Below are 72089 nucleotides of genomic sequence, written 5' to 3' on the forward strand. Positions count from 1 at the left end.
ATTCAGCAGCAAGACTTGTCTCCAGATCCAAGAAACACGACCACATCACCCCAATCCTCGAAGAACTTCACTGGCTACCTAACAAATTACGAATTCGCTTCAAAGTCCTTCTAACATTTAATGCTGTCCATGGTCTTGCCCCTCAATATATTTCTAAACTTGTTTTTCGATACACCCCCTTTAGGACACTTAGATCATCAACTCAACTACTCCTTCAAGTACCCAGACTAAGAACTAAGACGCATGGCGAAAGGTCCTTCTCCTACAGTGCCCCAACCCTTTGGAATTCCCTCCCCAGTACTCTCCGATCAAAAATAATCCTGGACTTTTCAAATCACAACTTAACACATGTAAAACACTTCTTCTTTTTAATGAAGCATTGAAATACGCCTTTCCCAATACTTATGCCATACATGTATGTAACTGATTAATGTTGATGTTGTAAATTGTTATTCTAAGTAATTCCTTATGTTGTATAATTTTTATTTTTGTAAAGTGCATTGAGAGTGCTTTCAGGTTTTAAATGCGCTATACATGTATAAGAACTACATTATTATAGTAACAAAATATTCATATGTTCTAAATGATATTGGTCTATTTGGTCTATCTTAATGACAATGGAGCTACTATCGAAATTATAGCTGGTCGAATTAAGCCGTCTTGCCAAATACATGTCTGATCTCGATTACTCGAGGTTCTGCGTAGCTAAAGGGCACTCCTAAATTGGGAGTCAGAAGAACAATGGGAGATAGTCAACAGATAATAAATGCTTTTTTTTGGGGGGGGGGAGTGCTGAAGCACCTGATGGAAAAATCCGGTATGTTAAAATGATTTGATCAAAATCTCCATCAATATTTTTTAGAAAACGCTTAATTTTAATGTGTGTTTCTTCTTGTCAAACATTTTATTATTGAAATCGCCTTCGATTCTTCAATCTTGAGAGAAGGATTTTATCTATCTATTTCATATTATTTCATTATTTTTCCTTGCCAATAAACCAATGCCCGTCTTTAAAAATTGTTGCCAGGCCCCTGAATTTAATAAGACGCAATGCTCATGTTCATTCTTAGTTCACTTTTCATTCATTCATTTATTGTTTGGTTGTTGTTGTAAGCAATTGATTCTCAGTTCAAACGGTTTAACTCCGCTCATTTCATTTCACGCACAGATATATAATTACTAACTTTTTTGCCAATTCATGACATTGAAAACATAGAAGCATGACAATGCATGATAATGAATCCACTATGTGAGATATAGAGATTTAACATTCTAATTATTACATTTCTAATTACTATACCCTTTGTTTTCCTATAATTTCAATAGGTGAACACATTAAGAACTGAACAATCGTGTGGCAGTAACGTTATCCCAAGAGTCAGGTAGGAGGGCTTAAATTTGTTTTAGTTCTAGACCTTCTTTTAGATGTTGAGGGATGTTTCATTTTATTTTAAAATTAAAGTGACAAGAAGATCAACAGGTCTGATTCTCCAACATGAAATATATCCTCTAATACATTGTAAATAACATAAAAACGATATATAACCGGACTATATTTCACCTCTTCCTCCGTCTATTTTTATGAGACCACCTATCACATCATGGTGTGCTTAAAACCTCTTCAACGATCTCACAATTATTTTGCATCTCTTAAACTGTTGGATGCACTACCTTTTCTAATAAATCCCATGATTTGTTATATTGATTCGGGCAAATAATGAAAGAAATGGAAACCATGAAAGCAACAATCTAATTAACTCACAGTCATTTTAGTAGAACCACAACATGACCGTCAAGTTGGATATCTATGCAACTTTTTGCTGAAAGTTGTAGTGTACAGTGTCTACTTCAAGAATCCGACGGGGTCAAGGTCAAGATAGGTCACTAATGTAAGTAATGCAAGATATAATGCGTTCTCAATTGAGCATTAAATGTTTTTTCGGCTGATAATCATATTGAGGATGTGCATATTTAGAATCTGACAGAGGCCACCTTGGTACCCTTGGGGCAACATCATTTTCTGACGTCATAGACAAACCATCCTTTTCATATAGGTCAACCTCTTAATTATGATTTACAGTTAATATCTCTTTTCTAGTGTACGGAATAAATCATGTTTGGTATCAAATCAAAGCTGGTGGAAAATGGAGTGTACATTTATGCAAAAATAAGTCACCTACCAAAGTCACCTTTAGGTGATTTTAGCCCATGAAAGATCTAATGTAGGCGGGAGATTATAGGTACTTAAAAAAAGTGTAAAATCCTCATCAAACTTGACTGCATGTTTCTGCCTTAGCTGTATACTCCGTCATATTCGTTTCACATTTGCAGTATGAATTATGAAATACATTTGACGGGTGGGCAGCAACTGCATTAAGCCTCAAAGAACTGGGTGATACTGACTTGTACTGCAAGGGGAGGAACCACTGTGGCATGAACAAGTACGGGTAGGCCTAATGTCCTTTTCCACATACTCGGGTAGGCCTAATGTCCTTTTCCACGTACTCGGGTAGGCCTAACATGCCTAATGTCTTGTTCCACGTATTATCAAAAATCTTCTGAAGATGTCATAGGAGTAGAGCATGTATAATTTTTCTCTGACAACACTGACATTTGTGTTCTACCAGACTGTTCTCATTTTAGGGTTTACAAGTCTCCTGCATACTGATGAAAAAGTGATAGATATTAAAGTTATGGTATAGAAACTAGAAGGGGAAAAGGCTGGCTGTGCACAGACAATGTATTAGGTTGGGATATCATATTGTGCCAATCTGGCAAGGGAAAGACTTCCACTCTGAACTTTCTTAATCCTCTTCCAGACTGATTTGACCCTCTTCAATCTCGAGTGCATGTTAAGCTATACTTGTGTTTAGAATGACACAATACGATACACCAAAGTGACAAACGCTAGCTCTAGAACATGCATGGTAGCCCCGATATTAATCCACAAAAAAAGTTCTGACAATTCCATGATGGGAGTATCCACTGTGCTATGAACAGGTACAGGAATGCCCTCCTAACTTATACTTCAAATCCATACATGAACATGATGAAAGGTTAGTTGAAGGGCCAGCAGGGGAGTCTTTCGGATAAGATTTTCTCCGGATAAAGATCCTGGAGAAGACCACATTTTTCTGACTTTTCAGTTGGGGTAGGCTCTTAATCTTTACATTTATTATTAGCTAACAAAGATATAAAGTTTGAATACTACTGTACAGCTTCAATTGAATGAATGAATGCACTTTATTGATCCTCCTCGAAAAAAGTAACATATAACAATATACTTGTACAATTATATGCTAACGCATATGTGTAAAACGTTAAAAATTAATTCTCATTCCCGACCACTTCTTCTACATAAGGCTCTGTAGAGTAAGCAGTAAGTTCAGAATGAAAGTATTTCCCTTGCCAAATTAACACAACATGGTATCCCAACCTAATGAAAGGAATTTTCTGTGCACAGCAAGCTTTTTTTCTCCTAGTTTCAATACCATACGTATTGATTACCTTTTCATAATTATGCAGAAGACTTGTAAACCCAAAAAGGAGCACAGTCTGGTAGAACAGAAACATCAGTGTCGTCAGAGAAAAATTATATATGCTTCTACTCCCATGACATCTTCAGAAGATAACTGATAGACCGTGGAACAGGAAATTAGGCATAGCCGTTCTTGTTTATGAAACAGTGTGTTTTATTTTTTGTATAAGTGCACAATCCATTTTTCATAAACTTTAATTTTATACCAAACATGATATGTTTATTCTATACACTAGATCAGAGATAAGTCATAATAAAAAAAGGTTGTCCTATGTCAAAGGGATGATGTGGTTTATGAAATCAGAAAACGAAGTTGCCTCAAGGGAACCAAAGTAGCCCCTGTGAGATTCTTAAACTACACATTCTCAACATAACCTAAAGGCCAAGATACATATGATTATACCCAGTTTGGTTTATTACATTCATGACATTCATGAGTCGCATCATATGTTGCAGTGCTTACATTTATGACCTAAATTGACCTTTCATGACCTTAAACGTCCATTTGTTGCCTTGAACGCGTCCTAAATGATATGTGAATTTTATTTTGCATCTGCACTTATTTCATATCACACATATGTTAATTCCGCTCAATAGAAAAGTAGTAATTCAAAGGAATGCAAGAAAGTTTGTGTTGTTTATGACGTCACATAAATAAAACTCCTCAAGATGCCAAGGTCACACCCATCGGATTCTTAATATGCGCACCCTCAACTTAACTTTGAGCACAAAATGCTCATAATTCCTAACCTATTTGTATTTAAAACATGATATATAAGTACGATTAACCCAAATATTTATATCATTATTACGATTATTGTTGTTTTATTATTAATTTCGTTATTATTATTAGCAGTGTTATTATTGTGATTGTTCCTTTTTTGTACACTCAAGTGAGTTTAGGTTACTCCTATTGCTTATTATTATTAAAATTAGTATTACTAATATTTTTATTATCATGTACTTATATTTTTATTATCATGTACTTATATTAAAACATCATCATATCTGCATTTTTTACTTTATGCTACGAAATCCTGATTTTTCTCACAGTTTCATTCGAATTTGCATAGCTGAGTTGAATATTCATCCTACTTATTATTACTCAATTTTTTGCACGAGCGCCCTGCTGTTTGATCAGCACACAATGCATCAGAGAAAATACATATGAGATAATAAGCTGCTTATATATATATATATATATATATATATATATATATATATATATATATATACATATATATATATATATATATATATATATATATAATACTCATCGACCTTTATTCACCAAAATTGAACTAAATAATATATAGGTTTGCATTGGCGTTTTTCCATTACATTCTACACTCTAAATTACAGGGATTCAAAATAAGTCCACATGGACTGTAGTTAGGGACCAATCGAATTCCGGAATTATTTTGAATCCTTAAGATTCAGTTTTAAATCTCGAAAGATTTAAATTTAAATCATTTGAGATTAAGATTTAAGTCTTAAGGATTAAAACTAAATCCGGAATTCGATTGGTCCCTAACTACAGTCCATGTGGACTTATTTTAAATCCCTGTAATTTAGAGTGTAAAGACTTGATTTTCGTTATGTTAAGTATTACTCCAAATAATATTTATCCTATTTTGATATTGAATCTATGTACATCACAAATTCTTTCACGTACACTCTAATAAATCTTGGGGAAAAAAATCTTCGTGGGGGTAATTATGTGTACAACCAATGTTGGGCATTTCTTTTTGGAATTTGTATTCACCCAGTGTCATGAAAATTGTGCCCATTCTAAAGTGATTGCTGCTCGTTTTTGTAACATTACAGGACAATATGCTTCCCGCATTGGGTAAAATACTGCCCCATGTTGGTTGGACACAGTCATACTTACCCTCATGCTGGTCAAAACTTTGCCCATTTTTGTTACAGTATACCTGTTTGATGTTTTACCCATGTATGACTTGTGAGCATTTTATTGTAAGCATGCCAATTACAGCCTTTTCGCTGTGTAATGATCGTATTGAATTGGTTTCTAATCCCACGATGGAGATATACATTACCCAGAAATAACACAGTCTCGCCAAGGTTTTTGAAGACGATGCACATTATTGAAATAAATTACACTTAAGTTAAATTTAATTTAAAAATGTACAATAAAAATGTATTTTTTTTTATTTCAATTTTCCGAGTAGAATATAATTCTTCTTTGTTATGGCTATTATTCTGCAGCGATGGCTGCACGAGGAGATGTTCCAGATGAGCTTCTATGTAAGCTAGCTGAAGACATCGAGACCGGTGAACAGATGGAGGCCTTGGGACGAACACTAGGATTCAACACTGCAGCCATCAATAGATACGCAGAGACTAACAGACTGGAAGGACGGGTCACGTGTAAAGGAACACGTGACATGCTGTTTGACTGGAGACAAAGAGTGGATCCATCCAATCAGCATCCTAGGCTGAAACAAGCTCTCATTGATGCTGATCTAGTCATGCTTGCTGAAACTTATCTCAAAGAGACATTGAATACTCCAGGTGGGTTTTATCCAGACCTTCTAAATTTTTTACATTGAAATGAGAATATTGCATGTATCATGAACTTCCCGACCGGCTCCCCCATTAAAAACAGATTTTCCGTTTGCTATATTCAAGGGAATCATGTTGAATCATGTTCTAACTTGTATAAAAAAATCATTGATCTCTCTTCAGTGGGTTTGAATACACATTCTATTACGTGACAGTCGTATTTTCAGCCCATTCCAAGTTTGCATGCATGCAGCACTGCGGTGTGTTCTGCTTTTTCTAGCATATCAACCCCTTTTGAACACCTCCATGAGCTAACCAGGCTCGTCAAATCATAACTTTGAGCACGTTCAGAAGGGCAAAAACAATATATGACAGTTAATTTCATGTTTGATAAAGACAGCGGATCAATTTCTGTTTCCTGCTTTATTTATGCATTTTTATTTTATTTTTGACAATAAGCTGCTGTGGTCAAGTTAATTAAAGGTCAAGTCCACCTCAGAAAAATGTTGATTTGAATAAATAGAGACAAATCAGACAAGCACAATGCTGAAAATTTCATCAAAATCGGATGTAAAATATAAAAGAAAGTTATGACATTACAAAGTTTCGCTTATTTTCAACAAAATAGTTGTATGAACGAGCCAGCTACATCCAAATGTGAGAGTTGATGATGTCACGCACTCACTATTTCTTTTTTTTTATTGTTTGAATTATACAATATTTCATTTTTTATGGATTTGACGATTAGGACCTTGCATGAAGCACGAAATGTTAAAATAATGGAATTCCACGTGTTCAGGGAGGAATGAAACTTCATTACACATGACAATGACGAGAAAATAAAAATATTTCATATTTCATATGATAAAATAAAAAAGAAATAGTGAGTGAGTGATGTCATGAACTCTCTCATTTGGATGTAACTGGCTCGTTCATATAACTATTTTGTTAAAAATAAGCAAAACTTTAAAATTTCCTAACTTTCTTATTTTACATCCGATTTTCATGAATTTTTCAGTGTTATGCATGTTTATTTTTTCTTTTTTTATTCAAATCAAGTTTTTGTTGAGGTGGACTTGTCCTTTAAATATAACTATTTAAAATAAAAAAAGTCATTTTTTCTTGTAAAGTTTCCTTCAGCAAAGGGTGATTAACTTTATTTTTTCAGCTTATTTTACTCACCCATTATTCACATTTTTATCGCACCTGCATAGCATAGTAATACTATTAGGCGCCGCTTTTCCGACGGCGACGGCGGCGTCAACATCAAATCTTAATCGAAGGTTAAGTTTTGAAATGGCAGCATAACATAAAAAGTATATGAACCTAGTTCATGAAACTTGGCCCTAATATTAATCAAGTATGTCTGGACATCTTGCTGAGTTTTAGGTCAAATGACTAAGGTAAAAGGTCATTTAGGGTCAATAACCAAGACCGTGTTGGGGAAAATCAATAGCAAAATCTTAACCTAAGCTTAAGTTTTAGAAATGTTATCAAAACTTAGAAAATATATGGACCTATACGTAGTTCATGAAACCTGGAATCAGTTTATTCAAGTATTATTGAACATCCTCCTTGAGTTTCACGTCACATGACCACGGTCAAATGTCATTAACATTTAGGGTAATTTAACTTTGGCCAAATTTGGGGCATCTGTTGAATGACCATCATATCTTGAAAAGTTTATGGACCTGATTCATGAAACTTAAAGTATCGCTAAACATCCTGTACAATTTTCAGGTCACATGATTAAGGTCGAAGGTCATTAAGGGTCAATGAACTTTGGCCAAATTGGGGGTATTTGTTGAATTAACATCATAAATGTAAGTTAATTGGTATAGTTAATTGGTATAGTGTGGAGCGTTGCGGCCCAGTGGATTAGTCTTCGGTCTTTGAAACAGAGGGTCGTGGATTCGAATCCCAGCCATGGCGTAATTTCCTTCAGCAAGAAACTGATCCACAATATGCTGCACTCAACCCAGGTGAGGTAAATGGGTACCGGTGGGAAATAATTCCTTAAAAAACTGTGTGAGCTATGAACGCCTAGCTTAGCCGGGTAATATAGGAGCGCCTTGAGGCAGGGTGACCAGACGTCCCGTATTCCCCGGGATTGTCCCTTATTTTGCTCCTGTGTCCCGGCGTCCCGACAAACCCTTCCGGGACGCCTTTTTGTCCCGTATTTCAGAATATTGAACAAAATGTAGTTAATACATTTAAAAGTGACGAATTTTCATTAAATAACCAACAGCTGACGAAGCAGGGACAACAATTAAATCGATAACTGTAAACTTTTGCAAGTTCTGCTGTGATTTCTTGCTAACCTACCTTTGCCTCTAATGTTTTTCAAAAATAGTTCGATTCATAGTCACTACACTCGCCAAGCAAACTCTTTTCATTTACCATTGAACAAAAGATCATTTGCTCAAAAAACGTTTATTTTTTAGGTCCTAAACTATGGAATTCCTTTACAATTGATATAAAACAATGCAACTCTATACAAATGTTCAAAAAACGACTTAAATTATTTCTCCTGAATTAAGTATTACTAAATATTTAATTCATCAATTTCAAATTGAGCCTTCAGTGTTAAGTGGGAAACCTATAGTAATTTGTATACACTGTGAATGATTCATATATATATATATATATATATTAAATATGATGCATATGATTTGTATAATAATTTATATATTACATAATGTAAATATTGTTGTTTTTTGTTTGTTTGTTTTGTTTCGTTTTTTTACAAAAAAAGCAATTCAGTTGCTATAAACAAGTAATTAAAACAATAAGGGGGCCTACATTTTACAAGCTCTACTTTTCAGTTGGCCCTCCCCCCTTTCAAATATTTATATATCTCGATTTGATGATTGTCTATTGTAATTTTAGAATGTTATTTATTTTTTGTATGTACTTAAAATGTGATTATAATATGTCAATTGAATCATAATTGTAAATATGAAATTGAAAGTTTAAAATAAAATAATTAAATTGAATTGAATTTACCTAATACATTGCTAACGAACTGGCCTCCTGCCTGTGTGTGGCAGGCTACTAGCCGCAGCTAGGCATGGAGGATCGAAGCAAATTCTCAATGGTGCAAACATCTCACATGACAGTTTTTCCACCAAAATAATCACAAAATCGGCGGAAAATTTTTATAATTATACTATGGATTCTCAGATTAATGATTTGGAGATAAAATCGGAGGAACATGTTTCTGACTTTTCATAGATCTAGTTGTTTCAGCTTTCGTTTTGGGTCTTGGTGTGCACGATGCCGCGATGTTTCATCTAATTTGTTTCACTTTGAAATTTTATTCATTTCTAAAACATTTTATGATTAAAATTTTGAAAATACATATAAAACACCAAATAAAAGTATCATTTTTATTAGATGATTGGATTTTTTTGTTTACTTGAAGTTTGAACTTTTTCCTTTTTCTTTATTTTATATATACCCTATCCTTTGTGCTTGCCCTTTTTTGTTCCATCTATCTTTATTTCCTATCTTTCTTTCCTAGACATTTTATTTTCTCTCTCTCTGTTTATTTTTCTTTCTTTCATTCTTTATCAAATATACTTTTTTACTTCCTTCATTATTTCTTTCCTTATAACTACCTTGGCTTCCTCCTCTCTTCGTCTCCTGTTTCTTTTCGTTCTTTCTCTCCTTCCATTATTTTATCTTTATTCGTTCTCTCCTCCCTTCATTCTTCCCTTCCACTCTTTATTCCTTTCTTTCTTTTTCCCTTCTTATTCTATTCCCTTATTTTTACTTTCTTTCTTTTGTTTCTTTCAAAGAATGAAGGAAACATGTTTATTTCCTTCATTCTTTCTTTCCTCCTTCTTTTTCTCACCTTTCCCCCTTTAATTCTCTCCTTTATTTTGTATTTCATTATTAATCTTTCCTTTCTTTCTTTCTTTCTTTCTATATTCATTTCAAAGAATGACGGAAACCTTTTTTATCTCTTTTATTGTTTCTTTCACCCTTCTTTTGTTCTAACTTTCTGTTATTTTGTTCTGTTTTCCTTTATTTTCTTTCCTTTCCAATCATATCTTTTCTTTCTCTCCTTCATTCTTTCGTTCACCTTCCCTTCTAATTCTTTATATTTTTAATATTTTTTTATAGTCTTATAATAATACTATGGATTCTCAGAAGCCCACACTTTGTGTGGGCTTCTTTGTTCATCTTCGTTAGTCAATTGTCCCGTATTTCATTTTGTGAAATCTGGTCACCCTGCCTTGATGACATAAGAGTAATCAAGAATCACTGAACATCCCCTGCGAATTTCAGGTCACATGACCAACGTCGAAGGTCAATGAACTTTGGTCATCTGGGGGAATCTGTTGAATTACCATCATAACTTTGAAAGTTTATGGATCTGATTCATATAACCTGGACATTAGAGTAACCGAGTATCACTGAACATCTTGCGCGAGTTTCAGGACACATGACCTTTCAAAGTTATGATGGTAATTCAACAGATTATAGTGTATAAAATGTGAATATAGGGATAATCACGTGTCACTGACAAGTTTTAGGTCACATGATCCCGGTTAAATGTCGATCAACGTAGTATTGTATCATAATATATCATTCCAGAGCATGCATACAACGTGAAACTAAACTTAAAAAAAACCCCAGTTTTCACGGTTACACTTCGTAATTCCGAAGGTTCTTTATTCCGAAGGTTCGTAATTCCGAAACACGTAAATTGCCTATACCTCGATGTTCGTTAATCCGAAAACGAAAAAGGGTTCGTTAATCCGAACATTTGTGGCGTTATTCCGACGGTTCGTTATTCCGAAGGTTCGATAATCCGAAAACGAAATAAGGTTCGTTTTTCCGAAGGTTCGTTAATCCGAAAACGAAATAAGGTTCGTTGTTCCGAAGGTTCGTTAATCCGAAAACGAAATGAGGTTCGTTTTTCCGAAGGTTCGTTAATCCGAAAACGAAATAAGGTTCGTTAATCCGAAAACAAAATAAGGTTCGTTAATCCGAAAAATGAAAAGCGGGAAAGCAGAGGCAGAGGCAAGGGGGAGGGGGGGGGACACTGTTGCCGTTCAATTGTTATGAGGATGGGAAGGCAAGGGCGGCCGAACGAATTTTCGTTTGGGGGTTAAAGCCAAAAATGAAACTCATACGTCAAAATGGACACTTTGGTGATATTTTCCCCTTAAGATTATCATCTGCTTGAAGTCATTGTGTGTTTGATAGTGATTAAGTAGAGAAAAAACTTTTTTGAAGTGATTTCTTATTATGGCAAAACGTATATTTAGGCTTTATTTTTCGGGAGAGAGTGTAATGAGCGAGCGGCTTGGTAAAACAAATTCAAAGGTGAAGTTGTAAAACGTTTTGGGGGTCAATTATTATTAAAGTGGCATAATTGCGAGGTGTTGCGAGCGTGAATCACAAGCTAAAAGTATTTCAATAAAAAATGAAAATAAGTTTTTTTAAAAATCCGAGCAGATTTCTGCTGTCATTAAAAAGATGAGCATCTAACTAAAAAATTAACACGAGCGCAAAACGCTGCTCAAACATACTGACCAGAAAAGGAACCTGTTAAAGAAAGCATTTAGTGACCTCTTTAGGATGCATATTTCACCAATCGAATGAGAGTGCGAAGCGCAAGCTGAAAATTTGCAATATTCCAGCCTGAAAACTTAACTTGTATACTTTAAAAAGAGTATTTTATTTCAAAAAAACACGAAAAACGGCATATTTATTTTTCAAAAAGGAACTTTCCCATTTTGTCGAAAATATTCATTTCCCTGTTTTTTATTTCATTTTTGGGGTGCAAGTGCCCCCTGCCTCCCTCCCGGCGGATCCAACTTTCGTCAAACAGGGGGGGGGGGCAATATTTTTTTTCAGCCACATTTTCCTCGATCGGCAGCTTAAAGTTAATGTTTGATTGTTTCCTTGAAAGGGTAGTCCTAACAGTCAATAATTAGCTTTATACTTATAAAATAAAGTAAATATGTAATAACATGATAAACCCTTTTTAAATAATGCGAGCGCGAGCTATATATATATATTTTAATATGATGGGCAATATGTTTGTGATCTTCAAAACGAGATGCCTATGTAACTAAATTTAGATAATAACTGCGAGCAAGATCGCAAACAGAAATTTTAAATATATAAGCTCTGACCTGATCTAAAGGGGACATTTAAAGAACTTTTTGCAGTTAGCCATGAAGACGATGCGTGTTTCAACCAGTGGCGGAATATATTTTCCTGGGGGGGGGGGGGGGGCAAAGCCAAAAAAGGGGCCAATAGGGGCAATTTGGTGCAAACATATATTTTCACCATGAGATTATCATCTGTGTAAAGAGGTTGTGTGTTTTGTAGTAATTGAATTGAGCAAAAAAATTTAAGTGATCACTGATTGATAAATTATATATTTACGTTTCATTTCTGCGAGCGTATATAGCGAGCAAGCGGTTTGGGGGGAAAGAAATCAAATCTGAAGATGTAAAATTCGCCTTTTTGGTCAATTACTGTTAAAAGGGCATCCTTTTGAGATGTTGCGAGCGAATCACGTGCTCAAACTTTTGGAAATTTCATGTAGGACTAGAATGATAATAATGATATAGATATTATTTACCCAGGGAAGCCACTTCAGTTCTGAAAACTGTTCTCCCAGCTATTATTTTTTTTACAAGAATGCTTAGAATGTCCAGTTTTCAGGTTGGAAAATCGGAAAATTTTGGCTCACGTTTCTCGCTCGCATCAAGTATTGTTTATTGAGGAACTCATTCTATTTCTGGTTACAAAAAAATATAAAATGTCCAGTTTTCAGGTGGAATATCACAAATTTTAAGCTTGCGGTTCGCGTTCTCATTATTTAGTTCGTGAGATATATATTCTATTCATGAGTCACTAAATGCAGTCCTTAAAAGATTACTTAGAAGCCTGTTCCATAAAACTTTTTACCTGAGAAAATTCTGGTAAAAACTGAAAACTAAGGTAAGTCTGATTTCCGCCATTGACTTTAGCACAGGGCAAAAACTCCGGTAAAAACAACCTGAGTTTTCTCAGGTAAAAAGTTTTATGCAACGGGCCCCAGGTCAGTATATAAACAAATTACAGCTCGCCATCGAGTTAATTCTTTAGAAAGATACACATCTTTCTCACGATTAAAAAAACTGCTCAGAATGTTTAAGTTCACGTCTTGTTACATGAAATGTCTACTAGTTTGAGCTTGCGATTCGCGCTTTCAACATCTCACAAGGATCATTATTATAGTATTATTTTTATTACCAGCAGAAGCTGTTATTAAAAATGACATCCCCTCCAATACAAATCCTTTTATCTAGAGGTTACTCGCACGCGACCAACACACTTGATCCCCTGCATCTTTAAACCATTTGCTTAGGCAGCAATTGCTCAGATAAAATCGAAATTAGCCTATGCTTGATCAGGGCGCTATTCTTAATGAAATACATGCTTTTGGCCACAACACATGCATGTATCATCGATCGTCATTGCATAATATCGTGTAATCTTGTAATGACAATACCGTTTTGTTACCAAAATGAATATTTTTTCATTTTCGGAAATATGAACCTTATCTAATTTTCGGATTAACGAACCTTATTTCGTTTTCGGATTAACGAACCTTCGGAATTACGAACCTTATTTAATTTTCGGATTAACGAACCTTAGGAATTACGAACCTTATTTCGTTTTCGGATTAACGAACCTTATTTCGTTCTCGGATTAACGAACCTTATTTCGTTTTCGGATTAACGAACCTTATTTCGTTTTCGGATTGACGAACCTTCGGAATTACGAACCTCATTTTGTTTTCGGATTAACGAACCTTCGGAATTACGAACCTTATTTCGTTTTCGGATTAACGAACCTTCGGAATTACGAACCTTATTTCGTTTTCGGATTGACGAACCTTCGGAATTACGAACCTTCGGAAATACGAACCTTCGGAATAACCGAACCTTCGGAATTACGAAGCTTCGGAATTACGAATGTATGCGGTTTTGGTTATAGTCATGTGCATAGATGCTAGATGCAGATTTTGTTTTTGTTCTTTTGTCGTTCTTGTTTTTTCCTACTTGCTGAACTACCTGGATGTTACTAGAAAGAATAATCACATATCTCATTGAAGTAAACCACGGCCATACCGCAGCGGGGGTGGGGGGGGCAGCTGCCCCTAGACATTGTGAAGACTTGCCTCTTTTACTGAAAAATAAAAAGAAATTGGCCAAAAGTATGCACGAAATCCTTAAATTTCATTTTACAAAATGCAAAAGGGCCCCAATGGTAAGCTCAGAACAGCACATGCCGTTATACATTACAATAATTTCTGTTAATTAGAATATTCTGTACAAAGCCAATGAAGGAAGTACTTCTTTACATATCAGAGACTAGTAAATTGATAATGAACTGAACTTGAATTGAATTTCTAAACTCCCTGGATGCACTTAATCATCACATCATGAAGATGACAAGATTTAAGTGCATAAGGGTTTGTCAAGACGTTTCAAGGTATTCATGCAATAACATGATACCATACTGAAAGAATTCGACGTCTATCTCTGTTTATCTATTTTGTTCCTAAATAAGCACATTGAATTCCTTTATACATATAATGTCTTCTTTATATATGTATAGACTTTTTGAAATTAAGAACCCACGAATAATAAGACTTCTATCCATTTTTAGACATGTATTTTGGCTTCAATTGAAAGTCTGTTGACCTTTTGACCTTTCTCTGACCTTGTCTTGACCCTTTATATCTTCTGGATAAGGACTTCTGACGATGGACCAATAAACAAATCGAAAATAAAGAAGTACACAAATGCATAAAAACACGGGAAAACGAACTTCCTTATCACCTTTGGTGTAATTTGCCATTTAAAGAAAGTTTGTTGACCTTCTGACATTTCCGGTCATAACTTTTTAACAAAAGGTCAAGAGTATATTGTGTACCTTTTTTGTTCAGCATAACAAGACAAACAATTTAATGTGTCACTCATGAGAATTGGGGCAATTAAAAAATTGACCCGTATTGGCCTTAATTTGACCCATAACATGGTCAAGATGACCATTAGAAATTTGTCACCAAGTTGAAAGTTGTTCCTTGTGATGTCACCAATCAAATGAAAGTGAAAAATCAGACTTAGCCAATTTGTCGAAGTCGCCGGTAAATCATGACATATGCTGCCTGACTATTATGTTTCTTGTCCTTGAGAACATGCCCAAGTTTATGACTTGATGATCCTGGATATGATTAGGGAAATGTCCCTATTTAGATCCTGGATTTAAAAATGGACAATGCAGAAATGTATCAATGCTGCAAACTTAAAATGGACTAAAATGTAGCTTTTTACGTAACAGAGTGTGTTTTCAAAACTTCTGAAGCGCGACAAATAACATTTTCATAGAAGTCAGATCATGTGCTTTCTACTTATGAACATTTATTTGAGAATGCTACCATATCTTAGAATAAATTAAGCCCTATGTCAGAGGGAAACTTTTGGAAGGACACGCTGTATCTATTAGTGATTGGTGATTGGAGATTTTTTTACCTGATTGCTAAGAAAGCATGAATGCTTGTAAGTAAGCAACCAAAGGACCGACGGCTTAAGGTCCCCTCCGAAGGACCTGGTACTGAGGATGAAATGCCTTACCAAAGGGCACTAACGCATCAAGTGGGAATCGAACCCGGGTCACCAGAATACGAATCCCCCGCTCTACCGACTGAGCTATCGCGCCTACATCAGTATATGAAAAGAGCATGTAATAATCAAATATCATTTTCTTATTCAGTCAGACTGCAGGTCCCAAGAAAGTGGCTTTTTTCATCCAAGTGATATTCATGACTTGAGATGTCTTGCATATTTAATGAGTTTGATGCGGACCAAAACACCTCTTTTCATTCGGTTTTTGCTGCTCTAATTGGGCATCGAATTTCGATGAATTTGCTACCATTGTAAGGAAGAAGAATCATTCTTTCAGGGCATGTAGTAGGATTTATTCAAAGATTTTGTATTATAGGCTAGAATTTTGACCAAAAATATGCTACAAAATAAATATTTTCACCTGACAAAAGTTGTTATTTTCACACTTTATTTTTGTTTGAGCCCGAATGATTTTTATATCATGATAAAGCTGAATATGTATGCTTTGAAATGAAATAGGTTTCAAAATAAGAATTGGTTTAATCAGGTCAAGATCACACTTTCCATTTGCCAAGTACATAAACAGCTTGAAAACAAGAATACTGCACTCTGATTGGTCAAAGAGACCACACAATAGCTAATTCCAACGGTTCCAGTCACTGGGTTCGTGGAAAGGTCACACTTCCTATGTGGTAATCTCAAATACCCCGTGCCTGTTGTTCTGTGAACTTATCCAGCCAATCAGAACTCTGGATTTCATGCAAGTACAAAATATCAGAAATCTTGTCTTGTACCTTGGTGGGAAAAGTGTGATCTTGACCCGATTAAAAGGTGCCGCATATCAAGAGTGGCATTGTGAGAAAGTACATAAGTTCAGCTTTATGGTGATATAGATCGCATACATTCGTAATTCCGAAGTTTCGGTTATTCCGAAGTTTCGTATTTCCGAAGGTTCGTAATTCCGAAGGTTCGTTAATCCAAAAACGAAATAAGGCTCGTAATTCTGAATGTTCGTCAATCCGAAAACGAAATAAGGTTCGTTAATCCGAAAAAAAGAATTAAGGTTCGTAATTCCGAAGGTTCGTCAATCTTAAAACGAAATAAGGTTCGTTAATCCGAAAACGACATAAGATTCGTAATTCCGAAGGTTCGTTAATCCGAAAACGAAATGAGGTTCGGAATTCTGAAGGTTCGTCAATCCGAAAACGAAATAAGGTTCGTTTATTCGAAAATAAAATAAGGTTCGTATTTCCAAAAAATGAATATTATTCATTTTGGTAACAAAAAACGGTGTTGTCATTACAAGATTACACTATATTATGCAATGATAGTAAAAACGATCGATTATACATGCGTGTGTTGTGGCCAAAAGCATGTATTTCACTAATAGGCGCCCTGATTAAGCATAGCCTAATTTCAACTTTATCTGAGCAATTGCAGCTGCTTAAGCAAATGGTTTAAAGATGTAGGGGATTAGTGTGTTGGTCGTGTGCGAGTATAACCTCTAGATAATAGGATTTGTATTGGAGGGGGTGTCATTTTTAATAACAGCTTCTGCTGGTAATAAAAATAATACTAATAATGATCCTTGTGAGATGTCGAAAGCGAGAATCGCAAGCTCAAACTAGTAAACAATTCATGTAACAAGACGTGAACTTGAATATTCTGAGCATTTTTTGTAATCGTGAGAAAGATGTGTATCTTTTTAAAGAATTTACTCGAGGGAGAGCTGTAATTTGTTTATATACTGACCTGGGGTCCGTTGCTTAAAACTTTTTACCAGAGAAAACTCAGATTGTTTTTACCGGATTTTTTGCCCTGTGCTAAAGTCAATGGCGGAAATCAGACTAACCTTAGTTCTCAGTTTTTACCAGAGTTTTCTCAGGTAAAAAGTTTTATGCAACAGGCTTCTAAGTAATCTTTTAAGGACTGCATTTAGTGACTCATGAATAGAATATATATCTCACGAACTAAATAATGAGAGCGCGAACCGCAAGCTTAAAATTTTATGCTTCTTTGTAACCAGGAATAGAATGAGTTCCTCAATAAACAATACTTGATGCGAGCGAGAAACGTGAGCCAAAATTTTCCGATTTTCCAACCTGAAAACTGGACATTCTAAGCATTCTTGTAAAAAAATATCTGTATCATTATTATCATTCTAGGCCTACATGAAATTTCCAAAAGTTTGAGCACGTGATTCGCTCGCAACATCTCACAAGGATGCCCTTTTAACAGTAATTGACCAAAAAGGCGAATTTTACATCTTCAGATTTGATTTCTTTCCCCCCAAACCGCTTGCTCGCTACGCTCGCAGAAATGAAACGTAAATATATAATTTATCAATCAGTGATTACTTAATTTTTTTTGCTCAATTCAATTACTACAAAACACACAACCTCTTTACACAGATGATAATCTCATGGTGAAAATATATGTTTGCACCAAATTGCCCCTATTGGCCCCTTTTTTGGCTTTGCCCCCCCCCCCCCAAGGAAAATTAAATCCGCCGCCATTGGTCGAAACATACATCGTCTTCATGGCTAACTGCAAAAAGTTCTTAAAATGTCCCCTTTAGATCAGGTCAGAGCCTATATATTTAGAATTTTTGTTTGCGCTTTTGCTCGCAGTTATTATCTAAATTTATTTACATAGGCATCTCGTTTTGAAGATCACAAACATATTGCCCATCATATTAAAAAAAATATATAGCTCGCGCTCGCATTATTTAAAAAGGGTTTATCATGTTATTATATATTTACTTTATTTTATAAGTATAAAGCTAATTATTGACTGTTAGGACTACCCTTTCAAAGAAACAAACAAAAATCAACTTTAAGCTGCCGATCGAGGAAAATATGGCTAGAAAAACAAATTTGCCCCCCCCCCCATTTGACAAAAGTTGGATACGCCAGGAGGGAGGCAGGGGGCACTTGCACCTCCAAAATGAAAAAAAAAAAAAGAAAATGACTATTTTCCAAAATGGGAAAGTTCATTTTTCAAAAATAAATATGCCGCTTTTCGTGTTTTTTCGAAATAAAATACTCTTTCTAAAGTATACAAGTTAAGTTTTCATGAAGGCTGGAATATCGGAATATTGCGAATAAGAGTGCGAAGCTTGCGCTTCGCTCTCTCATTCGATTGGTGAAATATGCATCCTACATAAGCCGCTAAATGCTTTCTTTAACAGGTTCCTTAAATTTCTGGACAGTATGTTAAGCTTGCGTTTTGCGCTCCTGTTAATTTTTTTAGTTGGATGCACATCTTTTTAATGACAGCAGAAATCTGCTCGGAATTTCAAAAACTTATTTTCATTTTTTATTGAAATACCCTAAAGTTTTAGCTTGTGATTCACGCTCGCAACACCTCGCAATAATGCCATTTAAAGAATAATTGACCCCCAAAAACGTTTTACAACTTCACCTTTAAATTTGTTTTACCAAGCCGCTCGTTCATTATACACTCTCCCGAAAAATAAAGCCTAAACATACGTTTTGCCATAATAAGAAATCACTTCAAAAAAAGGTTTTTTTTCTACTTAATCACTATCAAACACCCAATGACTTCAAGCAGAGGATAATCTTAGGGTGAACATATAACAAAAGTGTCCATTTTGACGTATGAGTTTCATTTTTTGGCTTTACCCCCCAAACGAAAATTCGTTCGGCCGCCCTTGCCTTCCAATCCTCATAAAAATTGAACGGCAACAGTGTCCCCCGCCCCCTCCCCTTTGCCTCTGCCTCTGCTTTCCCGGTTTTCATTTTCCGGATCAACGAACTTTATTCCGTTTTCGGATTAACAAACCTTCGGAACAACGTACCTTATTTCATTTTCGAATTAACGAACCTTCGGAACAACGAACCTTATTTCGTTTTCGGATTAACGATCCTTCGGAACAACGAACCTTATTTCGTTTTCGGATTTTCGAACCTTCGGAACAACGAACCTTATTTCGTTTTCGTATTATCGAACCTTCGGAATAACGCCACAAATGTTCGGATTAATGAACCCTTTTTCGTTTTCGGATTAACGAACATCGCGGTATAGGCAATTTAAGTGTTTCGGAATTACGAACCTTCGGAATAAAGAAACTTCGGAATTACTAAGCTTCGGAATTGCGAAGAGTAACCGATATAGATATCATTGAGGCTCAAAATAAAAAGTTTTGCACAATTTGCAAAAGAAAACAGAGGAAGAAAATTCAGTTTTTAGGCATATTTTCAGGCCAGAAATGTACCTATTTGACAAAATATCTTATACAAAAGAAATAACCAATATGAAAGAGTAACATTTACTCTATCTCATGGTGCAATAATATTTCTTCTAACTTGAGGTTAAAAGAGGTAAATTCTTAGAGAAAGAAAATGTCAAGAATCACAATATTTTTCAAGGAGGAGGATTCAGCCACGAGTTGATTTAGATGAATCTCGCCTTTTTGCTCATTAGCATAGGGACCTGCGGTCTGACTGAATTAACGCAAATTTGACGTATTTTGTGTCATCTGATAGCGGAGACCTTAGGATATATGAACCAATAATATAAATTTATTCTGATTAAGACAGATTTTCTAAAGCTGTAATGGCCTTATCATGTGTATTATTAATTCTCATTACATAATGGGACTTAAAAAATCACTGACGTAGTGAAAATATATCCAGTCAGACCGCAGGCCACTATGCTAATGAGCAAAAAGGCCACATTCATCCAAATCATCTCGTGGCTGAATCCTCCTCCTTGCAAAATCTCGTGTTTCATGAGATTCTCTTTCTCTAAAAATTTACCTCTTTTAACCTTGTCAGAGATAGAGACTTTAAATAAACACTTCGAAACAGGATATTGAATTGATAACAAAATCAAGAATATATTATACCGATTTCGCAAAATCAACAAACTGGATTATCAGAATGAATATCGATTCCACTGTTTGCAAGACATTCATAAAGTAATACACAAAACAGAGTTTTATTTCTCGGATTTCCGAGATTATAGTCAATACACGATTATAAAAATGAAACGAGGTGGTACCTTTTATCCGGACCTACAATTTTCTCAAAGCATCATCCCTTTGGCAAAAAAAAATACGAGACATTTTATGACATTCTAAATATTAAAAACAAAACAAAAAAAAAAACAATCGAAAGGTTTATAAAAATATATATATATATATATATATATATGAAAGAAAGATCACTTCTGCTTACAAAATCATGTAGGATTTGAATGAATTATTCTATCAACAACATATCTTACTTTCGGTCCTCTGGACAACACTAAGAAGTAAGCTTTAAAGACCTATGATCACTTAAATCAGCGTACCCTGTCATACAGCTATCATCTTATTTCAAATAACTTTCAATGATTCTATAAATAAATTTATTACAAAAAAAACAACAGTTAACCGAATCTTGTCATTAAGACATCTACGGTGTTGAACTCTAGAGGCTTTTATTAACCAATGGTTTTGTCACCAAGACAACTATTTAAAAGATTAACAATGCAATTATTGAACTTTCGTCTCACTATATGGAAATGGAGGTATTGATCACCAAGATCAGAAATAGTCACACAGACTCCCCCTTGCCATTTCTCATATCGACCAATTACAGATGATCACCCAGATCAAATAAAGTTCAAAGAATTGTACTTCCTTTCTGTTAATGCCGAAAGTCTTTCTTTTAGTATTCTGTGACTCTCGTCCTCAACATGTTTCATCACTTCAGTCGGCAGATCCTTCTTGATGCGAGCACATGCGACGACTCACGCTAACATGGTATTCATCCCATCCAGTAGGGTAGCTCTTTCAGATATTGACCCGATGAGTTACCTGAAAAAACATCAACCATTGTAAAACCAACTAGGCCTACCCCTTCGAATATATCTATATTTCATATAAAGCTTTAAATTAATGATAACAAATATAATCGTGACCAAAAGCAAATTATGACACTGATTCGTTTCATTTGAAAATTCTTTGCGTATAATTCTGATAAATTTTCATCCTAAATGAATAAAATAACCTGGCAATGTACCTTTAACGTCCTTTACCAGTTAAACCTTATTATTATTACTATTAAGTATACAAACACAGTTTCGTGTATCAAGTAAATTTGCATAGCATAACGATACCAATAACTGGAAATGATACACAATAATCAAATCCTTTCTTAGAAGAATACATGGAAAATCCTACTTACTATTCCTCACAGGATGAGAATGCCCAGACAATACAAGGATTCGCCAGTCCAAACGATTCATCCATTCGTTGAATCTTAGTGTGAGTAGAAACTTATAAATGCTAACAGTGAACATGGAAAGAAAACTGCCATGTTCTCCAACAGGCACATGGTGAGAAGCAAAAGAAAATGGAACCTGGGTGTGGCAATATCACTCCTGGCTTTCCTGCTCATGTCACACACCTTTCTCCTCATACACACTATACATCACTCCTTTTCCCTATCCAAATTTGCACTCAGTCTTAGAGATTCGCTCAAGCATACTATACCAGTTCAACCTACCAACTTATACAAAGGGCAGTGAAAGGCTTTGGGGTGTTAACAAGCTAGGAATTTTGGAATGCACCTGGTATCCATACCTTAGCCCTAGTTTACCCCTGACATTTTACCCCCTTCTAAAAAAAAATGTTTGCAAAAACATTTTTATTTAATTTCATATGGATACTCCATCCATTGAATTCCACGATTCAACATTAAATTTACTTATCTACACTATTCCTACTGAGGAAATCTGCACCTACATTTTGCGACCCTTTGATAGCTTGAATTCTGAAGCAGAAAGGCTGCAATAGTAAGGCCCAGCGCATAACTCTTGCATTTGCCAGCTTTGCTCTTTGAAGATAGAAGAGTGACTCATGGTCAGTTTGCAGGGTGAATCGTCTACCATAAAGGTAAACGGCAAACTTCTGTACACCATAAACAATGGCAAGGCATTCTTTCTCCACTGTAGCGTAGGCCTGCTCTCTTGCTAGGAGTTTGCGACTTGCGTAGGCAACTGGGAACTCTTCGTTAGATTCTTCCCCATCAGGCCCTTCCTCACGTTGAAGCAACACTGCTCCCAGACCAGTGTCCGATGCATCTGTTCGCAGAATGAAGGGATGGTTACAGTTGGGTAGACGGAGTATAGGACTAGAAGTGAGCTTCAGCTTGAGTGATTCGAAGGCATGTTCTTGACTATCTCCCCATCTGATACGATTCGGTTCTCTAGCCTTCGTTAGGTCTGTTAGTGGTCCAGCAACCGCCGCAAAGTTCGGTATAAACCGTCGGTAATATCCAGCTAGGCCGAGGAAAGATCTCAATTCTTTCTTAGTCTCAGGTCTTCTAGCCTCTTGGATACGGCTTATCTTGTCAGGTTGGGGTTGAAGAGAGCCTTCACCAACCACATGGCCTAGGAAATCCAGGGATTGAGCACCTATGACACACTTGCTGGGTTTAGCAGTAAGCCCAACGGACTGTAACCTTTCCAGCAGTGCCCGGATGGTGACTATATGCCCAGACCATGAACTACTGTGAACAAGGATATCGTCGATGAAATTACTGACTCCTTTGAGTCCTTGAAGTACCTTGCGCATCATGCGACTGAACGTAGCAGGGGCGTTGACCAGCCCAAACGGCATCATACGGAATTGGTATAAGCCTTCTGGTGTTAGGAACGCGGTCGTGTGACGGTTTTCTGGTTTAACAGGTACTTGCCAGTAACCCTTAGAGAGATCAAACTTGCTAAAGAGATAAGGAGGCAAATATTTCTTCTGGGTCTGGCAGCGGTTCCGCATCAAAAATCGTTACTCGATTGAGAGCCCTAAAATCAATACAGAAACGTTTAGTTCCGTCCTTTTTATCCACAAGAACGATTGGTGAGGCATAGGGGGAATCTGATGGTTCAATCACCCCAAGTTCCTTCATCACTTGGACGTCTTCATTCACGACCTTCCTGGTTGCGAATGGTAATCGATATGGCTTGGAACGGACTGGTTCGCCATTCGTCAACTTGATTTCGTGTTTAATTACGGTAGTCCTTCCAGGGAGATCCGTCAGAACATCGCAGAACTCCGTCAGCAGTTGACGTACCTCTCTCTTCTGTTCATCTGTGAGCTTATCATCAACAGACACATCATTGATGGTCTCCTTAGAGCTAAGTGATAAAGAGGGTGGTAATTCATCTGAACCTTCTGGTGCCAGGTAGTCATGCTCTTCTTCATGGATAACAGCTGCACCTCCTACGATTTTGGCTCCATCATCGGACCTGTGGGCGTAGGCTTTCAACAAGTTAGCATGAAACATCTTCGTTTTCCCATTCACGTCAAGTTGATAATCACAGATACCCTTCTTACCAATAACGGGAAATGGTCCCTTCCATTGAAGCAACAACTTGTTATTATCAGTAGGTAACAAAAGCAAAACAATGTCTCCTACTTTGAATTTTCGATCAGATGATTTACGGTTATAGTATTTTCTCTGCTGGAACTGCGCTTTGCTAAGATTCTCATGTGCCAATTGGATTGTGCTTTGAAGGCGATCTTGGAGATAGAGCACATATTGGTAAGTGCTTCTTACCTCTGATTCAGTGGTCCTTCCAGTCCACAATTCCTCCAAGATGGCCATTGGCCCCCTAACTGATCTACCATACAACAAGAATCCCAAACTAGCCTGTGGCGCCTCTCGATATGCAAAAAGTAATGCTCCCAAGTATCGATCCCAATCCTTTGGTTTTTCAGCGCACATGCGGCGTAACATTTGTTTCATGGTTCCGTTAAATCGTTCCACTAACCCATTGCATGCAGGGTGATATGGGGTAGTGGTTAATTGCCGTATGGACAGTAACCGGCTTACCTCCTGCATGAGCCCTGAAGTGAATTGTGTGCCTTGGTCAGTTAGAATTTCATTTGGAACACCCATCCGGGAGAATACATTAACCAAGGCTTCAGCAACGGTGGTTGTTTCTATGTCACGAAGTGGGACCGCTTCAGGGTACCTAGTAGCATAATCGATGATGGTGAGAATGTATCTATTACCCTTTTCAGTAACAGGATGGATAGGACCAACAATGTCTACTGCGACTCTTTGAAAGGGAGTGTCAATAATGGGCATACTACCAAGTGGGATCTTGGAAACCCTACCTTTTGGGAAAGTACGCTGGCAGATATCACAAAAGCGAACATACCTCTTTATATCAGCTTGGATTCCAGGCCAGAAAAACGAAGATGTGATGCGATCAGATGTTTTCGGGAAACCCTGGTGGCCACCCAGGATGGATTCGTGGGCTAATTGCATCACCTGTTCTCGATATTTTAGAGGGACTACTACCTGGAGAATGGTTTCATTATTGTTTACTCTAGGTGAACTGAACTCACGGTAGAGAATACCCTTCTTGATAATAAATTTGGCTGCATGACCATTCTTTCCCACTCTTACCTCTGCTGTCTTTGCCAAGTCTTGATAACGCTTTAGAGTAGGATCTAGTTCCTGTTCAGCCTGCAATGCTTCTGCATTTATACTACCACCAATACTAGAGGGTACCTTCAGTTTCTTTGCAGGTTTACCTTCTTCCCTTTTCTGTGAACGAGTTTGGACCGCACAACAATCTTCTGGATATGTGCCAATATTTTGGGTTTCAGCACCTTTAGGTTGTCCCTTAGTTGTTGCCGAGTTATCCCTAGGATGTCCCTGGATTATAATGGGGTTATCCCTGGGTTGTCCCTGGGATGTCCCTGGGTAAACTTGGGGCTCTTTCTCTTTATTGACTGATGGGTTCCAATTCATGTTGGGATCATTTGCTTTACGAACTCCTTTTATATTTCCCAGGACTAGGTCGTACACAGGGTTCTTAACACATAGTGCTTCAGCTGTTCCCACAAAGTAAGGACTATCAATCTCAATTCTGGCAACCGGAAATTTCCGAACGGTTCTATCTATAAGGACACAAACTCTTACCTCGCCAGTGAGTTGACCATCAGACACTAGACTTCTCCGAACTACAACTCCGCTGCAGCCACAATCTCTTAAGACAGAAACTGTTTGGTTACCTACAAGACCCTGTTTTACAGGCATGCGTTTATGGAGTTCACGTTGCCCATTGCATGCTGCGCTCATGATTGGAAGTTTGTTTCCACATCGCAACACAACATGATCATCATTCTTGCAACAACTATCAAATCTATGAGAACTTAATAAGAAAGCACCAGTTTCATTAGCATTTTCATTTAGATTTGGGCTATCTTCATCTTCTGTACAGTTGTCATGATTACTAGAGTTACCACCCACAAAATCATCGTTAGAAGCATCGCCTTCAGCTGGAAATTTATCCTCTAGCATACTAGCTGTCATCTGGGATTGACGCGGTCTAACTACAGTACAGTCTTTAGCAAAATGCCCCCTTCTATTACAAATGTAGCACGTTCGGGGGGTAGATGTTAGGCCCTGGGATCTGTTTGGGATATTTGAAGTAGAAGTGTCGGTTTTCTTGAAACTAGGCTTACTATTCGAACTTGCATGGTATGGGGATTTCTGTCGGTCTGGCTTGGTGAAATTGTGAAAAGAGGACCCTCTGGCTTCAACGAATTGTTCTGTGAGTTTAGCCATGGATACTACATCTGAAGTTGACCTTTCCTTTAGAAACACTGATAATTCAGGAGAGCAACTATTAAAAAAACTGTTCTCTTATCATCAAATTCTTTACATCTGCATACGTTTGTTTGACTTCTGCCAATTCGACCCAGCGATCAAAAAAATTCTCAAGTCTAACTACAAATTCAGAGGGATTTTCCATTTTTTCTGGTTTAGCAGTACGAAACCTAACACGATATCCATCCTCTGTAAAATTGTACCTTTTGAGGAGGGCTGTTTTTACAGAATGATAATCATGTGCATTACTAGCCGGCATCCTAGAGTAGACCTGGAGAGCTTTTCCAGTTAAAATGGCGCTAAGATTGATTGCCCAGTCCCCCTCTGACCAGCGCTGACTGTGTGCATTTCTTTCAAATCTCTGTAAATATGAATCGATATCATCTCTATCATCCTCAAAAGGAGGTAACTTGGGAGTTCTTGCCTTGCTCCTATTATCACTTTGTTCCCTAGGACCTTCGACACCACCCCTCTCCTGAACTTCTAATTGTTTCTCTAGTATCTCTTTCTCTATCCTTCTCATTTCTAACATCTGAACTCTCTCCTCTCTAGCAACATTCTCTCGTTCACGAACAAAATCCATCCATTCTTTTCCTTCCAACCCAAGTTCCTTTCCTACCTCACGCCATTTATCAATACCTGCCATCTTGTCGCTGCACTGCCTAGAAGAGTAATGACGACTGGAACTGGATAGAATCGTATGGAGTGTGGCAAACTTCCCTAATGTCTGGTCAGTCACATCAAGCTAACATAGGCATTGAAAAATAAAACATTAAAACTAAATTAGCATATAAATATAACCTATATCCTATATCCTGTATCCTATACACGTAATATATCTAACTCTGAGCCTTTTCTATTTGATTACAAATTGAGCTGCCCGGGTTCTCCACCAAAAATGTCAGAGATAGAGACTTTAAATAAACACTTCGAAACAGGATATTGAATTGATAACAAAATCAAGAATATATTATACCGATTTCGCAAAATCAACAAACTGGATTATCAGAATGAATATCGATTCCACTGTTTGCAAGACATTCATAAAGTAATACACAAAACAGAGTTTTATTTCTCGGATTTCCGAGATTATAGTCAATACACGATTATAAAAATGAAACGAGGTGGTACCTTTTATCCGGACCTACAATTTTCTCAAAGCATCATTCCTTTGGCAAAAAAATACGAGACATTTTATGACATTCTAAATATTAAAAAAAAAACAAAAAAAAACAATCGAAAGGTTTATAAAAATATATATATATATATATATATATATATGAAAGAAAGATCACTTCTGCTTACAAAATCATGTAGGATTTGAATGAATTATTCTATCAACAACATATCTTACTTTCGGTCCTCTGGACAACACTAAGAAGTAAGCTTTAAAGACCTATGATCACTTAAATCAGCGTACCCTGTCATACAGCTATCATCTTATTTCAAATAACTTTCAATGATTCTATAAATAAATTTATTACAAAAAAAACAACAACAGTTAACCGAATCTTGTCATTAAGACATCTACGGTGTTGAACTCTAGAGGCTTTTATTAACCAATGGTTTTGTCACCAAGACAACTATTTAAAAGATTAACAATGCAATTATTGAACTTTCGTCTCACTATATGGAAATGGAGGTATTGATCACCAAGATCAGAAATAGTCACACAGACTCCCCCTTGCCATTTCTCATATCGACCAATTACAGATGATCACCCAGATCAAATAAAGTTCAAAGAATTGTACTTCCTTTCTGTTAATGCCGAAAGTCTTTCTTTTAGTATTCTGTGACTCTCGTCCTCAACATGTTTCATCACTTCAGTCGGCAGATCCTTCTTGATGCGAGCACATGCGACGACTCACGCTAACATGGTATTCATCCCATCCAGTAGGGTAGCTCTTTCAGATATTGACCCGATGAGTTACCTGAAAAAACATCAACCATTGTAAAACCAACTAGGCCTACCCCTTCGAATATATCTATATTTCATATAAAGCTTTAAATTAATGATAACAAATATAATCGTGACCAAAAGCAAATTATGACACTGATTCGTTTCATTTGAAAATTCTTTGCGTATAATTCTGATAAATTTTCATCCTAAATGAATAAAATAACCTGGCAATGTACCTTTAACGTCCTTTACCAGTTAAACCTTATTATTATTACTATTAAGTATACAAACACAGTTTCGTGTATCAAGTAAATTTGCATAGCATAACGATACCAATAACTGGAAATGATACACAATAATCAAATCCTTTCTTAGAAGAATACATGGAAAATCCTACTTACTATTCCTCACAGGATGAGAATGCCCAGACAATACAAGGATTCGCCAGTCCAAACGATTCATCCATTCGTTGAATCTTAGTGTGAGTAGAAACTTATAAATGCTAACAGTGAACATGGAAAGAAAACTGCCATGTTCTCCAACAGGCACATGGTGAGAAGCAAAAGAAAATGGAACCTGGGTGTGGCAATATCACTCCTGGCTTTCCTGCTCATGTCACACACCTTTCTCCTCATACACACTATACATCACTCCTTTTCCCTATCCAAATTTGCACTCAGTCTTAGAGATTCGCTCAAGCATACTATACCAGTTCAACCTACCAACTTATACAAAGGGCAGTGAAAGGCTTTGGTATTAACAAGCTAGGAATTTTTGAATGCACCTGGTATCCATACCTTAGCCCTAGTTTACCCCTGACAAACCTCAAGTTAAATGAAATATTATTGCACCATCAGATAGAGTAAAAGTTACTCTTTCATACTGGTCATTTATTTTGTATACAATATATTGTAGAATAAGTAAATTCCTGGCCTGAAAATGTGCCTCGAAATTAATTTTCTTCCTCTGTTTTCTTTTGCAAATTGTACAAAACTTTTTATTTTGAGCCTAAATGATATCTATATCACCAAAAAACTGAACTTCTCTACTTTCTCACAATGCCACTCTTGATATGCGGCACCTTTTAATCGGGTCAAGATCACACTTTTCCAACCAAGGTACAAGACGAGATTTCTGACATTTTCTACTTGCATGAAATCCAGAGTTCTGATTGGCTGGATAAGGTTCACAGAACAGGCGCGGGGTATTTGAGATTACCACATGGGAAGTGTGACCTTCCCACGAACCCAGGCACTGGGACCGTTGGAATTTGCTATTGTGTGGTCTCGTTGACCAATCAGAGTGTAGTATTCTTGTTTTCAAACTGCTTTATGTACTTGGCAAATGAAAAGTGTGATCTTGACCCGATTAAACCAATTCTTATTTTCATGATTTTGAAACCTATATCATTTTAAAGCATACATATTCAGCTTTTATTCAGCATCATGATATAAACATCATTTGGGCTCAACAAAAATAAAGTATGAAAACAGCAGCTATTGTCAGGTGGAAATAATTATTTTGTAGCATATTTCAGATCAAAATTTCAATCTTTATTACAAAATCTTTGAATATATCCAAACACATGGCCTGAAGGAATGATACTTCTTCTTTACAATGGTACCATATTTATGAGATTCAATGCACAATTAGAGCGGCAATGACCGAATGGAAATAGGTGTTTTGGTCCGCATCAAGCTCATTAAATATGCAAAACATCTAAAGTCATGAATATCACTTGGATGAAAGAAGCCACTTTCTTGGGACCTGCAGTCTGACTGTATCTGCAAACAAGTTTCGATGCAAAATATTTTGTATTACTTTCCCTGCCCCATGGGATTGTTTCCTTTTTTACACATTCTCCCGATTTTAATTTTTCACATTCGACATGTTTGCTATTTTATTAAATCTCTTCATATTTTTACTATTTAGATTCATCATATTTAAGTATTTACTTTGTTTGCAAGGGCTGATATCACGTGTACTAACTCACTTTGCTCAATATTTTGGTTACATCCCAGATATCTACAATGAGAAGATTTCGGAATCCCTTACTGTTGGAAAATGTCGCACAATCTTGGAGGATATATACTCGAATCGGCTTTGCAAAATCCAGATGAAACCTTGGAATAAGGAGGATTATGCAGAGTTCGAGGATATGCACACCGTTGTTACCATGGTTAAGAAGGACGCTCGAGGAAGAGATATTAAAGAAAAAGAAATACTGCAAGGCTCTGTGGGAAAGATATTTTCAGCTAAAGTAAACGGAAAGTTTCCATCCCGAATCCTTATTTCAGCACCAGCTGGACGAGGAAAGACGACAGCTGTCGCTAAGATGGCACACGACTGGGTTCACAGAGAAGAGGGGTCAGGATTAGAAGAATTGCCACTTCTGTTCGTAGTCAAGTTTCGAAACACAAGTCAAAGCACATCGATCGGAGAAGCAATCATATCACAACTCCTGAGTGATGTTGACGATCTGACACCAGAGGGGTTAGAAAGTTTCATCAGACAGTATCAGGGAATCTGTCATATTATACTAGATGGGCTCGATGAGTATGCTGGTATATCTTCCTCAAGCAATATCATGAGCATTCTTCGCTGGAAAATGTTTATGCAATGTCGAGTTCTTGTAACAACTCGACCTCACCTAGAAGACGTTTTCAGTAAAGAAGATCTATCAAGGGTGTACACAAAGATGGAAATCGAAGGTTTCTCCAGAAAGAGCACACGTGATTACATTGACAGGTTCTTTACTTCAGTTCAGAAACCTATAAAAGCAAATGGTCTGAAATTTTACCTCGATGAACAACCACTTATTGAGGAACTAGTCAAAACCCCACTATTTTGCCTCATGGTTTGTCACTTATGGTCTGAAGATCTACTCAACAGTGAGACTTCAACCCAGACAGCAATACTCGACAAAGTAAACGTGTTTTTAATGCACCACGCAAATGACAGGACTGATGGTTCATTCACACCTGAAACACTAGATTCAATAATCCACAAAATGGGTAAAGTTGCTCTCACTGGTCTGCTTAATGATTCTAAGAAGTTAGTATTTACCCCTCGGGACTTTCAGAAGATTCCCTCTGTCCTTGATAAGGCATGTGAGCTAGGGATAGTGTCTAAGACAACTGTATCAAACGCTCGCCTTCCTCGAACTAACAAAACAAATTCTACTACTTTAGAATTTTATCACAAACTTGCCCAAGAACACGCAGCCGGAAAGTTCCTCGCTGACAAAACAAGCCATTTGCAGCTAAATTGGAAGATCTCTAAGTTAGACCGAGTGCTGCGAAAGATTAAAAGAAACATTGATGAATATGAAAATCTTCTTCGTTTCGCTGCTGGCACAAATAACAGCCTCTGCATTCGAATAATGGAGACGCTTCTGACAAACAAATATTTATCTGAGAGTGAGCGTTATCGTATTCTCTTAGATTGTTCGTCCGAGTCAGGGGTTAGCGATGGGAATGTGTCATCACTGGTGCGAAGGTGTGTGACGTCAGAAAGTATTCTTTTGAAGACACCAACAGTCTACACTGCTGTTGGGATGCAAAATCTCCCAAGTGAGCTGAAACAGAAGGTACTCTGATGTCAGATAATAATTTCTAGAGAAATAGGATGATGTTATACTTCATACACTGCAAAAAAAGATGAACTGCTAATTTAGCACTTACATGTTGTTTTCGTAATGTTGCAAAAAATCTTGGAAAATCAATAAAATCATTAAAATCAATAAAATTTGGAAAAAAAGTATATAAAAAACGGTGCTTGAATATATAGTGACTGCACTACGAGTGCTGATTTTCTAGCTTAAATTCAAACTACAAAATCAACACTCGTCGTGCAGTCACTATACAAGCACCGTAAGTGCTAAATTAGCACTTCATTTTTTTACAGTGTACACTGTACAGGTCTATTTTATACCAGTAATAGTCTAATGTTAACCGATTTAATCATTTTAGAATGAAAAAAATCAATAAATTAATCCATGGGGAAAAATGGAAACAGATTGAAAATGACAACTGAAAAAATGTATTTAAAATTCGTTTTACTTATTTTTTGTTTATTGTAGGACATAGTCCTATGATATAAACAAAAATAACGGCACTCCATTTTCCAAATAGTTAAAAGTATAGGTGTTAATTGTGGCATCTAATACCAGTGATAATAGATAATTCTCTTGTGTCTCCGTTCTCGACTTACCATTCCCCTTTCATGTTTATTTACAGGTTCGTAGTGTGAAATTCGAGCATTCTGTTCTGACAACCATTGTGACAGATGGTTTATGGACATGCCTTAAATCATTCCCGATGCTAGATCATCTCATCGTCTCTGACACATCTACCGATTTCCCTCCATCTCCTCCTGAGTTACCATCCATCACAGAGCTATCAACTGAGAGACTGACATCAAAATGCTGTGAAGGGTTGATCTCATCGCTCCCTGCTTTGCAATATATTGATGTCACTATCGATGAGGCAGAGGGAGAAATATCCCATATCACGGCTGGTCTTCGTCGGACTGGAGGACAGAAGCTCGAACGAATAATCATTCGCGACACTCCGTCATCATTCCCGTCACGGAAAAGTTCTTTCCAGAATGAGACAGAGGGAGGACCGAGGCTGCTTTTCGTCCAAAATAGTACGGGCATGAACATGCTTACATGTATATTGCAACACCATGACAACGCTCTACATCCGGAAAAGAAAGGTCATGTTGAAGTCCTCGAGTCGTTTGCATTCTTGGCATCATTGGCTCAACTGAAACTACAGTGAGTTGTTATTTCTTAGACAACAAGAATTACCTTAAAGGCAACCTCTCCCAGAAATGATTTGAATAAATAGAAGAAAATTAAACAAGAATTATGCAGAAAATTTCATCAAAATTGGATGTAAAATAAGAAAGTTATGATCTTATTATCTTAAATTTCGCAAATTTTTCAAAAAAACATGGATATGCACAACTCAGTGATATGCAAATGAGTCAATCGATGGTGTCCCTCATTCACTATTTCTTTTGTTTTCGTCGTATGAATTATACAATATTTCATTTTTTTTACAGATTTGACAATTAGGATCAACTTGATTGAACAATATGGTAATGCTAATGACACATATTCAGGAAAGAATTAATCTTTGTTTCACACGCCAAAAGGGAGAATATTGGAATATTTCATGCACTAAATTGCAAAATATATAGTGAGTGAATGATGTCATCAGTCTCCTCATTTGCATACCTGCAAGCATGACAAGGATGTGAAAACATCTGTTTTGTGAAATTAAGCGAAACTTTTAAATGTCATAACTTTCTTATTATACATCCGATTTTGATGAAATTTTCAGTGTTATGCTTTTTGAATTTTTCTTTTCTTATTCGAATCAACTTTTCTTTTTTTTTTTGGGGGGGGGAGGGTGGGTGGACCCTTGTCCTTAATTCTGACCGTCTCATTTGTTAGTGTTAGGTGGTGATTCCGTTCTTAGAGGACTCGTCCACCCAACAAAAAAAAAATGATTTAAATGAAAAGGGGGAAATTCAACAAGCATAACTCTGAACACTATCAAAAGCGGAATCCGATGTAAAGCAAGAAAGCTATCAAAATGACATTTGAAAATGTCGCTTATTTTTCACAAAGCGGCTAAACATGTCTGCACATCCAGAACGGTATGCAAATCAGGGTATAGATGACATAATTCACTATTTCTAATTTTCTCCTCATTTTCCTGTGAAACAAAGGCCATTTCTCTCTGAACATAATGAATTACCATTGTTTAACATTTTTTGGGTTTAGCAAAGTTTGTTCTTATCGGCAAGTCTGTAAAAAATGAAATATTGTATTATTGAAACAATAAAAAAGAAATAGTGAGGGATATCATCGATTCTCTCATTTGCAAGTGCCTAAGTTATGCATAAAAATAAGCAAACGTTTAAAATGTCATAACTTTCTTATTATACATCCGATTTTGATGACATTTTCAGTGTTATGCTTGTTGGATTTTTCTTTTCTTATTCGAATCAACTTTTTTTTGGGGGGAGGGGGGTGGACCGTTGTCCTTAATTCTGACCGTCTCATTTGTTAGTGTTAGGGGGTTATTCCGTTCTTAAAGGACACGTCCACCCAACAAAAAGTTGATTTAAATGAAAAGGGGGAAATACAACAAGCATAACTCTGAACACCCTATCAGAAGCGGAATCCGATGTAAAACAAGAAAGCCATCATAATGACATTTGAAATGTCGCTTATTTTTCACGAAGCGGTTACACAATTCATGCATGCACATCCCGAACGGTATGCAAATCAGGGAATAGATGACATCACTCACTATTTCTTTTGTATTTCATTCTATGAAAAATATGATATATTCTAATTGTTTCCTCATTTTCCTGTGAAACAAAATGTCATTTCTCTCTGAACATAATTAATTACCATTGTTTAACATTTTATGGTTTAGCAAAGTTTTTTCTTACCGTCAAGTCTGTAAAAAATGAAATAATGTATTATTGAAAGAATAAACAAGAAATAGTGAGGGTTATCATCGATTCTCTCATTTGCATGTGCCTAAAATATGCATAAAAATAAGCGAAAGTTTATAATGTCATAACTTTCATTTTTGGCAGAAAGAAGCTGCTGTAAACTGCTTATCTGAAAAATGAGCCAATGGAGTAAATAAGAGAGTCAAAAGGGGCCTAAGCTTTCAATCCTAGCAGAATCTTCTTCGGAGGCAAAATGACAAACATATAAGGTGGAACAACCATAATATAGACCACAGACATTCAACAGCAACACTGGAACAAGGAGACAAAAGGGGCATTAGTGAGAAGAGATAACCAATCAGGTTAATGAAGGGGATGAAAGAAAAGGAGTAGGCATAATTTAGGCACAAGCAAATGAGACCATCGATGATATCCCTCACTATTTTTTTTATTGTTCCAATAATACATTATTTTAAACTTTCTTTTTATCAGACTTTGATGAAATTTTCAGTATTATGCTTGTCTGATTTTTGTTTCTCTATTGATTCAAATAAATTTATTTTTGAGGTGGTCTTGAACTTAAGGTAAACGTGAGATTAGATTAAAATTGATTTAGCTACAAAGATTAGGCAAATTGAAATCCACCACAAGTCTATCGATACAGCATGTACAGTTAATAGAAAGTTGCCAGTCTTTCTCAGAATAGATTGTTTTCCTACTCTCCATCAATAATCATTTGCATATAAAGTTGCTGTTGCGTCCACGATTTTCTAATTAACGATTGTCTTAAAGAGTGAAGAGTAAAAGTAAAGCAATGAAAATATTACCGATCATTCTCATTACGTCCAGTAAATTAATGTCATCACTTACTTTTGTTTTTCGTTTTTTATTACACATTGACCAAATTTTGAAAATCGTAATTTTCTATAGTACTCGCTTACATAACGTACTGCAAGAAAAAAACTTTGACCTTTCAAGGTAAAACTAAATCTGTATTATACTGCATTATCATAACATTTGAATCATTTGACCACAAGGTTTTCATGGTTTTTACCGAACTCTATGAATTAGATGCCCCACTGGTCATTTCCCGCTCGAAACTATTAGTATACATGTTAGGGGTCTATTAAAAAGGTAATCCATTGACATGGGATATTTCTATTAGATTTTTTCGTTACTAAAATTAAAACAGCTTTAAAGGTTATTAAGTTTCCCATATAATTCGGATGACACGTTTTTCCATCAAAATGATATGTCATAAATTTGTATTTTCCTCTATTATATAGATTTCTTGGTGGTTGGTTTTTCAACTCTGAAACGGCGTTAGGGTTTAAGGTAAGCATTTAATGTTTCGAAGTTTATTGATATTTTTATTTAGCTTCGCCTTACCGTTAAAAGGGATGGTGTGGGCTGAAAATATCAAATAGATTAAAATTCACAGAACGAATTGCTAATAATATCACCAACATGGGTTGGAAAAAGCAAAGTTATTTAATTTGCTAGTTTATTATTTTTTGGTGAAAACAGGTGACGTGTAGGGGCCCATTTTTTTTGGGGGGGGGGAGAACGGGTGCGAAATGAGTTGTCTATTGATATAATAAAGCTACAATAATACCCATTTTAACTTTTCTGCGAAAATGACATATCCTTGCTTTATGACCGTACGATATGTAGGAGAGTTGTCGCATGGACGTCACAAATCAAATTAAAATCATAATACTCTTTGACGGAGTTTTAAACTATTATTGCAATTAAACTTTGTCAAGGTTAACTTCCCTTTTAATACTGTTTATGCAGTGTGACTACCCCAGGAGTAAAGCCCCAGTCACATGTAGAGCCCGGACCACCCCGGACCATCCCGGATCTGATCCGGGGTGGTCCGGGGAGAGATCCGTGTTGGCGCCTTGGGCATCCTTGGAGGTCCGCGGTGGTCCGTGTTGGTCCTTGAACGTCCGGGAGGCCGTCACGGCAGTTTTTGACTGTCAAAAACATCCGGCGTCATCCGTGGACTGCCGGGTTGGCAACGCCATCCGGGATGGTCCGTGTGGCTGCCGTTTAGGTCCGTGTAGCTGTCGTGTAGGTCCGTGTGGATGCCTGGAGTATCCTTGGCAGTCCGTGTTCTTTTTCCCATCAAATCATTACAACGCTATTTACTTTATTGAACTTTTCAGTAGTTGTTAAATAGTTGTCACAAACATGCTTAATTTATCTAAATGGATGATTAAATGATTCAGGATATTTTCTTACGCTTTGGAGATTGGCCCGTAACCTTATATCTGTAAACTTAGTGCATGTATGAATATTTTTTTTCTTTTTTTTTTCTAATATTTACCCTCAACTTTGTCTGTTACTATTATTTCACATTTAATTTTTTCTTTATATTTTATATGTATATGTTATGTACCTGTTACATCGAAATTTGTACATTAAGTTTTATACTACTGCCCTGCATCGACAGTTATTCGTCATGACCTAGGCCTATCTTAATTGTTATTATGTTTTCTATAGACTTTGTAAATTTCTTTCCTTTATTGTGATTTCAATGAAGTGATATCAAATCAAATCGAAATTACATTTGTCGTTCAAGATTTAAAGTACCTAACAACTACTGTTAAAACAGTAAACTGTGTTGTATAAAAAAATTAGCGTTTTTTTACTGGTAAAGGGAGTTTTTATATCTTTTTTAAACACAACATGATAATGTTGCGACAAGGATGAGAAAAAATGAACAAATAGATAAATAATTGAAAAAAATATCAGCTCATTGTTATAAACAGATTTTCCTTTGCCGTGCTGGTCAATATAGCTGCCGTGTTGGTCTCTGAGCTGACGTGTTTGTCCGTGTAGCTGACGTGTTGGTCCGTGTAGCTGACGTGTTGGTCCTTGTAGCTGACGTGTTGGTCCGTGTTGTTGACGTTTTGGTCCGTGTAGCTGACGTGTAGGTCCGTGTTGCTGACGTGTCGGTTCGTGTTGACGACATGCTCTGCCGGCATTGTCCGTGTAGATCCGTATGAAGCTTCCGTGTTGATGCCGTGTTTACAGTCATCCGGGGCAAAACTATCCCGGACCTCCCCGGATCATGCCGGCATTGCCGCGTTGATCCGTGAGGATCCGTGTTTATATGTGACTGGGGCTTAAACAAGATCAATCACTGTCATATGTTCTCTTTTCCTCCTTCGAGATATGTGACAGGGGATCAACATATACCATTTACGCGCAGACATTCGTAGTTCCGAAGCTTCGTTATTCAGAAGGTTCAGATATTCCGAAGGCTCGTATTTCCAAAGGTTCGTAATTCCAAAGGTTTGTTTGTCCAAAAACGAAATGAGGTTTGTACTTCCGAAGGTTCGTTAGTCCAAAAACGAAATTTATAGCGAACCCAATTTCGTTTTCGAATTAACGAACCTTATTTCGTTTTCGGATTAACGAACCTTTGGAACATCGAACCTTATTTCGGATTATCGAACCTTCGAATAACGCCACAAATGTTCGGATTAATGGACATCGAGGTTTTTGCAATTTACACTCTAAAAAATGAAGTGCTAATTCAGCTCTTAAAGAGCGTGTATTGTGACTGCACTTCGGAGTGCTGATTTTTCTCGTTCAAATTTGAACTAGACAAATCAGCACTCCGAAGTGCAGTCACTATATACGCTCTGTAAGAGCTGAATTACATGTAGCACTTCATTTTTTAGAGTGTACGTGTTTGGAATTACGAACCTTCGGAATTACGAAGTGTAACCCCCTTTTACGATATTTCTTTTGTTTTCACGCATTCTATTTATCGTTTTATTTCTTTATTATTTTTTGGGGAGGGGAAAATTCACCAAGATATTTTCGTGACCGAAGGGGCTACCCTGTTATATTAAAATTAAAAAATAAATTCGCGATAGTTCAAAATGATTTCGTCATGCTGGTTTAAACTACAGCTTAGTGCCAAATGTTATATAGCCGCTAAAATAACAAGAATAAAAAACCCATGAACCATCCGTTACAAACAAAATGTAAAATTACCAACATAGGAATCTGAAATTCACTATATTTTACTAGAAAAATCGTGTTGTGCGGGGGGTTTTTCTTCGAAGAGAAAGCAAAAATTATATGAAGAGATTAGTGCAACGTTTTAAGAAATTTCAAATGCAAAAATGTAAAATCAATAAAGTAATCTCTATTGTGTGACTGAACGGGCAGAACGTAACTCGAAATAAGGACATACATTTTTCTCACTGAAATAAAACGTTTCGAGATGTCTAAAGATTATATCTATAAAGCCATCATTCTTTCTTACTTACTAGCGATATATACTTCTCGATTTGTTAAAACCTGTATCATCAATCCACCCATTAAGTAGTAAATAATAATCACGCTTGAAAACCATTTTATTATTTTCAATATTTGCACAAATTTATTTTCATTTTCTTTCAGATAACCAAATGTCAACTGTCTCCAGAAATGACTACAAGAATATGGTCCTGTCTCAGATCCTTCACCTCACTGAACCATCTAACCGTCTCACACTCATCTATCTATTTCCCTCCATCTTCTCCTGAGCTACCATCCATCACAAAGATATCAACTGAGAGAGTGACGTCACAATGCTATGAAGGGTTGATCTCATCGCTTCCTGCTTTGCTATATATCGATATCACTACCGATGAGGCAGAAGGAGACATATCACATATCACATCTGTTCTCCGTCGGACAGGGGGGCAGAAGCTCGAACGAATAATCATTCGCGAAACTCCGTCATCATTCCCGTCACGGAAATGTTCTTTCCAGAATGAGACAGAGGGAGGACCGAGGCTGCTTTTCGTCCAAAATAGTACGGGCATGAACATGCTTACATGTATATTGCAACACCATGACAACGCTCTACATCCGGAAAAGAAAGGCCATGTTGAAGTCCTCGAGTCGTTTGCATTCTTGGCATCATTTGCTCAACTGAAACTACAGTGAGTTTTTGTTTCTTAGACAGCAAGAATTACCTTAAAGGCAACCTCTCCCAGAAATGATTGAATAACTAGAAGAAAATCAAAAAAGAATTATGCAGAAATTTCATCAAAATTGGATGTAAAATAAGAAAGTTATGACATTTTAAAATTTCGCAAATTTTTCAAAAAACATGGATATGCACAACTCAGTGACATGCAAATGAGTCAATCGATGGTGTCCCTCATTCACTATTCCTTTGTTTTTATCGTATGAATTATACAATATTTCATTTTTTTTACAGATTTGACAATAAGGATCAACTTGATTGAACGATATAGAATTAAAACAGTGCTAATGGCACATGTTCAGGGAAGAATTAACCCTTTTTTCACACGACAAAAGGGAGAATATTGGAATATTTCATGCAATAAGGTAGCTTGTCAAAAGTCCATGCACCGTTCTTCATCGTTCTTCCCGCATCCGGGTTTTTGCTTCGGCTTTCCCGCCCAACGTTCCCTTACCTTCAAAGGAACGGCCGCCATCAAAAGCCCTTTGATGCCACCGTTCTTTTGTTCGTCTTTCCTGCAAGTCTTAATTTCTGTCGAAAGGCCGAAGAATCTATTCTAAATAGCTCCCTCTACGACCAAAACAAATGTGTGCCTTCATCATGTTCATATTGACTGTCGGATCGAGAGTTCGGGTCACTGTTCTGAACTACTGTGGTTCGCATCTATAATGGAAGTTCGGGTGCATTCATAAAGCCACGGTAGCTTAATAAAAATCACGCAAATGTCATAAATCGTTACTGATCACACGAATTTGCTCCAATATCCATGAAAACCTTTTTTTTGCAATTGAAAGAGAGTCAATTCATGATGTTTTAGGTGGGAAAATAAGATTCCACATATTTTCGTTCCGTAGGCCAAAGCCATTCGTAGAATTCACGTCTACTTAGAATATTAATTATTACTCGCATCTCAAACAAGTGTCGAGAGCCCCCCCCCCCAAAAAAAAAAACAGAAGGAAATAGAATGATAAAATAAATATGACCGGAACAGCTTGACACTATTAGGCATAGTAGATCAAAGATTTACAAAGATTTATTAGAAACTGTTTTAAATGGTTTCTTAAAATTTTTGACGGGTAACCATTTCCCCAGGATAACATATTGTCTCTTATTTTTCTTTATCTCCATGTTGTAAAGAAGCGGGATCAAAAGGGATTGTGAAAAGAGGAAAAAGAAAACTAAGAAGTCAAAGGGAGAGAAAAGGAAGGGGAAATAGAGAGAAATAAGAAAATAATATTGGGATGGAAAAAGAGGAAGGGTGAAAAAAATGGAGGAAATACAGTTGAAAGAGTGGGAAAAAACTCGGAAATTTGAAAGGGGTTCTCCAGATAAGCGATTCCATGTCCCTCGACGTCAATGTCCGATTGTGTTAAAAACGACTGTCATCGATTAATATTAATCTTTTTTTGGTTGTTGTTTGACCAAATGCGTGCGCATCCCGATTTCTGCCTCTGCATCGAAATCAATATTCATGAGAAAGCAGAGTTGTGTTCTCGCAGAATTCGTGATCAGGTGGGGGGGGGGGTCAAAAACATTTTCCCAAAATTCATGACTTGCGTTTTCGGAATGAGAGTACGCATGCGTGTGGACTGGATATTTACGAAATTGTCGTCTATTTTGAAAATTGTATGCCATGAATGAATCAGCATCCTCAAATTTCCGGTACCCTTCTATCACTGGGGGATTCAGGGGAGGGGGGGTCTGCCCCTTGCCCCCCCCCCATTATGAGAGGCACAATTAAAATTTGTAATGCAAAATGCAGCCAAAACAGAAAAGTGCCCCCCCCCCTTTGAAAGCGAACCTATTTTTTCCCCCTGTCATGGATCCGCCCCCACCTTTAGACATTATGTTGTATAGACCCAATTCTTGGTTGGATTTACATTTACATAGGCCCCCCCAACCTATTGGCGGAGCAAAAAAAAAGGGAAAGAAAGAAAAAGAGAGAAGAAAAAAGAAGGGGAAACATAAGAGGAGGAAGGCGAGTGAATAAGATGAGGCGAAGACTTAGAAAATAACTTTAATAATCATTACGCTAATGGGACAACCAATTCAAAGAAATAAACAAATATCAACCTTGGGCGGCCGATCGGGGAAAATATGGGTGAAAAAATCACCCTCCCCCTATTGGCGGAGGCTGGATCCACCCCTGATTTAGATTTACATTTTATTTACACTATCGATCCCCTCTCGGGGCATGAGAGTACAATATAATAACAACATATAACAGACTAAAGTATAACTTCATTTAATTGGTTTAACGTATTAAACGTAATGTTCGGGATTAAAGATAAATACCAACTGTGGTAACGATCACAAAATCAGTTCGATCAGAATCCAATGAATTTTACCAACGAAGTGTTTGTTTGTATAAATGAAAAATATTTGCCAAATAGCCCTGTGAAAGAAAATCGTAAAAGTGCTGAGAAATGAGCGATATAAGCACAGAATTCCATCAAATGTCAGATATTTTTTAGGCAATATTATGATACACTGTACCACGTATGCTTTTATGTTTAGTGATCATCAGAATTATCGATATTGAGCGGCGATTTCATTATTCTACAAAGATAAGTGTATTTTAATGTACTAGATCTAGATTTATGATGAATATTTCGTATCGAAATCGTCATGTAATCATATTTAAAATTGCTCCTGATACCTTGTGCTGTACATGGTCTGTAACCTCCCTTAGTTATCGATATCGTCATCACCGCTGTTACTATCGCAATCATCTTCATTTGTCTATTATAAGTATTATCTTCGTTAACATTTCTATTATTTCATTATAATTTTATCTTCATGAATCGATGGGGTGGGAGGAGGAGGAGAAGACTGAGAATTACCAAGGAGAAGCAGACGTACATGTAGAATGGGGAGCAGTAAAAAGGGATGAGAATAATGAGAGATGAGGAAGGATATGGAGAGGAAAAACAAAGATAGAGAAAAAAAGGAGATGCAAGAGAAAAAAGAATAAGAACGAAGGAAAAGCAGCAGGAGACTTATAAGAAGGGCAGGTGGGCAGAAGAACAAGAAGAGAGACGTGGAAAAATGGGAGGAATGAAAGGAAAGAAGCAGCAGAAAAGAATAAGGTGGAGAAAACAGAATAATGAAAGACGACTAAGGATATGAAGAAGAAAAAAGATAAAGAAAAGGAGGAGTAAGAAGAGTAGATGAAGAAGGGGGCGAAGGATGAGCACAAGAATAATAAGGTGGAAAAGAAGAATAACGACGGAGAAACAGAAGAAATAGAAGAGGGGGTGAGTTTGTTCTAAAGTAAAATCAATGTGAGTAGAATTAAATTAATGTTTTTATCTATATTGCAGTGATTACATCATTACAATACTAGGATGCCATTATGTTCAATAATTTAAGCTTGGCAAATTCTGTACTTCACGGGTGAAGATATGGGGCCGTAAGCTGCAGGGAGATATGTAGAGTGATATATTAGCATTAGATCATTACTCTAAAATAGATGGAATATGATTATTTATTTATAACTAATATTAGTTAGTACACTTACTGACCTAAACTAAAGCAAAAGCAAATAGGGCCATGATATAAGCTTCTCCATCAAGAGAATTGAACATTATTGACCTTTCAGGATTGCTTGCCATTGATACTCATCGAACTGTTCTTAGTCATTGCCCAGGCCTATGATCATGAAAGAGCAAGATCACTCGCCCGTATAGTAGAGAATCATTGACAATAGCATGCTCAGCTGGTTCGCCATAGAAAACAATGGGAGAGCTAGACGCTCACAGTCTTTAATTCCATATCCGCTGTCGTGATTATTGTAGTAATTTCAATAGATAAACCTACTTCAAAAGACCGTTGGCCCGCCCGATGGGGAATCTTTTGTAATAATGTAGTGTATTAAAGTACGTGTATGCAGTAACTACCATCCCGACTTCTGTTGTGCTATTTAAAAGATTTCTTTCACCATCATCGAGGAGCGATTAGCGCGCAAAATCGCATAAATTATCTCACATAACGGATCTAATGTTCATGATTACGACCATCACCACAATCATTACCATTATCTTTCATATTTTTTTAATGATATAAACTATAAAATTGATACTGGAGAACGATTGGAAATAGATAATGAATGAATGATGATGATAACAGTGATGATGATGGTGATAATTAGAACTTTGAAGTGATATTAATGGACATGATAATAAGAATAATAATATCAGTGATAATGTTGATGATTAAACATTAACAAGCGAAGATGATTGGTATATTTGCGGCAATGAACCATGTATAACTTGAGAAGCGTTTTTCCTTTATCATGTTTGTTATAAAAGGGTTTTCATATCATGATCCTGCAAGACATAGATTATATGTAGATTAAAAAGAAAGAGAATGGATAGCAATCTAATTATGGAAAAGATTTAGCGGGATGTCAAGTCCGATGCAGTATAAAAAATGATTGCATATCGAGGTCGATGCGATTTTTTAATATCAACGATATCATCCCCCAGAGTCTATCAAGTTATGAGTTTATGTGCATTTTTAGCAAAATTGACATTTGTAATAACGAGATTATTCTAATTTTAGAGTGTTGTAACATCCGAACTGCGTGGCATTCCTGCTGCGTACGTTTTGAATTCATCGGATATTTCGATTTCTGGATGCATGTTATATCAGTTAAAGCGGTGTACGCCTGAATCATATTGATTGTCATTTGTATATATTAACTTTATGATAACGTTGATATACAAAAACAGAATTCATCAGGTTCTTTATCATTACACCAATGATATGAACTTATGCACATATAGGCCTACATGTACGTCTTTTGCTTGATAGAACACTGACACCCCCTCCCCTCCATTAGAGCGAGAACAATATTGTGCCCTTTCATTAATATTGATTTCGATAAGGAGATCGGGAACCGCAAGCCATTCATAGGAATTTACATTATTTGTATACCACTTACAAGTGAAGCACAAAATATGTATCTAAACGCTACGGAACAAATAGAAAGAGAGAATGAATTTCACCAAAAATTAAAGTAGTTGCACAGTTCACATTAGGCTGTAAACGATAGGGGGCTTCCAATGCGGCGGGAAAGGCTATTTACCCCCCCCCCCAAAAAAAAAAGAGTTTTAACATGGATTTGAATTTCTCTCTTGAATCTGCTTGTTTAATACTTTCTGTTAGATTGTTCCTGAGTTGGATCTAGGGGGGCAAGGGGCCCGCCCCTCCCTCCTCCCTCTATTGGCGGAGCAAAAACAAAACGGGGAAAGAAAGACAAAAAGAGGAAAAGAGTGGAGAAAAAAACATAGGAAGAGGAAAACGATTGAATAAATAAGATGAGGGGAAAACAATTAAAAAAAAATTATGTCATGTCATTATATAAAATTTTCGCTCCTACTTCACGCTTGCATTGCCTTTTAGGTGATTTACACATATGGAACTCAAAATATCAAATTTTGAAGTCAATATACATAACATATTTCAAATCGGAAGTCGAACTTTCATTTTTAAAAAGTGTTCTGTAAAAATTTATTTTTTTATTGTCTGAATATCAACATTTTCTGCTTCCTCTGCGCGCTCACAAAATTTGATTTGTCAGGTACCTATTATTTTCCTGTATTCCATTTTAGTTATCAGAATATCCCTATTCATGTCAGATTGTAAAAAAATATTAGCTAGTGCTGCACGCTCGCATATTGATTGGTGAGTTATGAAAATTTCAATATTAATTATATTACAAACTAATTAAAATCTCCATTTTATGACAGTTTATCAACAATTTTCGGCTGGCGATTTGCGCGCACATTGATTGTTGAAAATATATCAACTCAGGCATCTTATTCATAATTACAAAAGTGCTTTAAATATATAATATTGACAGATTTCGCACTCTGATTAGGTTTATTAGATTAATGAATTAATTTATTGATAAATTGTCCCTTTTTCAGAATGGAATATCAAAAAGTTTCATCTCGCGATTAGATAAGAAGAGAAATAGGAAGACAGTCATAATTTTCACATGATGGAATATTGTTCTTAGAATTTCCCGGCCCTATGTCAAAACTCAAAGTAATAATAATGAATCATATATGTTCCTTTTTAAATGTGATCCATATCCACTCACAATTCTACAAATCTCAAATTTTCCTCGCGCTCGCTTCGCTTGCTTAGTTATGTATTTACCTTTTTCATGATTACAAAGATTGCTTAGAACTTCTATTCTTCAGGTAGAAAAGTAAATATTTTCAGCTCACGCTTCGCGCTCGCATTATTTGATTGTTGAAATATGTGACGTTTTCATTTACAAATAATTAACAGCAGCCGTTAACAGATTCTTTTTTATCAGAACGATCAATGCGTACTAAATTCATTCATCTCGTTTAGGATCACAAGCATTGACAGAATGCTATTTTAGGACAAAATACATGAAATAAAAATTTAAAAATTAGCGCGCGCTTCATGCTCGCACTATTTAGATTAGGCTTGTGAGATTATTTTACATATATTTTTAAATTTGATTTAAAAGAATAAAGCTTAAAAGTGACACTATTTGGTTTACATATTATGAAGCGCCTTCTCATATTCCAATTTTACCTAAAACGTAAGTATTTTATTTTCAAACGAAATCTATGAAAAGGGTGCAGTTAGGCTTTCATTTTGATTCCAAATAGTCTCATAATTGGGATTAGTTGCAAACACGGTTTTCGAATAGAAGGCACATCGGGGAACATCAAAGTATCAAGACAGTCACCCGCGCTGACAAAGTGATAATCTCCCCTTGACATACCCCTACCAATCTTTCTATTGAAATCCGCAACCCGTCAGACCACCTCTATGTTCAAGAATATACGTTAATCTCCCCAATCAAGAATGGGGTAATTTAAATCTACCTTGTCAATGGGGTAAGCCGTTAAATACAGCTTGCAATGCGCTGGCCCATGTCATTTTCAATGTCCGGCTTTCGGGGAATTAAAATGAGCATCAAATGGGTAGTTTTCTTGTTCTCGTTTTGTCCCCATACTAGAACCTTGATTTTGTTTCTTTTCGTAATGTGCATTTTGATATGGTTTCCATTATATTTCTTAACATTTCGACATTTAATGTAGTTTAATGCTTGCCTTCATAAAGAGCAATATTACATAAAACTTATTTGGCGAAGCAGATAACGTTCGACTGATATTTTATCAACACATTTTTGATTAACCATGTAACTTCCCTCTTTATAGGTCTACTCTTAATGTGAACATTTGAGTTATATTTATTGCCTACCATCTCTCTGTTTACCAGGCTAAAGTGAAGGTCCTCATTTGTGTATGAACGACATGTTCTCATTAAAATACATGTTGTGAGTTTCAAATAAAGGGGGCACACTTGTGTAAAAATAGCTTATTACATTAGCAAAATTGATAATGGCTCTCAAAGGGGGGGGGGGGGGGAGGGGCACACGGGCTGATCTCCCCCCCCCCCCCCGGGATTCACTACATAACTGTACCCTCCATGTGCAGAATATAGACCGACTACTTCTTTTAGTAGAGGTCACAAAATAGACCACAATACTTTTGAGAGCCCAACTATTGTTCAAAAATAAATACGGCGCTTATTGGATTGTATTGTGTTACTCCGGCAGGGTCCGCACCAGCATGCACTCCATTCTTGTTGATCTAGTATGCTAAATACCTCGGTCACATTTGTTTTAAGGCGAGTCGAAAACAGTCATTTTAACAGTTTTTGGACCTGCTAAATATAGGTTTTAATAAAATGAATAAAACGGCTGTTTTCGACTCGCTGTATGGCCGTCGTAGAGCAAATGTGACCGAGGTATTACCATTTTCTGTACGTTAATTTATTTTTTGGTGCATATTTAAATATGCAAGCTATACAGAATGCAGCTATACGATTAACAGGTGAAGTACAAAGTTGGAAGGGAAAGTAGGCCAAAGAGGCTTTCGTATTACTAACTTTACGTCGGTAAATTATGTTTACCTTAGACACTGGGAATCTAATTTGCAATAATTTGACATACACACATTGCAGATTAATTTAAATATTTGATAGGAAGAAGAAATCAACGGCAATATACACGTATTGTTCAAGTCAAAACGTGAAGGTTAAAAAAAGAATAGGTATAGAAAAGTTTTAGAAAAATTCAAAGGAAGAAATTAAGTTGGATGAAAAAAGAAGCCATCAGAATTAAGTTGACAAAATTGAATATTATAAGTAGAACAGGAAAATTGAAAGAAATAATTAAGTCCCCTCCCCCCAGCGGACTGGTTTGAAGGGGTGGGGTCACCATGCATAAAATCATGGTACTTGTGGAGGCCTCAGCCCCAGACCCCTTTCGGTTATGTGGCTCCAGGATGGTAATCAAGAACACTAGGTCACGGAGCACTCTAGATCACAGGGGAAATTTATAAAGACGGATCCAATGTAAAAAAGTATAGATTTTCCTGTCCAATATCATGTCGGAGTCACTTAAATGTGTTAATTTGCATTTTGATTCACGCGATATTTTTCATCGGTCATTAAAGTGTAGAATGGGATTAATAGAAGACGCTATAATTCCTTTATAAACACTCGACTCTATTCATGGTCAAGACTACCTCAACTTTGATAATTTCAATATTCATTTTTAAGTGCTTTTGATTTCGTTCGAAGGTAAAGATGTTTGTAATGGTCTTAAAAAGTAACGAAAGTACTTTTTGTTCTGAATTTCGGGCAATGAAACTCAAGAATTGTGCATTTAAGCTACAATGACCGATATGACAGATTGAGCATCCAATTTATTTTTTAAAGTTCAAATAAATGATATTTTATTCGTTTGTTTTGCACGGCATCTGTATTATGTGTGAATATATAAGTTTCTAGAATTCAAATGCAGTGGCGTATCTAGGATTTTCCACAAGGGGGGGGGGGGGGCAAAATCGCCAAAAAAAAAGAGTCCTCAAAAAAGGACATTTCACAGCAAAAACAAATTGACAAGAGGGCTAAATTAAACATAGACCTATGTTAAGCTCAAATTTGAATTTCAACGCTGCCCTTAGTTTTCAGCCTTTTTTCCACCAAAAAACGTTTGCATTTTATGTTTTTAGTGGGGTTTTTTTCACAGTAGCGTTTCAGTGTATTGCTTTAAACGCCATCATTTTTGTCCCAGGTATGATTTATATTGCATCTTTTGCGTGGGGTTTTGCATTTCGTTTACAAAGATGTTAAGGTCAGTTCCATATCTTTCCTTTTCACCCGACAATGCTGACTGTGCGGGCTCAGTGTGATGAAAAAAAATCTTACCCTCGCCTGAACACTTACTTTCAGAAATTCAATTTCTTAACGGTATGTTCTTCAAAATAAAACAACATGCTCGTGCTAAAGGTCTAAAGCTTAATTGTTCTATTAAAGAAATGAAATCTAAATCTTATTGAATTTTGTCATATACTGAAACCCGAAACGAAAAATTATCAAAAAAATGTGAAAGCGTAACTTTTGAAAATATACACCCCACTGAACTACGCACACCGATACAAGGACACAACGATATCCAGATCAGTGACCAGAGATCGCTCGTTTAATAGTTTGCCTAAGACGTCGATATTGTGGACATAGAGGGCGCTCATGCAGAAACATCTAATCGGAGAGCCAACCGGGGGTGTCAAAAGAAAAGATAAAAGCGCACGCTTCCGTTTTCGCTGCAAAAGGGAACGCTGTCGTCTTAAATGGCAAGAGCACTGACCCGTAGGAAAGAAAAATGGACAATGGCACGCTGAGCGGGTTCGCCGCAGAATATAAAGGTAAAAACGCACGCACACCTTTGACAAGCCGCCTAAATTGCAAATTAAATAGTGAGTGAATGATGTCATCAGTCTCCTCATTTGCATACCGACAAGGAGGTGAATATAACTGTTTTGTGAAATGAAGCGAAACTTTTAAATGTCATAACTTTCCTATTTGACATCCGATATTGATGACATTTTCAGTGTTATGCTGGTTGGATTTTTTTTTATTCGAATCATTTTTTTGGGGCGGGTGGGGGGTGTACCGTTGTCTTTAATTCTGACCGTCTCATTTGTTAGTGTTAGGGGTGATTCCATTCTTAAAGGACATGTCCACCCAACAAATGGTTGATTTGAATAAAAAAGGAAATACAACAAGCATAACTCGAACATTTATCAAAAGCCGAATCCGATGTAAAACAAGAAAGCTATCATAATGGCATTTGAAAATGTCGCTTATTTTTCACAAAGCGGTTACACATGTATGCCCATCCCGAACGGTATTCAAATCAGGGAATAGATGACATCACTCACTATTTCTTTTGTATTTCATTGTATGAAAAATATGATATATTCTAATTTTCTCCTCATTTTCCTGTGAAACAAATGGCATTTCTCTCTGAACATAATGAATTACCATTGTTTAACATTCATGGTTTAGCCAAGTTTGTTCTTATCGTCAAGTCTGTAAAAAATGAAATAATGTATCATTGAAACAATAAACAAGAAATAGTGAGGGATATCATCGATTCTCTCATTTGCATGTGCCTAAATTATGCATAAAAATAAGCGAAACTTTATAATGTCAAAACTTTCTTTTTTATCAGATTTTGATGAAATTTTAGGTATTATGCTTGTCTGATTTTTTTTCTCTATTGATTCAAATGAATTTCTTTTGAGGTGGTCTTGAACTTAAGGTAAACGTGAGATTAGATTAAAATTGATTTAGCTACAAAGATTAGGCAAATTGAAATCCACCACAAGTCTATCGATACAGCATGTACAGTTAATAGAAAGTTGCCAGTCTTTCTCAGAATAGATTGTTTTCCTACTCTCCATCAATAATCATTTGTATATAAAGTTGCAGTTGCGTCCACGATTTTCAAGTTAACGATTGTCTTAAAGAGTGAAGAGTAAAAGTAAAGCAATGAAAATATTACCGATCATTCTCATTACGTCCAGTAAATTAATGTCATCACTTCCTTTTTTCCCTTTTTTTATTACACGTTCACCAAATTTTGTAAAATCGTAATTTTCTATAGTACTAGCTTACATAACGTACTGCAAGAAAAAAACTTTGACCTTTCAAGGTAAAACTAAATCTACTGCATTATCATGACATTTGAATCATTTGACTACAAGGTTTTCATGGTTTTACCAAACTCTATGAATTAGATGCCCCACTGGTCATTTCCCGCTCGATAGAATTAGTATACATGTTAGGGGTCTATTAAAAAGGTAATCCATTGACATGGGATATTTCTATTAGATTTTTTTGTTACTAAAATTAAAACAGCTTTAAAAGTTATTAAGTTTTCCATATAATTCGGATGACTCGCTTTTCCATCAAAATGCTATGTCATAAATTTGTATTTTCCTCTATTATATAGATTTCTTGGTGGTTGGTTTTTCAACTTTGAAATGGCGTTTGGGTTTAAGGTAAGCATTTAATGTTTCGAAGTTTGATATGTTTATTTAGCTTCGCCTTACCGTTTAAAGGGATGGTGTGGGCTAAAAATACCAAATAGATTAAAATTCACAGAACGAATTGCTAATAATTTCACCAACATGGGTTGGAAAAAGCAAAGTTATTGAATTTGCTAGTTTAATATTTTTTTGTGAAAACAGGTGACGTGTAGGTGCCTTTTTTTTGGGGGGGGGGGAGGGGGAACGGGTGCGAAATGAGTTGTCTATTAATATAATAAAGCTACAATAATACCCATTTTAAGTTTTCCGAGAAAATGACATATCCTTGCTTTATGACCGTACGATATGTAGGAGAGTTGTCGCATGTGACGTCACAAATCAAATAATTAAAATCATAATAACTTTGTTACTCTTTGACGGATTTTTCTTTTGACATCTTTCTTTCATTTTTTGGCTATTATTGCAATTAACCTTTGTCAAGGTTAACTTCCCTTTTAACACTGTTAATGCAGTGTGACTACCCCAGGAGTAAAGCCCCAGTCACATGTAGAGCCCGGACCATCCCGGAACTGATCCGGGGTGGTCCGGGGAGAGATCCGTGTTGGCGCTTTGGGCATCCTTGGATGTCCGGGGTGGTCCGTGTAGTCCTTGAACGTCCGGGAGGCCAACACGGCAGTTTTTGACTGTCAAAAACATCCGGCGTCGTCCGTGGACTGCCGGGTTGGCAATGCCATTCTGGATGGTCCGTGTAGGTCCGTGTGGCTGCCTTGTAGGTCCGTGTAGCTGTCCTGTAGGTCCGTGTAGCTGCCGTGTAGGTCCGTGTGGCTGCCCGGAGTATCCTTGGCAGTCCGTGTTTTTTTTTTCCTATCAAATCATTACAACGCTATTTACTTTATGAACTTTTCAGTAGTTGTTAAATAGTTGACACAAACATGCTTAATTTATCTAAATGGATGATTAAATGATTCAGGATATTTTCTAACGCTTTGGAGATTGGCCCGTAGCCTAATATTTGTAAACTTAGTGCATGTATGAATATTTTTTTTCTAATACTTGCCCTCAACTTTGTCTGATCTTATTATTTACTACACTGCGCTATACTTACCTATACCATCTCATCAAATTGCTATTCGTTACCCTGACTCGAATAGCCACCGGTAAAAAAACTCCCCGAAAGAGGCTAACTGCAATCAGATAGCCTGGGAAACCCGTCACGGTACGAGACCCATAAAACCCCCTCGCCACATATAAGCTTCCTCTTTCGTTACCGCGACGTCGTTGAGTACGCTCGAAACGTTTAGCCACCGCGCAATTTTTTTTTTTTGAATCACGATGTCTGAAGAAATAACTGAAATAAACATTATTAATTCCCAAGCCTCCCCCAACCCAAAAGATCTCAATAAAAAGGGGAGATCAACTCGGTCAAGATAAAGCCGAGGGCCATTATCTCGGTCAAGACAAAGCCGAGAAATAATAACAGCACGATGATAAGGCGGCCAAGATAAAGCCGAAGAATAAGAAGTCTAACACTTATAACCCGGCCAAGACAACGCCGGCTAATGACACTACACAATCAGACACCCAGCCCCTTAGGCGGGAGGTAGACAAGGGTACGGATAAATCGGAAGAGGCTGTTTACACTCCTTCCGATCGGGTTAGCTCCTCATCAAAGACTAGGGCGGGCAAGAAGAAGCCTCGCGATGACCACTCGTGTTCTAATGACAATCGGGCTCGAGTTATCGATCAACTACAACCCCTATATTTCATATAAGAAGCTTCGACTGGCCCGGGATTGTGACCGGTCAGTCCATTCATTGCCAGACCCCGCCGAGACGGGTCATCATCAGTTATCTATAGTACAGTCCACCAGGTTGGTGTATCATCGTACTTGTAGAATTGTGCAGGAGTTCATACAGTGCTGTGGAATTAAGATCTATTCTACGTACATGCGGTTTAAAATAATAATAAAGAGGAATTATTATTAACAATTGTAGTAGTTGGATCTTGGAAGCCTTGCAGGCGATCCTCCCTTATGGAACAAACACAGTGTTACCACAGTGTGTACCACAGTGTGTAACACAGTGTGTACCACAGTGTGTAACACAGTGTGTACCACAGTGTGTAACACAGTGTGTACCACAGTGTGTAACACAGTGTGTACCACAGTGTGTTCACAGCGTGTACCACATGTGTTTAATATATGATTTTGGGACGTGTGGTAACACTGTGTTTACAACACTGTGTAACACAGTGTTGCCACACAGTCGCCACACAGTCCGAAACACATATTAAACACACTGTGTACCACACGTTTATAACCACATAGTCCTTTACACTGTGGCATTCACCACATAGTCAACCACACTATGACATACACCACATAGTCCACCACACTATGACATACACCACATAGTCCACCACACTATGACATCAACCACACAGTCCACCACACTATGACATATACCACACAGTCCACCACACTATGACATATACCACACAGTCCACCACACTATGACATATACCACAGAGTCCACCACACTATGACATGCACCACATAGTCCACCACACTATGACATATACCACATAGTCCACCACACTATGACATATACCACAGAGTCCACCACACTATGATATATACCACAGAGTCCACCACACTATGACATATACCACAGAGTCCGCCACACTATGACATACACCACATAGTCCACCACACTATGACATACACCACATAGTCCCCCACACTATGACATACACCACATAGTCCCCCACACTAAGGTGCTCATCTTACTGTGATGTCTTCCACAGTCCACCACACGGACATTGACTACACAGTCCACCACACTGTGGTATGCATGTGCCACTAGCTCATTTACCACATGCAGTCCACTACATACCCATGCAGCACATACCATGTAGACCACTGCAACACAGGCCAACTGGAACGAAGCACAGTGTCCTGCAATCTTGACCACAAAAGTATACCATCATTGCCAATTAGTGCTGATCTCAATAGGAGTGGAAGCTAATAATAGCGTCACCAATTCAAATCAAATTTTAGAATATATCTTTCATCATTTTGCATACCCACTTGTAAAAAAAAAAAATCAACACTAAAAACTTCCATCCTCCTGATCACAACAAAATTGATTTGAGAATTTGTCTGTTGTCACTGGCTATAGGTACTTGGGTGGTTGTATCATGGTAGACACTGTGCTTTGGTCCCAATCTGAAGAGTAGGGAGAGCAATCTACAAGACACGAGAAAATATAGTTAGAAATAAAAAATGAAAAAATTAATTATGTTCAGTTTAATAAACAGTAATTTAATAAAAGCAACATGAAAATAACTGGGTCATAAATACAAGCACTGTGAATACAAACATGAATTTTTCTCCTCGATTTTCACAAGTAAACATACGTTGTGGAATGAAATTGTTTGGGAAAACAAGCCTGGTATGAAATATTTCTTAAATGTAAACATATTAATGGGGTACTGCAGGCTGACGTAATACAATTTTAACAAATAAAGTAAAAGGAGACAAATAAAATACTGCAAATTTCATCAAAATCTGACAAGGATGACAAAGTCATTACATTTTTAACTTTTGCATTACTAGGGCAAAAGAGTGCTCTGCATGTCTTCATGAATATGCAATGAGCAAGCTGATGATATCCCCACGTAATCTTTTGTATTTTATTTCAAAAAATTATATTTAGTCAAATTTTGTCACCAGATATAATAAAAAAATTGGATTGACAACTGATTTAGTTTGTAAGAAAATCATTGTGCCAACTTATTTTGTTACAAGGGAGACATGTCGTGTACACATGTAGGAAAATATGAAATGATCATGATTTTATTAAATAAAATAAGAAAAAGGAAGGTGGGGACATGACATTAGTCAACCTATTGCACATTCCTGATGACTTGCATATGACTATTTTCACAAAATAATGCTAAGCTTGAAATACTATAACTTCGCTATTTGCTATCAGATTTTCAGCGTTTTGCTCGGTGGATTTTACTATATTTATTTTGATATGATTATTTTCAGCCTGGAGTACCCCTTTAAGGTATCTAACATTTATGAGTCTATATTCTGACAAATTTATCGTTGAGGTTGTTCTTTCATTCAAATGCAAGTATCTTCATTCGAAACAAGACTTGCAAGGTTACAAGTGATGAAAACACCGAACTAAAATAACCTGTTCAAAAGAAAAGGTTACTTGAAAAAAACAAGTGGAACGCCTCTGACAGTCTCGCCTGTGTCACGCAATTCAATATAGCAACAATGCTGACTTTGAATAAAAAACAGTGATACTTGATTACCCTAATGTTCAAGTTTACTTTCAAAGTTATGAAGACATTTCCAAAATTATTACCAACATAGTCAAAGTTCTTTGACGCTAAATGACATTTGACCTTAATCATTTGACTAAAAACTAGTGCAAGACTATCAATGATACTTGATTACCCTTATATCCAAGTTTCATGAACCAGATCCATAAACTTTCAAAGTTATGACATTTAAAAAAATATCTCGAGCATGGTCACAGTTCATTGACCCTAAGTGACCTTTGACCTTAATCATGTGACCTAAAACTCATGCAAGATGATAAGTGAAACTTAAATACTCATGTCCAATTTTCCTGGACTAGGTCGATAAAATTCCAAAGTTAAGATGACATCTCAAAAACTTTGGTTAAGATTTTGATAACCAAACATGGTCAAATTTTATTGACCATAAATGACCATTGGCCTTGACAATGTGACCTGAAACTCATTGTCAGTGGTACTTGATTACCCTTATGTTCAAGTTCATGAAAAAGGATCATGATGATGACACTTAAAAAAATTAACAGTTCAGATTTCAGTGCTGTGACCTTTGACTTTGATCATGTGACCTGACAGGCTGACACTAATGTAAGATTATCAGCAACTTTTGTACAAGTTTCATAAAATAGGCCCTTATATTTTTAAAGTTATGACATAAAAAAAAAATCAGACCCTAAATGACCTTGATCATGCAACCTGGACACTCATGCAAGATGGTCAGTGATACTTAGTTACACTTATGTCCAAGTTTCATGAACTAGGCCCATATACTTCCTAAGTTATGACGACATTTCAAAAACTTAACCTTAGTTAAGATTTCAATGTTGACGACGACGCCGCCGTAGTCGGAAAAGCAACGCCTACACATGTAGTAAAGCAAATCCCTACCATCACAGAGAGTTGTGAAATTTCGAAACAGGAAGAAGTAACCAACATTTATTTTTCAAAAATAAGAACACTTTGCATATATTTTGCCTTTTCACACCTATAGACAAATATCAGAAAAATATGAACAAGAGCCAAAAAATGTCCACAAATCGCTTGCATGAAGTGCATATACTAGCGTCCATATAGCTGCATATAAGTATTCCGTTGTATTAGATGGAACTTGGAAACAGTATCAAACGGAAGGTACATGGCAAGAAAATGATTTATCATAGTATAAATATAAAAATATATCAATCTGAGTTTGATGAATAGCACAAGGTGATAAAGCAGGAGTTGGAATGTCATGATAAATTTTGAAAGCACACACTATATAAACCTGAGTTGGCTGTATTAGCAGACATGTCATAATACATGAAAGACATTTTCGTGTAATATACATGTATACCCATGATCAGAATAAAATGGGTTTTTTAATGACTTGTATGAGGCAATATTAAGGCTTATTTCCAAACAAAAAAAAGGTATCACACTTAAACCTGCTTTTCTGCACGTCTTCGAGATGAACGGATATCTTTCAGCTTCTGGCCCATGCGTGCACGTACTTGGCCCGTGGAAGTGCAGGGAAATTTGCTTGTTGTGTGTGCTGAATATAAGAAAATGAAAGGACACAAAAACTGGCTCAAAGTCTCAAACTTTTATCAAAGACTCTACATCATTTATAAATATTAATTAAAGCCAAGTCAAGTTCCGTCTGTTTGTGACTGTTGGTTACTCAGCTGCAGTGGAGTATCTAAGAGTCACAAACATAACAAAAAACCATGCATACCCATGAAACAGGATTATAATATTAGGGGCAGATAAGTTAAAGCAAGAAAATCAAGATTTCAGGCTCGGTAATCTTATTTCTATAGTCCTACTTGATTGAAAATATCTTATGAAATGACAAGTGACTTAAAGGAAATTAAGTTCTTAAACTGGTTGATTGTCTAAGCCTTTGACTCTAATTTCTAATTTCTTTGGTCCGCCGTTCTGGAAGAAATTGTACTGGTGACAGGCAGCATCGTTGTAAAATGACAAGACATTTGTGAAGATCAATCACTTACTTAAAAAATTAAAATGTTTTCTATGGTTACGTAGATTCAAATCAAAGTCGGTGTCCTTTTCCTCCTTTTTCTGTTCGTTTGTTTTTGTTTCCACATCAAAACTTATGTTCACGGTAGATTACCATTTGGAGAGACTGTGCTATTCTACATGTAGTACATGTAGTTTCTCTTTCAGGGAGATTCACCCTAACCCTCCGCCTTGAAATTATTGACGAGCTTGGTAATATGAGAAATTACAGAGCATCTTCCTATTTACAGTAATTGTGATATTCTGAATTCATTTGTAGATTCACGCAAAGACAATCATTCTTGGCAAAATACACAAGAAAATGTAAAAGCTATCAAAGGGGAAGTTCACCCTGATGAATAATTGGTTGTAATAAGAAGCAAAAAAAATTGAGAAATATATCAGTGAAGGTTTGATAAATATCATTAAAGAACAGAGATTTTTTTAAATACGATTTTATGACATCACAGACGATATAAATTGCCCAAAATGCCATTTTTCAAAAATTGGAAGTGATTTCTTTATTTTTGCGGTGGATATATCATCAGACACATCATTTCATAGCCCCTTCTACTAGAATTTACCATAACGCAAATCTGTGTGTGAGACAGTGTTATTTGTGAATGTTGATATGCCAGGGCTAGCAATGAAAATTCATCCGTTTAGAGTGCCAATATCCTACAATGATATACCAAGAAAGTCAGAAAAAACTTTAACATTTAAAAAAATCACCAATTTAATGAAAAAGCATGTCCGGAAAACATAACTCTCATCTCATATAGATGTATGTCCTGAAAGAGCATCTACTCCATCATAATTTCAGATACCATTTTTATGTGGTATATGTTTAACCTTCGATAATTAAGAGGTATTCTTTGTTGTGATGTAAAATTCTATTTGCACCAAAAGCATGAATGCAATGCTCTGGAGAAGATACTCTTTCTGGACATATGAGAATTTTGTTTTCTGGTCATGATTTTTCATTTAATTTAATTGGCTACAGAATCTTGCCATAAATAATAAACTTTTAAACTGACCTTCATGGTTCCGCTGGTCTTCAGTCTTTTTCTTCTTTAGAAGCTCTGCCATAGCAGATCTGTCAGCTTTCCCAACCTGCAACCAAAAATGGAAATAAAATATGAACACATATGGAATATGTTTAGAATTTTTAAAAATTAAAATTTAATTTAGCCCCCCCCCCCGCTCAACATTTTTCAAGACCATTCAGCTGCGATTTTTTGGGGTGACCGCGCCACTCACATTTAAGTCTCGCATATCTTCTGAGTTCAAATTTGCGACACCTGGGTACGCGGTCATGTGCAAATCCAATGCAATTCTGTATCTAGACTAGGAATCCAGACAAAATTCATAAGTGTATCAACATTTTTTTAGTTTTTCTAATGAATTTTCTTTTATTGAAGTAGTACCACCAATACTTTCCAATTCCATCAATTTTTTTTTCAAGTAGAAATTTAAGAGCAATTTTTTGAATCACCACTGGCAGCGATATCAAGTTATGTAGAAGTCATTTTTTTTGCAAATCACAGAATAAAGTCTGGCCTGCTTCAGGTAAACACTTATCACTTTGGACTAAATTTCCTGGCTAGTAGGATTCAAAATTTCCTGATCCATGCACGTCTTTAAAATTTAAGTTTAATGTAAAGTTTCAACGTACCCTCTTTCTCACATCTTTTTTTGAGGTTGAAGCCTCATCCTCCATGTCCTCATCTGTGGCATCAGACTCATCCATAGCCTCATCTACTCTGGTTGCGGTGTTTAGGAACTCCTTCTCTTTCTTTAGTACATCAGCTTTTTTTCTGTAAGGGACAGGCACATTAAGGACAGACATAAATAATCAGAGTAATTTCAAAGAGCCATTTATGAAATGCATTGTAAAAATGGAGTTTTAGCATTATTTGATTTATTACTACAGAGTACAAACAAGTTATCAAATCAGAATTCCGACACCAGTTTTTAAGTTATAGACGTAAATGATTTTATTCTGTACACACAAACTATTTTGAGTTGTAGACATATTTTTCAGTAGATCTAAATAACATAATTATTATTTAAAAACTAGTAAGAATCTTTCACATCATTAAATTTGCCCCCAAATTTGTTAATTAGCCGATGTAATGCTAATCCAGTCTAGCCAGGAGGCTTCTAGAGAGTAAAAATCATTTACTAACGTAACTTATTCTCACACGAAACCAGGGCTTCTATTGTATACATGTGCATGTAGGCAGCCTAAACCTTAAACTTTTGCCCCCGAGATTTCTACTTTCTCTCTAAAAAGATCTAGCCTTAAATCATGTACCTGGGATACGACTTCATTTCCGACATTTCTATGCTATGGATTTTATTTTTAGACAAGAGTTCATTTAAAACTAGAACTGCAATCGTTTCAGAACGATGTGCATGCATTGACGCCTCTGATTTAATAGAGGGCAAGAAACAGGAGGAGATCAAGAGAAAACTCTAGATTATATACATTCTCAAAATATTACAGGGCGCTATTTCTTAAAGGAATGATCACTGATGCGTAAAACACAGTTGGAGTATGTGAAATGATACAATTGGCAAACCCTGAAAACATGAGACAAAAAATAAATTCAAACAAGGAAGTTATGGCAATTTAACTATTTCAAGACTTTGCAATAGAAGGCGCTATTTCTAAAGGTTATGGTCCCTAATTATGGATAGTATGTCTACCAAATCAGAATGAATTTGGATGAGAAACGGAGGCAGGAGAGGACTAACAAAAATTACATGTTAATCAAATTGGATATTGGCAGATTTTGCTTTTCATAGAAATTACATTCTCGAGTCAAACAAATTTCGTCCATTTTTAGACCATGTGGCCGCTAAAGAAAGAGAGAGAGAGAAAGACGCAGAGAGAGTAATGGAAATAAGCATACAAATTCGCTGACAATTCATCAACGTAACCCAGTGTTAAGTACATATCAGAACGATGTGCATGCATAAACTGAGTGTATCGCCTTATTGGACAAATGGCGTGCCATAGTACCGCCAGTTCGTTTTTGCACGAAACCGATGCAATAGACACTGTACAATTCTGTTGTTGATAATGTGTACATAGTGAGCAGTATACCATGTGTTCAGATTGACTTATCTTGAAATTTTCTGTTGTAACCTATGTCGTATTTGGTATCAATGGAAAGAGTATTCCAATGCGGTGACATTGATACCACTTTTTTTTGTGCGCAGGCAATAGACCGGAAGTAAATGCCATATAAAGAAAGACATTAAAAATGAAGGTTTTGCACAATAATTTGAAGCTGACGTCAGATTTTTGTCAGTTTCTGTTACAAAAGGTTGACGAACGGTTGAAGTATATATCAATACTCATATCAGCCAAGTTAGAAAGAATAAGCTTCAATAATAAGGAAATAAGAGCAAGTTGAAGTTGTGCTGGCAGTAAAGTGCATTTTTGGGTATTTTACTGATTTTCGGGAGCATTTTTGAGATATTTCGTCAGTTGTAAGGTATATATTTTTTTAAATGGCATGAAAGATCATATCTTGAAGACCCTAAATTCAAAAAAGGGTACGGGTTTGGCCACGCATGACGCAATGAGGAGCATTCAAAGGTAAGCGTTTTTGAAACTTTAGAGGGCGCTATTTCAATGACGGAAGGTCAATGATGCGTGAAAATTCAGTAACTTGTATTTTATGATACCGTTATCAATTCCTGAAAGAATGAGCTCAAAATGAATAAAAACAAGAAAGTTATGGCCATTTTACGATTTTTTTACTTTACATTTCAATAAATATGACGTTTTTGAAGGAAGGCTATTTCGGATTTGAATTTAGGACATAAAGATGGCATTTTGAAGGTCAGGTTATGCGTCGCAGATGATGGAGCAACTCTTTGACTATCTATAGCAATTTGTTAGAAGTCTGTAGCATGCAGGATAATTGAGATATGAAAGAATGAAGAATGGTATGCAAATGGACTTGAAATGGACAAAATGGCGCCTGGATGGTCATGCATGAGTGATTTTGGAAAATGGAAGACGAGAGGCACAACTAGGGATGCTGGACAACATGTCTACCAAATTTGGATGAATTTGGATGAGGGACGGAGTCAGGGTAGAGCTAACAAAACCATGTGTTAAACAAATGGGATTTTGGTGGAAGAAGAAGAAGAAGATTACGGAATAGGAATATGGAACAAGAACAATGCATTGTCGCCATTGGGCGTCAATGCAATTACGGAATAGGAATATGGAACAAGAACAATGCATTGTCGCCATTGGGCGTCAATGCAACAAGTGGAATGCCTCTGGCCGTCTCACCTGCATCACGCAGTTCAATATAGCAGCAGTGCTGACTTTGAATACTACTCTAACTCGCACAAGATGTTCAGTGATACATGGTTACTCTTATGTCCACCTTTAATGAACTAGACCAATAAACTTACAGAGATATGATGGTTATTCAACAGATACACCCAATTCGGCCAAAGTTCATTGACCTTTGACCTTGGTCATGTGACCTGAAATGCGCACAGGATGTTCAGTGATACTTGATTACTCTAATGTCCAAGTTTAACGAACTAGACCAATAAACTTTCAAAGTTATGATGGTAATTCAACAGATACCCCCGATTCGGCCAAAGTTCATTGACCCTAAATGACCTTTGACCTTGATCAAGTGACCTGAAACTCGAACAGGATGTTCAGTGATACTTGATTACTCTTATGTACAAGTTTCATGAATCAGATCCATAAACTTTCAAAGTTATGATGGTAATTCAACAGATACACTCAATTCGGCCATAGTTCATTGACCTTTGACCTTGGTCATGTGACCTGAAACGCGCACAGGATGTTCAGTGATACTTGATTACTCTAATGTCCAAGTTTAACGAACTAGACCAATAAACTTTCAAATTCATGATGGTAATTCAACAGATACCCCCGATTCGGCCAAAGTTCATTGACCCTAAATGACCTTTGACCTTAATCATGAGACTTGAAACTTGCACAAAATTTTCAGTGATGCTTGATTACTATTATGTCTAAGTTTCATGAATCAGATCCATAAACTTTCAAATTTATGATGGGAATTCAACAGATATCCCCAATTCGGCCAAAGTTCATTGACCCTAAATGACCTTTGACCTTGGTCATGTGACGTGAAACTCATGCAGGATGTTCAGTGATACTTGATTAACCTTATGTCCAAGTTTCATGAACTAGGTCCATATATTTTCTAAGTTATGATGACATTTCAAAAACTTAACCTGAGGTTAAGATTTCGATGTTGAATCCTCCAACATGGTCTAAGTTCATTGACCCTAAATGACCTTTGACCTTGGTCATGTGACATGAAACTCTAATAGGATGTTTAGTAATACTTGATTAACTTTATGGCCAAGTTTTATTAACTAGGTCCATATACTTTCTAAGTTATGACATTATTTCAAAAACTTAACCTCAGGTTAAGATTTGATGTTGACGCCGCCGCCGCCGCCGCCGCCGCCGTCGCCGTCGGAAAAGCGGCGCCTATAGTCTCACTTTGCTTCGCAGGTGAGACAAAAATGACAAAAATATCATGAAAAGAAGAGACTTGCCCGATGTTTACACCGCCATCTTGTTTTCTATTGTTCTTCACCCACGATACGGACGCTTGAGTCGAGTAACGTGGGTGAGGGTAGCCAGGCGGCTTCTAGAGAGTAAAAATCATTTACTAACGTAAGGTTACTCTCATACGAAGCCAGGTCTTCCTTCTCATAGACGCGTGCGTCGGGTAACGTTGGCGAAGAACAATAGGAAGTAAGATCGGGCAAGTCTCTTCCGTCTTTTCACAATATTTCTCTCATTTTTTGATGAATTCTTGTTAAAAAATAACGAGAGCGTAGAAATGTCGGAAATGAAGTTTTTTTCAATATACATGATTTAGGGCTAGATCTTTTCTATTAAGGAAAGTAGAAATCTCGGGGGTGAAAGTTTCAGGTTTTGGCTTCCGTCGTGTGGGTCAATGAGAAGACCTGGCTTCGGATGAGAGTAACCTTACGTTAGTAACTGATTTTTACTCTCTAGAACTAGAAGCCGCCTGGCTAGGTGAGAGTAAGGCCGTGTTTATGCTTCCACTTTTCAAGCCAGAATCAGCGTTTCCAAACGTGATTAGTCCAAAACACTGTTGCGTCCATGCTTACTTTCAGTTAAACGCTGTTTCAAAATGCCGATCGTAAACTCACAAAAATGTGCATTTGTAAACGTCGTTTGACCAGAATCAGGCTTTCTGGGGAAGTATAAACAGAACCACGATCGTAAACGTGTTTAAATGACGTCATTTGGTACATGCTTCCGGTGAGATGAAAATCCGCGGACAAATACAGTCGTATTGCTCCCCAATAAAAAAGTGCGCCCAATTTGACCTCGCTTTACAAGATCATGATTTGCTCTGAAAAGTTAAGCATAAACAGCACTCCCAGAACAACGTTTACGATCGGCGTTTTGAATCGACGTTTGAAATCGCTGATTCTGTCCTCGCAATGGAAGCATAAACACACCCTAAGATACGTTAGTATTAGTCTTGAGGACACAATGATGATGATTTTTTTATCATATACTTCTTCATCATTGACCTCTTGACACTCTCTCCATAGTGTCTTAAGCGAAGGACTAAAACAAAGATGGATTTCCCTAGAAAATCCATCTTTTTAAACCAAAATCACAAGAATTCTATTCATTCTTACACCTTCCTACGCCTAATGCGTAGGAAGGTTTTAAATATTATTATATAAAAATATAAAAAATGAAGATTTCTTACCTAACTGATGCCGCGTAGACCCCCCCCCCCTTCCACATGTAAACAACGGAAATACAATACAATAGCGTTGACCCTTGAACCGCTTATGTATGACGTACTTCCGGAAAGCAATCCCGTCTTAACAATTTAGAGATAAAAATTCTTATTAAACAAATATTAAAATTTATTTTTTGATTATAAATAATTCATATTAATATATATGAATTATTTATGATCACGAAATAAATTTTAATATTTGTTGAATAAGAATTTTTATCTCTAATTTCTATCTCTAAATTTTATATTTTTATATAATAATATTTAACACCTTCCTACGCATTAGGCGTAGGAAGGTGTAAGAATGAATAGAATTAATAGAATTCTTGTGATTTTGGTTTAAAAAGATGGATTTTCTAGGGAAATCCATCTTTGTTTTGGTCTTTCGCGAAAGACACTATGGAGAGAGTGTCAAGACGTCAATGATGAAGAAGTATATCTAAAAAAATCATCATCATTGACATTGCTTCCTCAAGACTCCGTTAGTATAGGCCTAGTATTAGTAAATGATTTTTTACTCTTTAGAAGCCTCCTGGCTAGTAGAAAACATGGAAAGAGCTTACGGCCGTGTTTATGTCGCCATCTTGATTTCTTTGTCTTTCGCTTGGCGACAGCACGCAAATCGCGCGATTCGTTTTTTTTATGAATTCTTCTTTAAAAATGAAATCAATATCGCAGAAATGTTACACCCGGTAATTAATCTACTTCACTTGGAAAATAAGTTGAACCCCATGACAGGTAGGCCTACATGTTTTAGGGCTAGATTTAGAGGGAAAGTAGACATCTCGGGGGCGAAAGTTTCAGGTTTTGTACCAGTGGCAGTACCGTACGTGGTAGACCAAAAGCTTCGGTCTCTGTTTTGTTGGTTGTTCAGCTGAACTTCGTTGGCTTCACTCACCAAATACAGAGACCGAAGTTCTAGCGCGATCTGTGCATGGGACTCAATGGCCATATGTTTATGTACTTAAGATCGGATAAAACGGGGAAGTGAATTTGCGCGACAGCCGAGGTAAGTCACTGTTTTTGTTCCTTTTAACTTCATTTTTCTCCGTTTTTTGGCAATTGATGCCAAGAGGGAATATAAATTTGCACTCTGGTCACTATAATTTTCGAAATTTTTATTCATTAAAGACAAAAATTGAAAAGCCCCGACGGGGGGATTTTGCATTGCAAGTCCCCTAAAGGTGGCTGCACGATAGCGAGCCGTCTGTGTACGAGGAGAAATAAAAAACAAAAATGTTAAAAAAACTCCTCGAAACAGACGGCTGCCAGCTGTCTACGTACGTGGGTGAATAGCTCGTGATCCCAGGCGTCAGTGGGGAGTAACCCTAGTTTACCCTACGACTACGTAGAGTACTGTGTAGAGCTAAATTCATAGTAACCCAGGCCAGGGAACTCCCGCCCGCGTAGCGGGCGGGCAGGAGTTCCTTGGCCTGGGTTAAAATCATGACTTTCAGTTTCAGACGATTCCAGGCTAGTCATGCTAGTCGAGCACCACATAGCCTATAGATCTATATACATACGGACACGGTTCGACACTTACCCCTGGACAAAGGGAGAGCATAAATAATTACATATTAGGTACAAATCAGGATATAATAATGTATATTTACCACTGGCCACTAACACCTTGGCCTTCCACATCCCAGCCAATGTTCCGGCCGTTTCTCTGCGGGGTTCCGGACTCCACCAGGCCCTCAACTCAAGTTCGGGTCCACCAAGTTGACCAACATCTTTTTGTTACAAAATCGCTAGAAGTAACAGTTCCTTGTTTCCACCCAGTGTACTAAAGCCAACATGGTTGATATCCTTATCAATTCAAGAAGATTAAGACAAAGTGCAGTAAGATCAGATTCTAACGGGCGTAAATATTGGATGAAGTGATAAACTGTAACGGGCGTCGGTGAGCTTTGAATTTGAAACGCACATGTACACGAGCGCGCTAGCGGATAGCGGTAGCATGCCTCGCCGAAAATAGATTTCCGAGGCCGAGATTTACCGAAGAGTTCCGGATATCTAGTATAGATCTATAACTCTATTAAACGTTAGCCTTTACTGATAGTTTATCCATTGCGATGATGATCTTAAAAGAAAATAAAAAAAATCATCAAATATCAAATTACCGGCAAAATGTCAGTGTAAATTATAAACTAAATGGAGATTGTATTGGGAATAGTGCATCAAACAATTTTTCAAGTTTAGTACTCCTCCCTGCTCCCCGCCCCCCCCCCCCCCCTGACGAGCTTGAAGACCCTTTTTTGCTTGTTAAATTTTTTTCGGGTACGATTGAAGAACTTATTGTGGTAACACTGTGTTTGTTACCCAACTATGTGGGCAATTATGTGATTAACAATGTGATCTGAAGTCTAACACTGTGAATACATAGTTTACACATAGTCAACTATGTGAACACACTGTGGTAACACTGTGTTTGTTACCCAACTATGTGAGCAATTATGTGATTAACTATGTGATCTGAAGTCTAACACTGTGACCACATAGTTTACACATAGTCAACTATGTGAACACACTGTGGCAACACTGTGTTTGTTGCCAAACTATGTGGGCAATTATGATTAACTATGTGATCTGAAGTCTCACACTGTGACCACATAGTTTACACATAGTCAACTATGTGAACACACTGTGGTAACACTGTGTTTGTTACCCAACTATGTGGGCAATTATGTGATTAACTATGTGATCTGAAGTCTCACACTGTGACCACATAGTTAACACATAGTTTACACATAGTCAACTATGTGAACACACTGTGGTAACACTGTGTTTCTTACCCAACTATGTGGGCCATTATGTGATTAACTATGTGATCTGAAGTCTCACACTGTGACAACACTGTGACCACATAGTTAACACATAGTTTACACATAGTCAACTATGTGAACACACTGGTAACACTGTGTTTGTTCCATAAGTACTCCCCCATCGGGTGCTGCAATCGACCCATCCCGAGCCGCTCGAGACAATGGGCTAATGAAAACTCGACTCATTCTAGACCATTATTCAATGCTCTAGACGTAGAGAGAGAGGCCTAGATCGCCTCATACAGATCGCGGAGTTGGGGCTAATGATAACTCGCCTCGTACTAGCCGTAGATAATAGGAGTTTTCTATCGTGGGAGAATCTGATTCGGAATTCGATTACCACCGACCCAATTCATTAGAAGAGATTGGGGGCGATTTCCCCCCATCAAATTCTTATAGCAGCTCCTTGCATTACCTGAAACAGAGCTGCCAAGTAGTACTGATTTTCAGTATTTAGTACCGAAAAGTGAGAAAAATACTGACAGTTTCATGTAAAATACTGATTTCTAAAGTTTCAGCTTTATGTGTTGTCCTATGGTATTCCTTTTTTTAAAATACTGATTTCCTCACCAATATACTGATTTTCAACTTTAAAAATACTGAAATGTTCTTTTTCTGGTTGGCAGCTCTGCTGAAAGCTGCCCAGAAAATGGGATTCGATCGAAGAGATTCACCATTAGGGGTACGAGAGAGTTCTGGCTTACTCAAACGCGATACTCCGACTAGTGGGAACATGCATTTTAAATACTGCCCTCATCTTCGGGCCGAAAACAGTATACCAGTAGCGTAGCGAATAATGAGCGAGAGAGAAGTCAATCTTCCGCGCCGCCTGAACTCGTCCGTCTACGATCAAGATGGACGCTCCGTATATAGATCCTGCTTTCGGGACGTCCGCTCCCAGATAAGCAACACTCTCGGCTTATACCCATCAGTAAAGAAGTCTCGAACTTTTATCGGTTTGCCGCTCAAGACTTTGAGGATTTTTTGTGCATCCCTTCGGCCCCGGACGTTGCTTTCCGTGTCGGGGATGCGGGAGCGAGGAAGACTAGATCGGGCCGTAACCCTCGCCGCGGCACTGGTTACCACTCAGCCGACTATCAGCTTACAGTTGCAGCGCTGGACGTGGCCGTGGCCGCCCGGAGCGGTATGGTTTTCGCGATGTACTAGGGGTATCTGATATCCGCTCGTAGTGAGGCTGAGCGGCTTGGACTGAGTCTCTACCAATGACAAGAACTTATTGCTAGAGTCACAAAATCGCTGATCTCCAGTATGAGCAAGCAGCAATCAACACTGCTATGCACAAGGGCAAGGAGGGCTAAAGACTAGATGCTCTCAAGATGATTGAGAAAGGGGCAGCTACTGAGCTGGACTTCTCATTCTCAATAAGTTTCCTTGCAAAGGTAAGGACTTGTTTCATGGACACTTTCAAGAAGTATTGCACAAGTCTTTTTCAGCCAGCACCACAGCTGACAAGACATTTTATAAGCTCTCCTCGAGTAGACCTAGTCCGCCAGGCCCTAGTCCAGGGCCAGACCAGAGACCTCCATACGCTAGCTCTAGCTCCATACCCTAGACCTATAATGAACTTAAAGGGTCATCCCCCTCTTCCCTCGCTCTGGTAGCGACGCCAGGAATGAAAGGGGCCGCTGGGAAAGTCATAGGAATCCTCATGGTGGGGGACGGGGCCGCCAGGCGTTCTTTCAATGCACCAAATTCAGGGCCCCCACTCATAACCGGGACTTATGACAATCTAACACTAACCCTTCCCCACAAGCAGTACTTTTCATTATTTGAAATCTGTTCCAAGTCCACAGCAATATGTAATATTGAGGTGTTCATGTGCCAAAAAAAAAAATACCCTTTCATATCAGAAGAACATAGAAAGGAGGAAATAGTGGTGATGGATGAGGTTGTCAAAATCATACCAGGCAAATCATACAGGCATAATGGTAAAACTTGCCAAACTTGGGTTACTTACAAAGTTGCGTTCACTTGTATAGAATGTAGACCTAGTAATATTCTTGATAATTTTGTGGCATCTGAGGTATATATCTACACTATTTTTGGCTTATAAAGCAATGACAGAAGTAACTTGTAGATGTGGTTTATGGAGTGGTCTTTGGATGCTCAGACAGTCTTGAGATCTCAAACCAAGGTCTGAGGGTGGTGAACCCTTAAGAATTGCTGCTATTGTCCATTAGTTTTCTACCACACTTGCCATAATGATATCAGCGTCTCCTTGGAAATATTTATGACATAAATCTACTGTGTGTTCCAATGATAAAGATTCCCATACAATCCCAGAGTTCTCAATCAGGGATTGTGATTAAGATAATATTTTGATGTTCGTAATAGAAATCTGAGTTTAGAAATATTCCAAAATTCCTTTTACCCAATTTATTGTGAGCCCGGTAGCCACTGTGCAGTTCCAGACCGATGAGGCTCTATACTCTAAATGTTGAACGCCGACAGGGTAGTAGCAAATACCCCCCCCCCACACCTGTTTGTGAGAAGTACATTCTACCAACTGATCCAACTAACTGGTTCTGAAAGTGTACAAGGGGTGGTCAATTTTTTGCCTACATCAAATTGAAGGCCAATATGGTATCTCATATATTTTGCCTGCAACTTTCATTAGGAATTGGTTAATGATATTAAATCAGTTCTTGTTTAGCACATATCACATTATGTCCAAAGACCTGGATATTATTACCCTGGGTTTTCGAGGAATAAAGTCCTGCCAGGTACCCCATTCATCTCTCTTGGATTGAGTGCTGCGCAATGTGGATAAAAAAATAAAAAAAATAAAAAAAAAATTGCTGAAGGTAATTATTCCATGACTGGGATACGAGCCCACGACCCTCTGTTACAAAGTTGGAAGACTAATCCACAGGGCCACAACGCCCTACATCATCTGTACGATATTCATTACTATGCAAATGTCATTGGTTTGATCATGAAGCCCTCGTATGATATCAAAAAGTCGCTATGGACCTTGCAGCAATCCAACAACTATCAAAAGGGTTGAGCAAGTGCTGTGTAAAGAGGTTTCCATCCAAAATAACTATTTGAAAAGGATAGAAAAGACAATTCTAGATTTGTTAGGGATTCCACCAGAAAGGTTATATCTTATGATATGACAGGTTTGTTCTCAAACCAGGGCCCTGTCTTACAAAGAGTTATGATTGATCCAATCAATCGTCCAATTAATCGTAACTATATTGAAATCCATCAGTGTCATAAAATTTTTTCTACAGGAAATTTGCATAATGTCATTTGTAAACAAGAGAAGCTCACTGAAATTTTAAGATAACAATGAATGCATGAATATACATCATAATTAGAACACTCATGATTCTAGACTCCAGAGATACTTCAGATGGTGTGGCAGTTTACAAATTGATCCAATTTCTGCCTCTTTAAGTCATATAGCAGATTTATTTCCTTTATTATTTGATGAAGGTTTATCAGTCTCTTTTATAAGGGGTTACTGGTCAACCATAGCAGCCATTCATTCAGGCTTCTATAATAGGGAAACTACCTCAATTCAGCTGTCCTTACCAGACTAACAAGATCCTTCTTCTTAACAGATTCCTCCCAGCCGAAGACTCTTCCCCAATTGGAACCTGCCAAGAGTCCTTCGGTGCCCTAGCCAAATCCCCCTTTAAACCCATACATAATTGCTCCCTTCTTGATCTTTCCATTAAGACAGCCTTCTTGTTGACTATAGCTTCAAGTCTAAGACGTAGTTTGCTTCATGCACCACGGTGAGACCGGGTCATATTCGTTGGGAGGACAGAGTCCGCTTGATCCCTAGACCTGATTTCCTAGCTAAGAAAAAGAAACCCCTAAATCCTGTGATGTTGTTCTTCCAACCATTAGGGGGATATCATGGCTGAATGGATAACGCACTTGACTAGCGTCCTTGGAGCCCCAGGTTCAAGTCCTGGGGTGAACAATGTGATTTTCAGTCTCTCGTCAGTTTCCGAAGATAGGTTATGTTGTCCCGTACGTGCCTTAAAGTGGAACATTGATTAAAGTACATTCGCACTTCCCACCAACTGTTCATTAGTTCAATAGAACCTCACAGCCCTGTTAATCCAATTACAATTTCTCGAAGGTTAGTGCAGGGGATCAGGTCAGATGGAGAAAATGCCATTTTATCAGGATCCTTTAGAGCCCACGATTCACGGGGCATAGCAGCATCTTGGGCGCTTTTCAGGGTACCTCTTTGGAGGAGATCCTCCAGGCATCCTATTGGACCTATTCAAGACCTTTGTATCTTATTACTTATTTGATGTAATAGCCAAGACACAGGTTTTGCCTTGGCGGTTCTTGTCTTGTCCTAATTTTTCCTAGGCTATTTCCAGTTGATATATTTCATTAACGTGGTTGATGATTCTTATCCCTTTATTACAAGAGTAGCTTCTCCAGTTGGGAGACTACTCCATTTTATAGTAAATCAGTTTCTTTATCATTGTTATGCCTACTTGACTGGAAAGGGTCTCGTTTCTGCCCCTCCTCCAGTTTTTCCGTGCTATTCTAGCAATTTGATGAGATGGTATAGGTAAGTATAGCGCAGTGTAGTAAATCAGAATGCTCAGTAGTGAGCATATTATTTACTAACAAGCTATACTTACCTATAGCTCCCCACCCGTCCTCCCCAGCAGACCTCGCCCCTCCTTGGCAACGAAAGAGGAGGCTTATATGTGGCGAGGGGGTTTTATGGGTCTCGTCCCGTGACGGGTTTCCCAGGCTATCTGATTGCAGTTAGCCTCTTTCGGGGAGTTTTTTACCGGTGGCTATTCGAGTCAGGGTAACGAATAGCAATTTGATGAGATGGTATAGGTAAGTATAGCTTGTTAGTAAATAATATGCTCACTACTGAGCATTCTGATTTCACATTTCATTTTTTCATATTTTATATGTATATGTTATGTACCTGTTACATCGAAATTGTACATTAAGTTTTATACTA

At 37.1% G+C, this 72089-nt stretch overlaps 1 protein-coding gene across 1 annotated transcript; it reads left to right on the plus strand.

The window, feature by feature from the left end:
- Nucleotides 1-30343: 30343 nt before the first annotated feature.
- Nucleotides 30344-33026, plus strand: LOC121416763. Its single transcript, XM_041610220.1, has 2 exons — nucleotides 30344-31831; nucleotides 32481-33026. The coding sequence occupies exons 1-2, from the start codon at nucleotides 30359-30361 to the stop codon at nucleotides 33024-33026; spliced, it is 2019 nt and encodes a 672-aa protein (XP_041466154.1). The 5' UTR covers nucleotides 30344-30358.
- The last annotated feature ends 39063 nt before the right edge of the window (nucleotides 33027-72089 follow it).

The sequence above is a fragment of the Lytechinus variegatus genome, chromosome 6, assembly GCF_018143015.1.
Source record: "Lytechinus variegatus isolate NC3 chromosome 6, Lvar_3.0, whole genome shotgun sequence".
Lineage (NCBI taxonomy): Eukaryota > Metazoa > Echinodermata > Echinoidea > Temnopleuroida > Toxopneustidae > Lytechinus > Lytechinus variegatus.

Bases quoted from the DNA above. Each gene is read 5' to 3' on its own strand.
- LOC121416763 (XM_041610220.1), top strand. From the start codon at position 30,359: ATGAAACCTTGGAATAAGGAGGATTATGCAGAGTTCGAGGATATGCAC. The intron at 31,832-32,480 runs GTACTCTGATGT...GTTTATTTACAG, and splicing joins CAAGTGAGCTGAAACAGAAG to GTTCGTAGTGTGAAATTCGA.